At 45.7% G+C, this 60,324-nt stretch overlaps 2 protein-coding genes and 1 long non-coding RNA gene across 3 annotated transcripts; all 3 read right to left on the bottom strand.

Moving 5' to 3' along the window:
* Positions 1 to 17,138: 17,138 nt before the first annotated feature.
* Positions 17,139 to 23,418, bottom strand: LOC142915776 (cyclin-J-like). Its single transcript, XM_076061452.1, has 6 exons — positions 23,389 to 23,418; positions 22,867 to 23,077; positions 22,640 to 22,752; positions 21,457 to 21,628; positions 20,740 to 20,899; positions 17,139 to 18,989 (listed from the first exon to the last, which is right to left on the bottom strand). The coding sequence occupies exons 1-6, from the start codon at positions 23,416 to 23,418 to the stop codon at positions 18,743 to 18,745; spliced, it is 933 nt and encodes a 310-aa protein (XP_075917567.1). The 3' UTR covers positions 17,139 to 18,742.
* Positions 23,419 to 30,024: 6,606 nt separating this feature from the next.
* LOC142915775 (E3 ubiquitin-protein ligase Mdm2-like) lies at positions 30,025 to 48,712 on the bottom strand. Its single transcript, XM_076061451.1, has 6 exons — positions 48,656 to 48,712; positions 45,035 to 45,111; positions 40,098 to 40,160; positions 32,515 to 32,624; positions 30,949 to 31,023; positions 30,025 to 30,162 (listed from the first exon to the last, which is right to left on the bottom strand). Exons 4-6 carry the CDS (start codon positions 32,614 to 32,616, stop codon positions 30,025 to 30,027), a joined length of 315 nt encoding a protein of 104 aa, XP_075917566.1. The 5' UTR covers positions 32,617 to 32,624; positions 40,098 to 40,160; positions 45,035 to 45,111; positions 48,656 to 48,712.
* A 1,290-nt stretch (positions 48,713 to 50,002) lies between these two features.
* On the bottom strand, positions 50,003 to 53,808 carry LOC142915791 (uncharacterized). The gene is made up of 3 exons (XR_012936100.1): positions 53,736 to 53,808; positions 53,391 to 53,456; positions 50,003 to 52,263 (listed from the first exon to the last, which is right to left on the bottom strand). It is a non-coding gene; the product is annotated as an uncharacterized LOC142915791 (long non-coding RNA).
* Between the last annotated feature and the right edge of the window lie 6,516 nt (positions 53,809 to 60,324).

The raw sequence follows: 60,324 nt of genomic DNA, 5'->3' as shown, positions 1-60,324 counted from the left end.
ATTAAGGGCCGCGCATGATCAGTGACCGAATGCTGTTTTGTGTGACAATTCAAGTAACGAAGCATTGCGGCCATCGAGTGGTGTCGATAAGGCAATTAGAAGTATTCCAGTCGAACGCTTTAAATTCATAATCGTTATGAATCAATGAACGAACATCAACGTGGTACTGTGCTGACGATTTCAAGCATAATAACTTCGCATATCAGAATGTATTAAGGATTGGATACGAATCAAAGACCAAGTGCCGTGTTGTGTAACAATTCAAGCATACGAGTTTGCATATTATAAAGTTAAGGTTTGATAGAATAGTTCGCATGTTTTTAATCTCTCTCTCTCAACAACCGATCGATTGCGTTACGCGTCGGGAATTAACCACAGGTGCCGCTATCGAGGTGAAACAACGCAATCGTGATGGTATCGTGTTAACGCTGTGTTGAAATTCCAAAATCCCGAGATTGAGTTTTTCATATTATCCAAAAATTAAAGTTAGCTAGAAATAAAATTGATTAAAGCAGAAGGTTTGTGTGTGATTCTTCCTGAAATTCTGCATAATATTGTTCTGCGTATGAGATCTGAATCCTGGGGACCTATCATAAGCACACAATCACCACACATAATCCATAACACACATAACTCGTAATGTTCAATCGAGAGTAATCGTATCCTTATCGATAATACGGAATTAAAGAGCAGAGTCGAATCGACTCTCTCTCATTCACGCTCACAACGCCTGCGTCACTGCATACGATTAATTGCGTCATTCCAATTCATAACACAATCCTCGTCACCGAGGCTCGACCTGATAATCCATAACGACCGGCATTATCCTAACCACGCCCACTCGCATAAATTAATACGATTATCTCTCGAATCAGCATAATTTATGCGCATAATTACACCAATTAACATAATTTCGGATAAATTATGCAAATCTCAAATTTCATTTAATTTTCATTATTTTCATCAATTTTCATAACACCTATATATACAACATATTGGGGGCGTCGTCCGGGATCTCTCGCAGACAGTTTATGCTTGAATTAAGGAACAAATCACTGTTGTATTAACCAAGGTTTTATGATCTAACGTTGCCCTGTGACTGTAACGGGTGTAAAGCAAACAAAAAAACGCACTCTGAAGGGAAATTCCAGAGTAGCAGGGTATAACAAAGACAATTGAAGTAAGATTATTTGCTCGAGTCAAACTGACCATATCCTGTGATACAATTGTTTATACGTACTCTGAAGGGAATACCAGAGTCACAGGAGTCGAACTGATGCATTCTGGATACAACTGTTTTGATATGCACTCTGAAGTGAAATTCCAGAGATGCTCGTATTAAGAGTAATTTTTGAGTGGATTGCAGGATATTGGGAACTTGTACCAAAACGGTCAGGCCGATCTGCTACAGAGCAAACAAATCAGGGAGACACATGGAAGGGGAGCTGTATTGATGACATTGGGACACTGCTTATGAACTGGATAAAATGGGAGAAAAGCGAACACGATGTAAAAACATCAGGAATAGCTACGCTGAACTCAGACCCTCTCGCACAGACAGACAAACAGAGATTATGGGATGAGGAAAATTTCGGAAAAGAAACAGGTGGGACTGATAACCCCGAAGTCAGAGTGAGACAGAATATCAAAACTAAATCACCAGGAGATTATGTACTAATAACGCGAGAAAGGGCGGAGCCGAAGCTCCGAGGCAACTCTCCAGGAAAACGCACACCACGCACAGACGGCCGACACAAACATCGCGACAGGCACGACGCACCAGACAAATATAAATCAAACACCCCACAAAAACCACCTAAGTATGAGCCATGGGGAAAACAGGAGTCACCGAGCAAAGTTGACCCACGTTACAGGCGCAAAATACACTACAAAAATCATGTTAAGCAACGCCACCGTGATGTTAATGACTCATCCGAATCTGACTCGGATGACGATGATCAACTTTCCGAATACTCGTTCAGTAGTAACACTCTGAACTTGATGGACAAAGCTCTCGTCAGAATTCCCTATTTTGATCCACACAATAAGAACAGGGACATTCACACTCACATCGCAACGGTAGAAGCAGAAGCAATGATCAGGGGTCTGAGGAAAACGGATGAAAAAGCGAGTTTGCTGAAACGCAGCTTGCATGGACAGTCCATATCATGGGTAAAGTCGCTACCATACGAGGTTCGGAACGATTTTAAAAAGCTGAGCCTGGCAGTGATTCGGAAGTTTGGAGAATATTTAACACTGTCTGAGGGATTTAACTCTGCAAAATCTATGACCCAGTGTGCAGACGAGGATCCTCGGGATTACCTCATGCGATTTAAAAGAGCGTACTATGCGGGCGATGTGGATCAGTATCACGAAGGTGACAAAAGGTTCAAAATTATGTTTTTTGGATCTTTGAGTCCGGAGATTACAGAAATTGTGGGAATGGTCTTGAATCCAGAGACAGCCTCCTTAGACCACATAGTGGATCGGGCACACATGGCTTGGCTGTACCGGGCTAAAAACAATGATTTCACAGCACACAGTGAACGGGACAAGGCAACCAGCCTATCAGACGAAAATAAAAAACATGTGAGGCATTTGATGCACGCAGGCCCACAGTGCAGAAAACAAAAAGCACCCACGGATTACCAACATAATTACATACACGGGTGGTCAAATAACAATTACACGAGACAATGGCACGCAGACCAGGAGCGATCGCAGCATGCAGGGACGCGTATTTGCGAGAATCGCAACGTGTGGAGACCACGAGCAAAGTCAGACCAGTGCTCAATTCCACGGCACACAGACCGAGAGCGTTCGCAGCGTGCAGAGACGCGTATTTGCGACAATCGCCACGGGTGGAAGCAAAGAGCAGGACCATATCTTCACCCAATGCAGCGGCACACAGCCGGCCAAAATTACCCACACAGATGGCGAGATAACAATTACGGTCGACAGTGGCACATAGAGAATGGGCGGCCACGACACACAAAGACACATAATCGCGAGAATCACGGCGTGTATAGGCCAAGAGCAGAATCACGCCGATTCCCCATTCCACGATACACAAGGGGCACACATGGCTTGGCTGTAACAAAGAGGGTGACATGGGCACGTGACAAATCGCTCACACTGGTTGAGAGGAAAATGACAGGGAAAGAGGTGTCCGCTGATCTGAAAAAAAAATCACAGCCCTTGGAAAAAATCAAGCAGGCTGGAGGTTACAAACAGAACCAAGAGGGGAACCATGATTGTGGAAAACTAAATGCGCCATGCACACGCTTTGATGTGGTGGGGAACGCGAGAGTCGCTCCCGTGGTGAACACACCTATTGAACAAGGAAAATTAACCATGAAGCGTGATCTAACAGGAAATGATAACCAACAGGATCGGGAGGAGAAACATGCTTGTTTGGTAAATGGAAACGCGATCAATTGTGTCGCAAAATTGCGTGAGAATACTGTAAAAGTGCCAGGGAAACGCGTTACGGAGACAAAAATCCATGACGGATCGGGGAATGTGTGGAAATCCAGCACACGCAAAAACATGGAATCGAATCGAGGCATGGAATCGAATCGTGGTACGGAGTCAGCAAATCTGCACATGGCTGCGGAGAAGGCAAATGACCCCAACAGTCGAGCACGGAAACTCGTGTTGTGTACTAATCCTGGTGGCGCTCGACATGGCTTCACGCCACATAAACCCACAGGGAAGGCGAGGGATAAAAAAAATTACCGATACGAACCAAGGAACCGTGCTCATTTGGCTAAAGCCATACCGACGATGAACCAAAACGACGATGTGATGATGTTGCATGGAAAGGTCACAGGTTACTCGAAAATACCTGGTCATGAGAAAAATTATTCTGTACTTTTGACCAAACGTGGCAGTAAGGTTGCCAATAACTTGGTAAACATTAAACAAAGAGATGCCAGGAGGGAAACGGTGTACCACCGGGCTCGAAACCGCTATCCAGTGTTTCCCAGGAACTGAAACAAAAATCAAAGCAATAATTGATAAGACCCGATGTAACATGTTGCCTTAATTTTTCTCTTTTTCCTGTTCTTTTATTTTCTTATTTCAAATGTAATCATGCTAAGTTGTGACACGTACGCGCGCGTTGTAAGGAAAAATCACAAACTTGAAGACAATCGATAGTTCATGGTGGAAAAAGGCATTTTTCTTTAATATTAAAAATAACCGGTGGCAGACCACCGATCATTTTTAAAAGGGCGGAATGTTGTATACGGCCCTTTTTCCACAATTAATATCCATAAGAATATTTACGGATGCATACACCTAAATTTCTTTTTCCTTTCTTTCGTGACAAACAATATATATATTTTTTTAATGAATCAAACCAGTAAGCCAGAAACACGAAAAACCAGATGTCGGTCATAAACAGACCATTAAAGAATAAAGAAATAATAAAACTCTCAAGGCGAGGATGTAACAGCTATCGGCGAAAATCTCCAGATGAACAAGAGTTTGATGGGCCCCTTAGGAAAGGTCCCTCCGAGGTCAGAACACCAAGAGAGCAGACACCAGACGCCAACAGGGTAAATCGTATACATATTCTTTTCCTTATTTTCCAGTAAAACAACAAAAAAATTAAAAGGCAACAACAAGAATAAGATAAAATTAGCGATCCTAACGCTCACTCCAATTAAGAACAGGCCACCAGACACAACAGTGAATTATTATCCAATGATTAATTCGCTATCAAATGATTTTCACCTTTAATACTTTTACTGTTAAAACAAAGCTTGGAGCAAGAATACCGAGTCACATCAAAGGTTATCGAGAAGGAATGAGACAACGGGCAAACTTGCGAAAGAGTTTAAACAATATTCCAAGCAACCCCGACCACATTTGTCTCTCTCACAGCGGGGAGAAGCAGGAATTGCACCTTATCACAAGGGGCCATCTGGAAAAGCCAGCCGGGTTTGATGAGGAGACACACCCACCCCACACACGGCAACCAGGCAAAGAAAGTTTTAAAGAAAATTGCAAAATAATATTAATAATAACAACGTGTTAACCTTACACGATATTCCATTATAGAACCTTACAGAACCAAGGGATATGGATTCCAACAATCAAGAAACGGACCTCTTAAACTCAGGATGATAATTATTTTTCTTTTTAATAATTCCATCATAACAATTCGAACCTCGGTAAAACCGAGAGGTGTCGGGAGGACGCAGTTACAAACACGAGTCTTGGCGAACATGGGACCAAATGGTATTTGAGCAATATAAGTCAAAAGTATAAAGAGGTGCTCCCGGCCACCTTTGTCTTTCCCTGCAGAACGTGATAAAATGCATACGCTCGGAAGAGCATCTTCACTTGGAAATAAATCAAATACTATGAATCACAAGCAGGATCATAACTGTGTATGATAAGATACCAACTGTGATGTGAAATGTTAAACTTAAAAAAAATCTTAACCATTTCTTTGTGCGTCGGAACGCGTACGGAAAAGGGGGGGGGAACCCGCCCCTCTCTCTGGGTGGAGGGATCAGACAACCAGACGCCACCAAGATGAATCGAGGTGTCTGTTGTCTTGATGTTTATGGCTTGAGGAAAGACCCGAACAGGACCGTGTCATAAATGACACACACACAAACATACACACTGACACACGAACCCCCCCCACCACCGACACACGAACCCCCCCACCGACATACGATCAGATCAAAGATAGCTCCACCTCGTGAGGGGGAGCCGAGAAGGGGAGAGATTTTTGGCATAAAAAGGAGCCGTTTCAGCATTGAAACCAGCTCGTCAGCCCTCGGGGCCAACTCATCAGCCCTCGGGGGCAGCTCAACAGAAGAAGACTCATCTCAACTCAGCTCAACAGAAGAAGACTCATCTCAACTCAGCTCAACAGAAGAAGACTCATCTCAACTCAACTCAGCAGAAGAAAAACTTGACCTGTCGCTCGCGAGCGCAGCGTCAGCTACTACAGCAGCGGAAAGAGCGCGCGCCGGCGTAGCTCATCCAGCAGTGGAGGAAACTGCTGTCAGCGAATCAGCACGGGCGCGTTCGCGCATCTTCAAGGAGAAAGAGCGCGGCCAGCAACGCCAAGCAAGAGCGTGCAGCAGCTCAGCCAGCAGTGGAGAGAAACTGCTATCAGCGAACCAGCACGGGCGCGTTCGCGCGTCTTCAAGGAGAGGAAGCGCGCGCCACCAGCGTGCCATCAGCACCAGCCATCAGCACCAGCGCGCCGCTGCGGGCGTGCTTCTAACGCCGTCTACCAGACGGTCATCTCAGCTACAACAACGCATCTACTCGTTCACCAACGTCCGTCGAGTCCGAACCAACTACTGAAAGAAGAATCAACTGATACGTATGATACACTGCCCCCCACTACACACAAACCAGACGTCTGCTTGACGCAAAGAATCGATTCCGAACATTGGCCTACTCTTTCACCACTCACACCATTCAACACACACACACACGGGTCATTAACAAAGCCTAAAAACCTCAAGCCATTGAACCATCCGTGATTGTGGAAACATCGCAACGACCGAGTGAATAATCTATCGTTTTTAAGAGTGTTCATAATTTTCTCTGTAATGTTGTGCTGGGGCTGTACTTCTAACCGCATAAATTACCAACTGACCCATTAACAAGGATTCATTCTTGGTACCTCACCACGGAGCGCCGCTCGCGGGGTTGAAGAGCGGGTTCAACCGGTTCCCTGTCAGGGGTCTGGCCACAATCAATTAAAAGATTGGCCCGAGATAAGGATCTCAAAAGGAAACATCGCCACCCATTGAGTCGCGTTGAGAAGTTGATTAGGAATACTTGAGTCGTTCGTTAATATTTGTCTTTCTGCATAATCTTGCCGGTATCCACGAATGAAATAACGAATTCAGACGCATATTTGTGCCTCCAAGAATAATACTGGTTGGAGTGCCCTGTCAACGAGTAGCATTGCATAATAATCAGTCATCCTATTGTTAACAACGTGACAATAATTGCATTAAGGGCCGCGCATGATCAGTGACCGAATGCTGTTTTGTGTGACAATTCAAGTAACGAAGCATTGCGGCCATCGAGTGGTGTCGATAAGGCAATTAGAAGTATTCCAGTCGAACGCTTTAAATTCATAATCGTTATGAATCAATGAACGAACATCAACGTGGTACTGTGCTGACGATTTCAAGCATAATAACTTCGCATATCAGAATGTATTAAGGATTGGGTACGAATCAAAGACCAAGTGCTGTGTTGTGTAACAATTCAAGCATACGAGTTTGCATATTATAAAGTTAAGGTTTGATAGAATAGTTCGCATGTTTTTAATCTCTCTCTCTCAACAACCGATCGATTGCGTTACGCGTCGGGAATTAACCACAGGTGCCGCTATCGAGGTGAAACAACGCAATCGTGATGGTATCGTGTTAACGCTGTGTTGAAATTCCAAAATCCCGAGATTGAGTTTTTCATATTATCCAAAAATTAAAGTTAGCTAGAAATAAAATTGATTAAAGCAGAAGGTTTGTGTGTGATTCTTCCTGAAATTCTGCATAATATTGTTCTGCGTATGAGATCTGAATCCTGGGGACCTATCATAAGCACACAATCACCACACATAATCCATAACACACATAATTCGTAATGTTCAATCGAGAGCAATCGTATCCTTATCGATAATACGGAATTAAAGAGCAGAGTCGAATCGACTCTCTCTCATTCACGCTCACAACGCCTGCGTCACTGCATACGATTAATTGCGTCATTCCAATTCATAACACAATCCTCGTCACCGAGGCTCGACCTGATAATCCATAACGACCGGCATTATCCTAACCACGCCCACTCGCATAAATTAATACGATTATCTCTCGAATCAGCATAATTTATGCGCATAATTACACCAATTAACATAATTTCGGATAAATTATGCAAATCTCAAATTTCATTTAATTTTCATTATTTTCATCAATTTTCATAACACCTATATATACAACATATTGGGGGCGTCGTCCGGGATCTCTCGCAGACAGTTTATGCTTGAATTAAGGAACAAATCACTGTTGTATTAACCAAGGTTTTATGATCTAACGTTGCCCTGTGACTGTAACGGGTGTAAAGCAAACAAAAAAACGCACTCTGAAGGGAAATTCCAGAGTAGCAGGGTATAACAAAGACAATTGAAGTAAGATTATTTGCTCGAGTCAAACTGACCATATCCTGTGATACAATTGTTTATACGTACTCTGAAGGGAATACCAGAGTCACAGGAGTCGAACTGATGCATTCTGGATACAACTGTTTTGATATGCACTCTGAAGTGAAATTCCAGAGATGCTCGTATTAAGAGTAATTTTTGAGTGGATTGCGGGATATTGGGAACTTGTACCAAAACGGTCAGGCCGATCTGCTACAGAGCAAACAAATCAGGGAGACACATGGAAGGGGAGCTGTATTGATGACATTGGGACACTGCTTATGAACTGGATAAAATGGGAGAAAAGCGAACACGATGTAAAAACATCAGGAATAGCTACGCTGAACTCAGACCCTCTCGCACAGACAGACAAACAGAGATTATGGGATGAGGAAAATTTCGGAAAAGAAACAGGTGGGACTGATAACCCCGAAGTCAGAGTGAGACAGAATATCAAAACTAAATCACCAGGAGATTATGTACTAATAACGCGAGAAAGGGCGGAGCCGAAGCTCCGAGGCAACTCTCCAGGAAAACGCACACCACGCACAGACGGCCGACACAAACATCGCGACAGGCACGACGCACCAGACAAATATAAATCAAACACCCCACAAAAACCACCTAAGTATGAGCCATGGGGAAAACAGGAGTCACCGAGCAAAGTTGACCCACGTTACAGGCGCAAAATACACTACAAAAATCATGTTAAGCAACGCCACCGTGATGTTAATGACTCATCCGAATCTGACTCGGATGACGATGATCAACTTTCCGAATACTCGTTCAGTAGTAACACTCTGAACTTGATGGACAAAGCTCTCGTCAGAATTCCCTATTTTGATCCACACAATAAGAACAGGGACATTCACACTCACATCGCAACGGTAGAAGCAGAAGCAATGATCAGGGGTCTGAGGAAAACGGATGAAAAAGCGAGTTTGCTGAAACGCAGCTTGCATGGACAGTCCATATCATGGGTAAAGTCGCTACCATACGAGGTTCGGAACGATTTTAAAAAGCTGAGCCTGGCAGTGATTCGGAAGTTTGGAGAATATTTAACACTGTCTGAGGGATTTAACTCTGCAAAATCTATGACCCAGTGTGCAGACGAGGATCCTCGGGATTACCTCATGCGATTTAAAAGAGCGTACTATGCGGGCGATGTGGATCAGTATCACGAAGGTGACAAAAGGTTCAAAATTATGTTTTTTGGATCTTTGAGTCCGGAGATTACAGAAATTGTGGGAATGGTCTTGAATCCAGAGACAGCCTCCTTAGACCACATAGTGGATCGGGCACACATGGCTTGGCTGTACCGGGCTAAAAACAATGATTTCACAGCACACAGTGAACGGGACAAGGCAACCAGCCTATCAGACGAAAATAAAAAACATGTGAGGCATTTGATGCACGCAGGCCCACAGTGCAGAAAACAAAAAGCACCCACGGATTACCAACATAATTACATACACGGGTGGTCAAATAACAATTACACGAGACAATGGCACGCAGACCAGGAGCGATCGCAGCATGCAGGGACGCGTATTTGCGAGAATTGCAACGTGTGGAGACCACGAGCAAAGTCAGACCAGTGCTCAATTCCACGGCACACAGACCGAGAGCGTTCGCAGCGTGCAGAGACGCGTATTTGCGACAATCGCCACGGGTGGAAGCAAAGAGCAGGACCATATCTTCACCCAATGCAGCGGCACACAGCCGGCCAAAATTACCCACACAGATGGCGAGATAACAATTACGGTCGACAGTGGCACATAGAGAATGGGCGGCCACGACACACAAAGACACATAATCGCGAGAATCACGGCGTGTATAGGCCAAGAGCAGAATCACGCCGATTCCCCATTCCACGATACACAAGGGGCACACATGGCTTGGCTGTAACAAAGAGGGTGACATGGGCACGTGACAAATCGCTCACACTGGTTGAGAGGAAAATGACAGGGAAAGAGGTGTCCGCTGATCTGAAAAAAAAATCACAGCCCTTGGAAAAAATCAAGCAGGCTGGAGGTTACAAACAGAACCAAGAGGGGAACCATGATTGTGGAAAACTAAATGCGCCATGCACACGCTTTGATGTGGTGGGGAACGCGAGAGTCGCTCCCGTGGTGAACACACCTATTGAACAAGGAAAATTAACCATGAAGCGTGATCTAACAGGAAATGATAACCAACAGGATCGGGAGGAGAAACATGCTTGTTTGGTAAATGGAAACGCGATCAATTGTGTCGCAAAATTGCGTGAGAATACTGTAAAAGTGCCAGGGAAACGCGTTACGGAGACAAAAATCCATGACGGATCGGGGAATGTGTGGAAATCCAGCACACGCAAAAACATGGAATCGAATCGAGGCATGGAATCGAATCGTGGTACGGAGTCAGCAAATCTGCAGATGGCTGCGGAGAAGGCAAATGACCCCAACAGTCGAGCACGGAAACTCGTGTTGTGTACTAATCCTGGTGGCGCTCGACATGGCTTCACGCCACATAAACCCACAGGGAAGGCGAGGGATAAAAAAAATTACCGATACGAACCAAGGAACCGTGCTCATTTGGCTAAAGCCATACCGACGATGAACCAAAACGACGATGTGATGATGTTGCATGGAAAGGTCACAGGTTACTCGAAAATACCTGGTCATGAGAAAAATTATTCTGTACTTTTGACCAAACGTGGCAGTAAGGTTGCCAATAACTTGGTAAACATTAAACAAAGAGATGCCAGGAGGGAAACGGTGTACCACCGGGCTCGAAACCGCTATCCAGTGTTTCCCAGGAACTGAAACAAAAATCAAAGCAATAATTGATAAGACCCGATGTAACATGTTGCCTTAATTTTTCTCTTTTTCCTGTTCTTTTATTTTCTTATTTCAAATGTAATCATGCTAAGTTGTGACACGTACGCGCGCGTTGTAAGGAAAAATCACAAACTTGAAGACAATCGATAGTTCATGGTGGAAAAAGGCATTTTTCTTTAATATTAAAAATAACCGGTGGCAGACCACCGATCATTTTTAAAAGGGCGGAATGTTGTATACGGCCCTTTTTCCACAATTAATATCCATAAGAATATTTACGGATGCATACACCTAAATTTCTTTTTCCTTTCTTTCGTGACAAACAATATATATTTTTTTTTAATGAATCAAACCAGTAAGCCAGAAACACGAAAAACCAGATGTCGGTCATAAACAGACCATTAAAGAATAAAGAAATAATAAAACTCTCAAGGCGAGGATGTAACAGCTATCGGCGAAAATCTCCAGATGAACAAGAGTTTGATGGGCCCCTTAGGAAAGGTCCCTCCGAGGTCAGAACACCAAGAGAGCAGACACCAGACGCCAACAGGGTAAATCGTATACATATTCTTTTCCTTATTTTCCAGTAAAACAACAAAAAAATTAAAAGGCAACAACAAGAATAAGATAAAATTAGCGATCCTAACGCTCACTCCAATTAAGAACAGGCCACCAGACACAACAGTGAATTATTATCCAATGATTAATTCGCTATCAAATGATTTTCACCTTTAATACTTTTACTGTTAAAACAAAGCTTGGAGCAAGAATACCGAGTCACATCAAAGGTTATCGAGAAGGAATGAGACAACGGGCAAACTTGCGAAAGAGTTTAAACAATATTCCAAGCAACCCCGACCACATTTGTCTCTCTCACAGCGGGGAGAAGCAGGAATTGCACCTTATCACAAGGGGCCATCTGGAAAAGCCAGCCGGGTTTGATGAGGAGACACACCCACCCCACACACGGCAACCAGGCAAAGAAAGTTTTAAAGAAAATTGCAAAATAATATTAATAATAACAACGTGTTAACCTTACACGATATTCCATTATAGAACCTTACAGAACCAAGGGATATGGATTCCAACAATCAAGAAACGGACCTCTTAAACTCAGGATGATAATTATTTTTCTTTTTAATAATTCCATCATAACAATTCGAACCTCGGTAAAACCGAGAGGTGTCGGGAGGACGCAGTTACAAACACGAGTCTTGGCGAACATGGGACCAAATGGTATTTGAGCAATATAAGTCAAAAGTATAAAGAGGTGCTCCCGGCCACCTTTGTCTTTCCCTGCAGAACGTGATAAAATGCATACGCTCGGAAGAGCATCTTCACTTGGAAATAAATCAAATACTATGAATCACAAGCAGGATCATAACTGTGTATGATAAGATACCAACTGTGATGTGAAATGTTAAACTTAAAAAAAATCTTAACCATTTCTTTGTGCGTCGGAACGCGTACGGAAAAGGGGGGGGGAACCCGCCCCTCTCTCTGGGTGGAGGGATCAGACAACCAGACGCCACCAAGATGAATCGAGGTGTCTGTTGTCTTGATGTTTATGGCTTGAGGAAAGACCCGAACAGGACCGTGTCATAAATGACACACACACAAACATACACACTGACACACGAACCCCCCCCACCACCGACACACGAACCCCCCCACCGACATACGATCAGATCAAAGATAGCTCCACCTCGTGAGGGGTAGCCGAGAAGGGGAGAGATTTTTGGCATAAAAAGGAGCCGTTTCAGCATTGAAACCAGCTCGTCAGCCCTCGGGGCCAACTCATCAGCCCTCGGGGGCAGCTCAACAGAAGAAGACTCATCTCAACTCAGCTCAACAGAAGAAGACTCATCTCAACTCAGCTCAACAGAAGAAGACTCATCTCAACTCAACTCAGCAGAAGAAAAACTTGACCTGTCGCTCGCGAGCGCAGCGTCAGCTACTACAGCAGTGGAAAGAGCGCGCGCCGGCGTAGCTCATCCAGCAGTGGAGGAAACTGCTGTCAGCGAATCAGCACGGGCGCGTTCGCGCATCTTCAAGGAGAAAGAGCGCGGCCAGCAACGCCAAGCAAGAGCGTGCAGCAGCTCAGCCAGCAGTGGAGAGAAACTGCTATCAGCGAACCAGCACGGGCGCGTTCGCGCGTCTTCAAGGAGAGGAAGCGCGCGCCACCAGCGTGCCATCAGCACCAGCCATCAGCACCAGCGCGCCGCTGCGGGCGTGCTTCTAACGCCGTCTACCAGACGGTCATCTCAGCTACAACAACGCATCTACTCGTTCACCAACGTCCATCGAGTCCGAACCAACTACTGAAAGAAGAATCAACTGATACGTATGATACACTGCCCCCCACTACACACAAACCAGACGTCTGCTTGACGCAAAGAATCGATTCCGAACATTGGCCTACTCTTTCACCACTCACACCATTCAACACACACACACACGGGTCATTAACAAAGCCTAAAAACCTCAAGCCATTGAACCATCCGTGATTGTGGAAACATCGCAACGACCGAGTGAATAATCTATCGTTTTTAAGAGTGTTCATAATTTTCTCTGTAATGTTGTGCTGGGGCTGTACTTCTAACCGCATAAATTACCAACTGACCCATTAACAAGGATTCATTCTTGGTACCTCACCACGGAGCGCCGCTCGCGGGGTTGAAGAGCGGGTTCAACCGGTTCCCTGTCAGGGGTCTGGCCACAATCAATTAAAAGATTGGCCCGAGATAAGGATCTCAAAAGGAAACATCGCCACCCATTGAGTCGCGTTGAGAAGTTGATTAGGAATACTTGAGTCGTTCGTTAATATTTGTCTTTCTGCATAATCTTGCCGGTATCCACGAATGAAATAACGAATTCAGACGCATATTTGTGCCTCCAAGAATAATACTGGTTGGAGTGCCCTGTCAACGAGTAGCATTGCATAATAATCAGTCATCCTATTGTTAACAACGTGACAATAATTGCATTAAGGGCCGCGCATGATCAGTGACCGAATGCTGTTTTGTGTGACAATTCAAGTAACGAAGCATTGCGGCCATCGAGTGGTGTCGATAAGGCAATTAGAAGTATTCCAGTCGAACGCTTTAAATTCATAATCGTTATGAATCAATGAACGAACATCAACGTGGTACTGTGCTGACGATTTCAAGCATAATAACTTCGCATATCAGAATGTATTAAGGATTGGATACGAATCAAAGACCAAGTGCCGTGTTGTGTAACAATTCAAGCATACGAGTTTGCATATTATAAAGTTAAGGTTTGATAGAATAGTTCGCATGTTTTTAATCTCTCTCTCTCAACAACCGATCGATTGCGTTACGCGTCGGGAATTAACCACAGGTGCCGCTATCGAGGTGAAACAACGCAATCGTGATGGTATCGTGTTAACGCTGTGTTGAAATTCCAAAATCCCGAGATTGAGTTTTTCATATTATCCAAAAATTAAAGTTAGCTAGAAATAAAATTGATTAAAGCAGAAGGTTTGTGTGTGATTCTTCCTGAAATTCTGCATAATATTGTTCTGCGTATGAGATCTGAATCCTGGGGACCTATCATAAGCACACAATCACCACACATAATCCATAACACACATAATTCGTAATGTTCAATCGAGAGTAATCGTATCCTTATCGATAATACGGAATTAAAGAGCAGAGTCGAATCGACTCTCTCTCATTCACGCTCACAACGCCTGCGTCACTGCATACGATTAATTGCGTCATTCCAATTCATAACACAATCCTCGTCACCGAGGCTCGACCTGATAATCCATAACGACCGGCATTATCCTAACCACGCCCACTCGCATAAATTAATACGATTATCTCTCGAATCAGCATAATTTATGCGCATAATTACACCAATTAACATAATTTCGGATAAATTATGCAAATCTCAAATTTCATTTAATTTTCATTATTTTCATCAATTTTCATAACACCTATATATACAACAACAGTGTGATTAACATAGGTGTACACAGACACACAGTGTTACTATTATGATAGGCTCATCTTGCCTTAGCAGTAGCGTGACATCAGACGCTGAGTTTGTATTGTATTTTTCTCAAGCAGCTTTGATTTAGCCCAGCTAATTGACCCCGCGGTGTGAAAGTGGTAACTCTACATGTGTGGCTTGCCAGAGGCAGTCTTCACTGCAGTGAGCATTGGTGATGATACCACACTGATGAGTCTGATCAATGACTAAATGGGCCTAGAGTTACCCATCTCTGTATTGGTGATGATACCACACTGATGAGTCTGATCAATGACTACATGGGCCTAGTTACCCATCTCTGTATTGGTGATGATACCACACTGATGAGTCTGATCAATCACTAAATGGGCTTAGAGTTAACCATCTCTGTATTGGTGATAATACCACACTGATGAGTCTGATCAATGACTACATGGGCCTAGAGTTACCCATCTCTGTATTGGTGATGATACCACACTGATGAGTCTGATCAATGACTAAATGGGCCTAGAGTTACCCATCTCTGTATTGGTGATGATACCACACTGATGAGTCTGATCAATGACTACATGGGCCTAGTTACCCATCTCTGTATTGGTGATGATACCACACTGATGAGTCTGATCAATCACTAAATGGGCTTAGAGTTAACCATCTCTGTATTGGTGATAATACCACACTGATGAGTCTGATCAATGACTACATGGGCCTAGAGTTACCCATCTCTGTATTGGTGATGATACCACACTGATGAGTCTGATCAATGACTAAATGGGCCTAGAGTTACCCATCTCTGTATTGGTGATGATACCACACTGATGAGTCTGATCAATGACTAAATGGACCTAGAGTTACCCATCTCTGTATTGGTGATGATACCACACTGATGAGTCTGATCAATGACTACATGGGCCTAGAGTTACCCATCTCTGTATTGGTGATGATACCACACTGATGAGTCTGATCAATGACTAAATGGGCCTAGTTACCCATCTCTGTATTGGTGATGATACCACACTGATGAGTCTGATCAATCACTAAATGGGCTTAGAGTTACCCATCTCTGTATTGGTGATAATACCACACTGATGAGTCTGATCAATGACTACATGGGCCTAGAGTTACCCATCTCTGTATTGGTGATGATACCACACTGATGAATCTGATCAATCACTAAATGGGCTTAGAGTTACCCATCTCTGTATTGGTGATGATACCATACTGATGAGTCTGATCAATGACTACATGGGCCTAGAGTTACCCATCTCTGTATTGGTGATGATACCACACTGATGAGTCTGATCAATGACTACATGGGCCTAGTTACCCATCTCTGTATTGGTGATGATACCACACTGATGAGTCTGATCAATCACTAAATGGGCTTAGAGTTAACCATCTCTGTATTGGTGATAATACCACACTGACGAGTCTGATCAATGACTACATGGGCCTAGAGTTACCCATCTCTGTATTGGTGATGATACCACACTGATGAGTCTGATCAATGACTAAATGGGCCTAGAGTTACCCATCTCTGTATTGGTGATGATACCACACTGATGAGTCTGATCAATGACTACATGGGCCTAGAGTTACCCATCTCTGTATTGGTGATGATACCACACTGATGAGTCTGATCAATGACTACATGGGCCTAGTTACCCATCTCTGTATTGGTGATGATACCACACTGATGAGTCTGATCAATCACTTAATGGGCTTAGAGTTACCCATCTCTGTATTGGTGATAATACCACACTGATGAGTCTGATCAATGACTACATGGGCCTAGAGTTACCCATCTCTGTATTGGTGATGATACCACACTGATGAGTCTGATCAATGACTAAATGGGCCTAGAGTTACCCATCTCTGTATTGGTGCTACCTGACAGTCGGTCAGATTTGCTCAGATTTATTTTGACAGTGACCAAAGGTAAGAGAACCACAATGCACTGCTTAAGAAGAAACCGTTGGTGTTTATTCGCAAGTAAAACATGATTTTACAACCTGCGCTGTTATGATCGGATGTTTTCGTCAATTGCAGGTTTAACTAGTCTTTGATGGTGATATTAAAGGAATTACCAACACTGGATCAGGACCACAAATACGAATATCATGCCATGATCGTTTGAGCAGGAAGACAGTTTTATCAGTAACACAATTTTCTCTAGATTAATAGTCTAAAACAATGAATGATTCCCTTGTCTCACATGCAAGAGATAATTCTGAATCTAAATGCTGTCACCCAGTCACACACAGGATTAAATGTGCCCATTTAAAGTGTACATAATTATCCACAATGAAATTACAGCATTACACCTGTCCGTAGCAGCATCTTTCACATGTCGATGTAGAAAACTGCGAACCTGACTTTGCCATCCCTACAATTTCACGTAATTTAATTAATACACATTCTTTCTGAGAGATGCATAAGTGACAAGGTCGCAATATATAAAAACAAGTAGCAGAGAGTTCGCACTGTTTAATGGAAGTGTCTGGGTGGCTTTGGGCTAACACTATGCCCCGCAACAGAGACATGAGATTGGTACAAATTCCACGCATGGTTATTTTTTTCTCCTCAATTCTTTTAACGGCTAAACAGATGGCACATTATGTTCAGTGTATTTGGTAATGTTGTTCAGTGTAGCGCAGTGATAAAAGTGTCCAACCTATAACCAGATAGTCGCCAGTTCAATTCGCACACAGAGGTGGATTCTACAATTATTCCAGTTTAACACGTAGGCTTTCGCGACCAATTATTCCTCCGGGATTGACGCAGTAAGTACCGCTTTGTGGAACGGCAACGATCGCTTCACAGACATGTCCTTAAAAAATACCTTCATTGGCTGAGAAACTCCCGTGAAAATAAGCATCAACCAATGCTCACTTAGGCTTGAAGACAATTCTTACTATGTCTCTTTGGCCATTTGAATTCATGGCCAAACATAAAATGGCCAGAGCGGAGCCGGGCCCCAACAGCGTGGCTTTTAACTGCAGGCCGACCCACTATTTGTCGGCGTTCGGCTGGCCTCTTGACCAGCGGAAGTCGGTTTGCGATATTCGTGGGATTGCGTGCAGCACGACACCTCATTAATTGAAATTTGCAACCGTCACGAAGATTCTGCGACGCTTTCGTTGCCGGTAATCTACAGCCCCCTTGAACACCCCCCACCCCCCCAGCTTGCCGACCAAAGCTCTGACGAGCTGAGCTTTGACCGACAACTCGCTCCGCGTTCTGCATTCCTGAAATCAGTGCCCTGCCGAAAACGCAACATCAAGCGCCGCACAGCCCGCCGATATATCTGTTGTGCGGCTCGATGGCCAGGTTCCTGCTGACACGCGGCTTGCGCGGCCAAATCGTGGTCATCCCAAATGTTGCCAAGGGTCTCTTTGCTGAACGGCGGCGGCAGCGGCGGCGACGACGACTCCATCTCCTGACCCACCTCCACAGGTGGCGTCTGCACCGACTTGGGCACCAGATGCTTGGCCGGCACGAGGCAGCGTGGGGGGGGGGGGCACGGCGTGGGGGGCACGGCGTGGGGGGCACGGCGTGGGGGGCATGGCGTGGGCACTCAGTGCTTCTGCTCCTCCTGCTGCTGCTGTGGCTGCTGCTGCTGCATCATTTGTTGCTGCTGTTGCTGCTGCTGTGACTGCTGCTGCTGCTGTGGCTGCTGCTGCTATTGCTGTTGTTGCTGTTGCTGTTGTTGCTGTTGCTGTTGTTGCTGTTGTTGCTACTGTTGCTGCTGCTGCTGTTGCTGCTGTTGCTGCTGTTGCTGCTGCTGTGGCTGCTGCTGTTGCTGCTGCTGTTGCTGCTGTTGCTGTGGCTGCTGTAGTGGCTGTGGGTGCTGCTGCTGCTGTTGAGTTGACTGGTGACGAGGCACACGTGGTATGGCTGAGGCTGAGTGGGAGGGCTGCTCAGAGTGGACAGCAGGATTTTCCTGAAGCTCCATGACCTGCTTCCTGTTGAAGTTGTATTTACTGAAGAGTTCGAACACAGGGGGAGGACGTAGAGTTAGAACAGACACACAGGTCCATGCCTGTGGGTCTCATCATGTTAGGTTCAAGCCCATCTTGACACACACAGGTCCATGCCTGTGTGTCTAATCATGTTAGGTTCAAGCCCATCTTGACACACACAGGTCCATGCCTGTGTGTCTAATCATGTTAGGTTTAAGCCCATCTTGACACACACAGGTCCATGCCTGTGGGTCTAATCATGTTAGGTTCAAGCCCATCTTGACACACACAGGTCCATGCCTGTGGGTCTAATCATGTTAGGTTCAAGCCCATCTTGACACACACAGGTCCATGCCTGTGTGTCTAATCATGTTAGGTTCAAGCCCATCTTGACACACACAGGTCCATGCCTGTGGGTCTAATCATGTTAGGTTCAAGCCCATCTTGACACACACAGGTCCATGCCTGTGTGTCTAATCATGTTAGGTTCAAGCCCATCTTGACACACACAGGTCCATGCCTGTGGGTCTAATCATGTTAGGTTCAAGCCCATCTTGACACACACAGGTCCATGCCTGTGTGTCTAATCATGTTAGGTTCAAGCCCATCTTGACACACACAGGTCCATGCCTGTGTGTCTAATCATGTTAGGTTCAAGCCCATCTTGACGCACACAGGTCCATGCCTGTGGGTCTAATCATGTTAGGTTCAAGCCCATCTTGACACACACAGGTCCATGCCTGTGTGTCTAATCATATTAGGTTCAAGCCCATCTTGACACACACAGGTCCATGCCTGTGTGTCTAATCATGTTAGGTTCAAGCCATCTTGTAATCCTTGAACCCAATATCACACCGTACCCTTGACAGCAATATAATAATTTGACATCAATAAAAACACATGGGATGTACTGCAGTAATTAACACCACTGCATAGTACTGTCGTTTGTAGTAGTTTGTCCTCAATATAGCATAAGTGGAAAAAACCCTGGGGCAAAATCTGAAAAGCATACTTCCCAATCTCTAAAAATTAAGAGTGTGCAACTTAATGTTGTTAAGTTTAAATAACGGTTGCTAAGCACAGGCCCAAAATGCTAAGAAGCCAGCAACAGCACCGTAAGAATGTCTACTCGTTTAGCGTTCATCTGCTTATTTAATTCAGCAAGGTGATGAGAAACCTCAACCATAAGGGCCCATCTACCAATGAGTCACAAGGCACCATGGGTAATGCTGGGGCCCCTCACCGAGTCTCAGGGCATCCGTGATGGACTAGGACGTGAAATTCGCACGCACAGGAATCCACATATCAGCTTCATTTAGTCGTCATGGATATTGTTTAAAATATTTGCCATCTGTTGCACAATGGCATACTCGTTGGTTTTTTTAGTAGTCTCTCGTCATGCCAACTTGACAACAGTATTTGTCCTCTGGAGATACTGGCCTCCACCGTGTGAATGTTGAATCGACATGACTACCTTGGTCCCACCGACATTGCTCAGTTGATCTGGGAGACACTTTCACCTTCCTGTGACTAACAGTTAATCTTAAAGCAGTGATGGTTTGGGCAGCAGTGATGGTTTGGGCAGCGATGCATAACCTGTATTCAATTTCCCTTGGGTAAATTCGGCTTTAACGGGTAACCGGTATGGTTTGTAAACATAAATTGTGGAGAGAAAAGAGCACGTTGCTGCCTCGTGAGCCACAACTCAGCCTTAATAGGTCTCTTAAACGGTCACTTAGGAGAGCTTTGTGTTGTTTGTCGTGCAAATCACCAAATCAGCTGCTCCGCGCATGGCAGGATCATCTCCCAGGCAAGGCCAGTGAAGTGTTGCATGTACAGAGTCCACGCAGAGGGCAGCTTCACTTCTATACGGGCCAATGCTATGCTTGCAGCCGCCACCACGGATGGACGGAAACTCAGGAATACGTGGTCTGCATACACACAAACAAAGACAATAACCCTCCGTTTAGCCTTAACAGACTGTTGGGGGCAAGTGCTGCTAGCGAGTAGCAGCACCTATGAAGGTCGGCACGACACACGAGGGGGTGGGCGGTCAGCACCACGCCCGGCCGCCTTTGTCTCCCCAGTGCTGGTGATGTTTACACACCGCATTGAGTTACTCATTTGAGGCCGAGTCGACCTAGGGGAGGCCCAGGACCGGTTCAGATAATCGTCACCGGTGATAGCCGTGAGCGGGCGTTGGACCAGGGTGTCCAGGGTCGTAGCTGCAGCGTAGCGCTAACCGCTACGCCACCTCTACCCTGCACACAGGAATGACAGGCAGGCACACAGACGCTTAAACGCACAAGCACCCAGTGAATGAGGAACGTTGGGCCAACGGCACCCTGAACATTTGAACAAACATTCCGACGTTGGACAAAAATATATATATTCGGTGACGTTTCAGGCACTGCCCCTTCTGTCGCCGGTCACCTTAGCGCTGCAAGGCCGGTGCCTACGAAGCGCTCCTCTACAGCTCTGCGAGCACCTTGCAGGGCGAGCTGAAGGAAGTGGGCCGTGTACTTGATGGTGTACGCGTGCCGGTAGGACGAGCCTCCAGCCGGGGCGTCCTCACGCCGCGACAGCCACAGGAAGTGGTCCACGAAGTGCGCCGCTGTGGGCGTGCACAGGTTCCAGTCGAGTGTACGCAGCAGCAGGAACTGTGCAGGGGGGAGGCAGATGGGAGAGTGGGCTGGCACGGCACAGCTGCCACCACTCCGTGAAGCATTCAGTCCGCCACGCTGCTGCGTGTTGCCTGGAGGGTTTATTTGGTGCATGGCTCGCAAAACAGTTCAAATGTCTGGTCAAGGAGTCAACTCGGCCCTTCGTCTGCACGGGTAAATGCAATGACCATCATATTAAATTTCGATTTGAAGCTTTCGTGACTTGCAAGGATTCATCTTCTTTGGTTCTTTTGGTAAAGTCACGTAGAATGAGAATAAAATAATAAATTGATAAAATAACACAATAATATTCTCATTATTGTGTTATTTTATTTTATCAAGTTATTATTTTATTCTCATTCTACGTGACTTTACCGAAAGAACCAAAGAAGACCATCATATTCTTTTGGGTCTGTCGGTAAAGCCACGTAGATTTGAAAAATTAATAAAAAATATCACGACGTTTCCATCGCATCGCAAGCAAATCGTCACGGGGTGATTGTTTTATGGAGAGACTGAGCCCCACCATAGGATGGGAGAATTTCCTGCACTTGTTCCAGTGCCATACAAATAAATGAGCACCACTCCACGTTCATTCGTCAGGTCTGCTGTGGTAATGTTATTCTGCAGCTTTTGCCTTCCTGTTATCTAGTAAAAAGACACGCTTCTATATTCAAATTCGGGCTGTACATTCAAATTGTCTACAGAATAATTAGTTGGCATGAAACAGAGATGATGTGTTCATATTCTTTGGGTCTTTGACGTTTCGATCACAACAAAAGCAATCACCTGAGGACGACTGCTTGTGTTGCCATCGAAACGTCGAGATTTTTAAAATTATTTTTCTATCTACGTTACTTTACCGACAGACCCAAAGAGTAAGATTGTAAAGTAACAAGACAAAACAATTGGTTTCTTGAATCAAATCGCGACCTTGAATCATGACAATGCACGGAACGGTTCTGGGGTGAAACATTGCATGCCAAATTAATATGGGCATGCAGCTACCTCCGTCTGCTGCAATTCCTCCTTGGACAGACTCAGCCCTTGCTTGGTCATCACCTCCAGCCGGTTCACCCAGTCCAGTCGCGGCACCTGCTCACCCATCTCCTCGAACTTGGCTGCGCAGGGTGTCAGGGACACGCATGCCGACGGTGAACAAGCGACCAAGCGTGCGAGCGAGAGATGAGCGAGTGATCGGGTGGGTGGGTGGGTCACGTGAGCGATTGACCGACCTGCTATAATGAGGTAGCAGATTGAGCAGGTGTAGAGGCAGCGGACGGTGATGTTGTGGCGGTCCATGAACACGTCTAACATCGGGATGGCCAGGTGGTGCGTGGCCACACCCAGCTGCAGCTGCTCGCTCAGAGTTGCCAGGAGGTCGACGAAGTGGCGACGGAGGTGCAGCTGGGGCGAGCGTGCGCAAAACCGAGGCAGTGACAGCTCCTGCGAGGGGGAAAAAACAGAGGACACGGGGTTGGGAGAGCAGTTGGGACGCTGTAGAGTTGGGTCAAGAGGTCAAGAGGTGTTTTTAAACGATAATAGATTATTCTGGGGGTCTAAGGAGGCGACGTGCCCGGTTACGGTGGGCCACAGCAGTTAATTTTCGCCGTCACGCAAACCAAGAGTGACAAAAGCCACGGGCCAAATTGTCTCCCTGTTCAAGCGAGTGAAAGATGGCGAAGAACTCATTCGGTAGTCCTCAGCCTATGATGAAAAAAAACCATAAGGTGTGGAGATCCGTACCTCCAAAGCACAGCCACTTTTATTCTTCCACAAGGTACCATATCGCTCGTGTTATAGTCCCCGGAGAGATAGGGGGCCGGGTCGACCCGCTGGCCAGGATTAAACTTGCAACTTTCCCACTGCGAGTCGAGCACTCAAACGTACGTGCCGTGTAAATCAGTTCGTGGGATTTGCGTCTGCGTGTAGGAGGCCTATTAATGAGAGAGGCGGATACCTTCTCTCGAAGGACGCGGTAGACGTCGTCTGCCAACTCGCCTTGCCACCACTCGCTTCTGTCCATGTCTTGGTTAGTCGCTCGCGCCTCGTGCTCAGGAGTTTATTACTTGGGCAGGCACGTGCTGGGTACACACAAGTGTTCACGTGTGGAGTTTATTACTTGGACAGGCACGTGCTGGGTACACACAAGTGGAGTTTATTACTCGGACAGGCACGTGCTGGGTACACACAAGTGTTCACGAGTGGAGTGTATTACTTGGACAGGCACGTGCTGGGTACACACAAGTGGAGTTTATTACTCGGACAGGCACGTGCTGGGTACACACAAGTGTTCACGAGTGGAGTTTATTACTCGGACAGGCACGTGCTGGGTACACACAAGTGTTCACGAGTGGAGTTTATTACTCAGACAGGCACGTGCTGGGTTCACACAAGTGTTCACGAGTGGAGTTTATTACTCGGACAGGCACGTGCTGGGTACACACAAGTGTTAACGAGTGGAGTTTATTACTCGGACAGGCACGTGCTGGGTTCACACAAGTGTTCACGAGTGGAGTTTATTACTTGGACAGGCACGTGCTGGGCGCACACAAGTGTTAACGAGTGGAGTTTATTACTTGGACAGGCACGTGCTGGGTACACACAAGTGTTAACGAGTGGAGTTTATTACTTGGACAGGCACGTGCTGGGTACACACACAAGTGTTAACGAGTGGAGTTTATTACTCGGACAGGCACGTGCTGGGTTCACACAAGTGTTCACGAGTGGAGTTTATTACTCGGACAGGCACGTGCTGGGTTCACACAAGTGTTCACGAGTGGAGTTTATTACTCGGACAGGCACGTGCTGGGTACACACAAGTGGAGTTTATTACTTGGGCAGGCACGTGCTGGGTACACACAAGTGTTCACAAGTGGAGTTTATTACTCGGACAGGCACGTGCTGGGTGCACACAAGTGGTCACGTGACAGATTTGACGTCACAGCTCACTTGCCGTGCAAAAAATAAATACATTATTGAGCCCCCCCCCTAAAAAAATATACAAAAGTGTATTTTCATAATTTGTGCATGGTGTACAGTCTGGAAAGTACCCACATGGCAAATTTCCAGTTTGTTGCATGTGGAGAAGTACAGACAACACACACAATCACAACTTTGCCTTTCATATATATGGAGATTACCACAGGTTACGCCACGGGCACTTCGTGCTCAACAGAGCATTAAGAATAAAGGCAGAATTTTCACAACACTTGGAAAAGAAACTACATTTGCAATTTTCTGCAAAAAAAAATGAACACATTTTCCCATGTGTAAAAAATAAATGCAATTTGTTATTGACACGTGTGCAAACTTCATAATGCATTTGCTTGAGCAACACCGATTACATTATTGACGAAATCTTAAAAGTGCTCATGCTAAACCGGCTTCCAAACGTCTCAAGCTCACACCCTACCCCCCGCTATGCATGTGGAATAATGTAAAAAATGTGTCCCGTTATGATGAAAAATAAAACAAAGTCTTACCAAACACTGTCCATTATTACACGGCGGGAAGGGAAATCGTTCAAGTAACAAACCGTGATTGTTTAAACGCCTCAATATGTCACGATATAGTCTAAATACAGCAAGTCTCAAGTCTTTCACGGTAACTACGGACGGAGCGGGCAGCACGCAGCCACGTGGGAGTCGTCACGTGACGCAGCCGCCGACTCCCAGGACTCTCCACGCCCCCGGAAGTGCTGCTGAGCGCCGGAAGCCGGAGGTGACGCGTCATCCGTGAGCCAGAGACTCCTGATTGGATGAGGTGTGGGCGTGGCCGCACCCGAGGGGGAGGCGACGGCCAGGGGATAAAGGGGGGGAGGGAAAGACCCACACAGACCCATAGAGACCCACAGAGACCCATACTCACAGAGACCCATACTCATAGAGACCCACACAGACCCATAGAGACTCATAGAGACCCACAGAGACCCACAGAGACCCACACAGACTCATAGAGACCCATACTCACAGAGACCCACAGAGACTCATAGAGACCCATACTCATAGAGACCCATACTCATAGAGACCCACACAGACTCACAGAGACCCACACAGACCAACAGAGACACCCACAGAGACTCATAGAGACCCACAGAGACACCCACAGAGACTCATAGAGACCCACAGAGACACCCACAGAGACTCATAGAGACGCACAGACACCCAAAGAGACTCATAGAGACCCACATAGACTCACAGAGACCCACAGACACCCACACTCACATAGACCCACAGACCCATACTCATAGAGACCCACACAGACCCACAGAGACACCCACAGAGACCCATACTCATAGAGACCCACACAGACACCCACAGAGACCCATACTCATAGAGACCCACATAGACCCACAGAGACCCATAGAGACCCACACACACTCACAGAGACCCATACTCATAGAGACCCACACAGACTCACAGAGACCCACATAGACTCACAGAGACCCACACTCATAGAGACCCACACAGGCCCACAGAGACCCATACTCATAGAGACCCACACAGACCCACAGAGACCCATACCCACAGAGACCCACAGAGACCCATACTCATAGAGACCCACAGAGACCCATAGAGACCCACACAGATACCCACAGAGACCCACACTAACAGAGACCCTAAGTAAAACTAAACTAAGTGTATTGCCACCAGGGTGTAAGGGGGCCCCCCACTGAGCTGCTGTGCCAATCTTGGTCCACGCGAGCGGCCTGCCCTGCACCAAGTGAAAGCAGCTCCGTCAGGTCGCTCGTCACGTGGGAACGGCGTTAGAGCGGCCAGGAGAATAATCCTCGCACTCTTAAGACGCACCGCTCGGATCGCTAGGGATGGGTTAGCGCGTCTCCCACGTGCGTGTGAATATTCACAGAGGGTGGACGTGGATGTAAGATAATTTTGTCGTGACGGTGGTCGCAGCTGCTGCGAGCTGCTAAGAGACACTTGCCCCTACAGTCTGTTAGATGCCACACGGGGGGCCTTCACTGGAGGGGTTTGCTTTGCCGCACCAACGCTCCCCACACACACGCACACACGGTGAACTCGTAAAGTGATAACAGGAAACGATGAGGTTAAATGTGCAAAAGTTTAATATATTAAACGGCAATAAACGCATTCAAGAGTGTGAGTGAGGTAAAAGAATAGAATTTCTACATTGAGGTAAACAATTTTTTTATATTGTGAGGTAAAAACAAATCTTTTTTACATTCTGAGGTAAAAAAAATAACAGTATTTTTTATAAATATTCTGAGGTAAACAAAAAATATTTTGAACCTTGAGGAACATTTTTTTTACATTCTGAGGTAAAGATATGAACATTAAATTGTCCTTAATGAGACATACATTAACAAACGCTCTCTGTGTATCTATCTGTCTCTCTGTGTCTCTGTGTGTCTCTCTCTGTCTGTATCTGTCTCTCTGTGTGTGTATCTGTGTCTGTGTGTGTCTGTGTGTGTCTGTGTGTATCTGTGTCTGTGTGTATCTGTCTGTGTGTCTCTGTGTGTGTATATCATCTCAGTCAGTCGACCCGTGGCACCTGGGTCTGCCCCGTGACCTCCTGCCAGCGGTCGGTCAACACTTCACGTGGCCTCAAGGTGCACATAGCCTGGCACAAGCGTCGTGGTGACATTACTGCCACTGAGTGGTGAATGGCGGTTGTTGTTGTTATTGTTGTGCGTGTCTGTGTGTCTGTGTGTGTGTGTCTGTGTGTGTGTCTGTGTCTGTTTACTATTACCATCATTAGGGGAAAAAACGGTGATCCAATCTCCGACCCCCAGGAACAGGTTTGCAGATTTGCTGAGCATTTCTGTGAGGTCCTGGGGGAGGGAAAATCCCTCAGCCAGGAAAACATCGTGGCACAAAGTGAGGATGACCCTGCTGTGGCTGCGGTGCCTCAAATATTGGAAGAAGTCACCCCCTGTGAGTGGCTGGCTGAGGTGCCATCTGTTGAGGAAGTACTGAAGGCGATCCGGAGTCTGAGACCAGGAAAGGCAGCGGGCAGAGATGATCTCCCAAGCGAAATGCTGAGGGTGGCGTTTGTGCACAGACTGCCCTATATGACATCATAACGGTCTGGACCACTGGACGGGTTCCGCAGGATTGGAAGGATGCCCTGGTGGTCCCCCTTTTTAAGAAGGGGGACCGCACAGACTGTAACAACTACAGGGGCATCTCACTCCTCAGTGTGCCAGGAAAGGTCCTGGCAAGGATTATTCAGCATCACGGCAATATCTTTTCATCGGTTGCGTAACACTGTGTGGAAGCTACCTGGTCTGTCGCTCCGCACTAAGCTTCAGGTCTTCTCGGCCACGGTCATTCCCTCCCTTCTCTACGCTTGCGAAACGTGGACCCCCCCTAATGGAACATCTTCGCCGGTTAGAAACATTTAGGCTGGCCTGCCTACAATCCATCCTGGGTTTAACCAGACTGGATTGTGTGAGGAGCTCACAAATCCTTGAAAGATCTGGGCAAGGTCCCGTCGGTGAGCTCCTCCGGCGGGCAAGGCTGCGATGGCTGGGTCATGTAGCCCGCATGCCCAGCCACCGCATGCCGAAACAGCTTTTGTTCGGCCGGATCGAGGGGGCTAAGCGGGCGCGGCACGGGCTAGAGAAGAGATGGAGTGATGTGGTACAGGAGGACGTGGAGCTGAGTGGACTTGCCGATGACTGGTAACAGCGGTGTCAAGATCGGCTTCTGTGGAGGCTCGTGAAGGATGCTACTGGGCAGTTGGAGGTAGTTGCCCTCCAACAACAACGGAGGGCGGAGGAGCGACGCTCAGAACAACGAGCGGAGCGCCGGGTGGCTAAAGCACAGCAGGTTGGCACAGTAGGGGGCACAGGTGGTGCATCAGCCAGTGATCTCAGTCAGTCGACCCCTGGCACCTGGGTCTGCCCCGTGACCTCCTGCCAGCGGGCGTTCGACACTTCACGTGGCCTCAGGGTGCACATAGCTTGGCACAAGCGTCGTGGTGACGTCACCGCCACTTAGTGGCGAATGGCGGTTGTTGTTGTTGTGTGTCTGTCTGTGTGTGTGTGTCGTGTCAGGACAGGAACGTGTGCACCACAGAGTGGATCTCCCTGCGGCAGAGTGGGCAGGCCATGCCACGCTGCTGCAGCTCCCAAGGCGCAGCGGCGGCACGTGGCAAGGTGGCCGCTGTCGCCGTGAACTAACGTGCAGCTATGCGGCTCACTCCGGCACACCACGCACTCACCTACGACAACACCATCAGCACCACCCACACCACCAACACCACCCACACCAACACCACCATCACCCACACCACCAGCACCACCACCCACACCAACACCACCAACCACACCACCACCACCCACACCACCAGCACCACCCACACCAACACCACCACCACCCACACCAACACCACCACCTACACCACCACTATCACCACCACCACCCACACCACCACCTACACCACCACCATCACAACCACCACCAGCCACACCACCACCCACACCAACACCACCACCCACACCACCACCATCACCACCACCACCACCACCACCCACACCACCACCACCACCCACACCAACACCACCGGCTGGAGCGCAAGATGGAGAGGAAGTGGTGGAGGTGGTGGTGACGTTGACACCGGCTGAAGGGGAAGAAAAAGAAGAGATTATGTGAGTGAGTGAATGTGTGAGTGTGTGTGAGTGTGTGAGTGTGTGTGTGTGTGAGTGTGTGAGTGAATGAATGTGTGAGTGTGTGTGAGTGTGTGAGTGTGTGTGAGTGTGTGAGTGAGTGTGTGTGTGAGTGAGTGTGTGAGTGTGTGTGAGTGTGTGTGAGTGTGTGAGTGAGTGAATATGTGAGTGTGAGTGAGTGAATGTGTGAGTGTGTGTATGTGAGTGAATGTGTGAGTGTGTGTGAGTGTGTGAGTGAGTGTATGACTGTATATGGGTAGCGGTATTGTAGTTAGCGCTACATCGCGCTATGAACCCGGGGAGGGAGTGAGAAGGAGGGAGTGAGGAGGAGGAGGGAGGGGAACTTCACCTCGCCTGCTGTCGGCCGTCACTATGGAGAATGACTTCACGAACAGCGCTACCACCGAGTGTCTGGAAGAGAGAGACAGGGAGATCCAGGCTGGGTTTGGATGCAGGCTCTATCTACCGCCCCTCTCTCTCTCTCTCCACCCCTCTCTCTCGTTTGTTTCTTTTTATTTCACTTTTTAAATTATAATTTTTCTATCTACGTGACTTTAGTGAAAGAACCAAAGAATATTCACCCACTCAATCACTCACCCACTCACTAAACAGCTCACCCACCCACTCAATAATTCACTCCCCCACTCGCCCTCCCTCCCACTCACTCACTAAATAACTCATCCGCTCACCCACACTCACTCACCCACCCACCAAATCTCTCTCCACCCTCTTTCTATCTCCCTCACCTGGGATCTCTGAGTGAGAATCCCTCCACACCAAACACCTCCCCCAGGGGGTCCCCGCCACACCTCACCAGGTACGGCCTCTCTACATCGTAAAGTTGTCTCCGCTTGATGTATTGTCCCACGTAGTGGTACGCCTACGTGGGACGTACACACACACATGCACACACACACGCATGCATGCACACACACGAGTGGGTGACTGAGTGGGTGAGTAGGTGGGTGGGTGAGTGAGTGGGTGAGTGAGTGGATGAGTTAGTGAGTGGGTGGTTGAGTGATTGAGTGGGTGAGTGGGTGGGTAGGTGAGTGAGTGGGTGGTTGAGTGATTGAGTGGGTGAGTGGGTGGGTAGGTGAGTGAGTAGGTGAGTGAGTGGGTGTGTGGATCAGTGAGAGAATCAGTGAGTGAGTGGGTGGATCAGTGATTTAGTGGCATGGGCGGAAGAGATGGACTAGTCAGTGAGTGGATGGGTTAGAGGGTGAGTGGATGGGTTAGAGGGTGAGTAGAGTGAGTGGTTGGGTGAGTGAGTGGATGAGTGAGTGGTTGGATGAGTGAGTGTTAGTGTGTGGGTAAATGGAGTGGGTGAGTGGTTGGGTGAGTGGGTGGCTGAGTAGGTCAATGAATGAGTGGGTGGACGAGTGGTTGGGTGAGTGGGTGGGTGAGTGTAACGTCTGTACTATGTTGAACTTCTTTCGCACCGCACGTAGCCATCTGTGATAATCCTGCAAATCCAAATTATACAGCAGGTGTCTGGGTCGCGATAGAATCCACGACCTCCTGTACACCAGACGAGGTAGTCAACATCTCCTAGCCACCCTGATAATGATGATGGTGGGTCCCACGACCTCCTGTACACCAGGCGAGGTAGTCAACATCTCCTAGCCACGCAGATGATGATGGTGTTGGTGGCCGTGATGGGACCCACCTGCTCCCACGTGAATGTGTCGCCCTCGACACCGACCGACTGCAGCAGACGAAGCATTGCAGGCACCGGCTTCAGCTGCGTCCCAGCGGACAGAGGCATCACGGAGCCACATGTCATCACTCACACAGACACAAAGGTCCCCCGTGTAGCCTCGGCAGGCTATAGGGGCAAGTGCTGTTAGCGAAGAGAAGCACCTATCAAGGCTGCCGGCACTGTGGCACATGAGGGGGTGGGTGGCCAGCACCACGCCGAACCGCCTTTGTCTCCCCAGTGGCTTTGTTTACTACGACACACCGCTACACCAGCTACTCTTTTGAGTCAACCTAGGGGAGGCCCAGGACCGATTGTAGTGTATAGTAGTGTATATTACATTGTAGTGTATAGTAGTGCATTGTGTATAGTAGCGTATAGTACTGTAGTTTATAGTAGTGTAGGGTATAGTGTAGTGTATAGTAATGTAGTGCATAGTAGTGTAGTGTATAGTAATTGTAGTGTATAGTTGTGTATAGTGTACAGTGTATAGTTGTGTAGTGTATAGTAATGTAGTGTATAGTTGTGTATAGTGTACAGTGTATAGTTGTGAAGTGTATAGTAATGTAGTGTATAGTTGTGTATAGTATAGTGTACAGTGTATAGTGTACATTGTATAGTAGTGTATAGTATAGCGTACAGTGTATAGTATAGTGTACAGTGTATAGTATAGTGTACAGTGTATAGTGTGCAGTGTATAGTGTACAGTGTATTCATAATAAAGGTTTTTGGGTTAGATCGCATTTATTTATAAATGTGTCGTAACCCTCCACCACCCGACACGGCCAATCAGCAAAAAAAGTGTCACGTTGACAAAAGACAAATAATTCACTACTTCAGCCCACCGGTGTGTTGAAGAGTTAATCCACATTTACAGTTTGAGTACGACGTTTCGCTGGTAAATACATCCAGCATCATCAAGCAATTCGCCAGAATGGTAAAGCCCTCGCTTGCTCCCGGTTTTTATATAGAGCAGCAGGGTGACGTCATCACTTAACTCATATCAGGTGCAGCGATTAGAGGCGGAGGGGGGGGTATTGTAATTATATAATCGATTAGTAATCAGTCATTGTTTATGATTAGTAATGAGTTGTAGATTAGTAATTATTTAAATGTAATGTGTATTATTTAATAATACGCTTCCAGGCCACACTATATAAAAAACCGGGAGCAAGCGAGGGCTTTACCATTCTGGCGAATTGCTTGATGATGCTGGATGTATTTACCAGCGAAACGTCGTACTCAAACTGTAAATGTGGATTAACTCTTCAACACACCGGTGGGCTGAAGTAGTGAATTATTTGTCTTTTGTCAACGTGACACTTTTTTTGCTGATTGGCCGTGTCGGGTGGTGGAGGGTTACGACAAATTTATAAATAAACGTGATCTAACCCAAAAAACTTTATTATGAATAATATTGGTCGCGAAAGCCTACGTGTTAAACTGTACAGTGTATAGTATAGCGTACAGTGTATAGTAGTGTACAGTGTATAGTAGTACACAGAGCACCGGTGAGCCCCCCTAAAAGCGACTCACCAGAATGTTCCTGTGAGCTCCAGCAGCGGCCAGAGACAACCTGGAGTCACCGGCACTCATCACGGCAGCGGCCAGAGACAACCTGGAGTCACCGGCACTCATCACGGCAGCTGTGAGACAGCAGGAAGACAGCGACACTCGTCACGGCAGCTGTGGAGACAGCAGGAAAACAGCGACACTCGTCACGGCAGCTGTGGAGACAGCAGGAAGACAGCGACACTCGTCACGGCAGCTGTAGAGACAGCAGGAAGACAGCGACACTCGTCACGGCAGCTGTGAGACAGCAGGAAGACAGCGACACTCGTCACGGCAGCTGTGAGACGGCAGGAAGACTGCGACACTCGTCACGGCAGCTGCGGAAACAGCAGGAAGACAGCGACACTCGTCACGGCAGCTGTAGAGACAGCAGGAAGACAGCGACACTCGTCACGGCAGCTGTAGAGACAGCAGGAAGACAGCGACACTCGTCACCGCAGCTGTAGAGACAGCAGGAAGGCAGCGACACTCGTCACGGCAGCTGTAGAGACAGCATGAAGACAGCGACACTCGTCACGGCAGCTGTGAGACAGCAGGAAGACAGTGACACTCGTCACGGTAGCTGTGGAGACAGCAGGAAGACAGCGACACTCGTCACCGCAGCTGTGAGACAGCAGGAAGACAGCGACACTCGTCACGGCAGCTGTGAGACAGCAGAAAGACAGCGACACTCGTCACGGCAGCTGTGAGACAGCAGGAAGACAGCGACACTCGTCACGGCAGCTGTGGAGACAGCAGGAAGACAGCGACACTCGTCACTGTGTGTGTACACTATGTGTGTACATTGTGTGTGTAAACTGTGTGTACACTGTGTGTGTCTACACTGTGTATGTGTACACTGTGTGTGTGTACATTGTGTGTGTACACTGTATACACTGTGTGTGTGTAGTGTGTGAACACTGTGTATGTACAGTGTGTACACTGTGTGTGTGTACACTGTGTGTACACTGTATGTGTACATTGTGTGTGTACACTGTGTGTGTACACTGTATGTGTAAACTGTGTGTGTGTACATTGTGTGTGTGTGTACACTGTGTATACACTGTGTGTGTGTGTGTAGTGTGTTAACACTGTGTATGTACACTGTGTGTGTGTACACTGTGTGTGTGTACACTGTTTGTGTCCGCATTAAACCGAACCCCCGGCAAGGCCATCTACTTAATGACGAGAGAAAATTCACACGAAATGTCCTTTTCAATGAAGTCTTCCAGATGTAAATTGATACAAGCTTTTAATGAAGAAATAAAATCATCTAACTCAAAACACAACACAATTCAAAGATGTTTCATTTTAAAACTTCAAAACGGAGCATGGGGTACTTGCGTGAATGCGTCCTTCGTGTGCAAATGTTGTGACTTTCCTGGCCTGAAGGCCGTCAATGTGTTGGGCCATTATTGGTGCACAGCGTCTCAACAGCAGCAGTGGGGTTTGCTTCAACCGATGGTTACGAACATCCAGACGTGAATCAGCAAGGAGCATTTCTAGTCCTAGTTAGACAAAATCTACGTCAACACGTAAGACAAAACTACAATTCGTGTTGTAGAGAATGTATCTCCTCCTATACGTTTAACTTTCAAGTGGTATGCCTTGTAACTGATGAATGATCCGAGTGTGCTCCCTATTTCAAAGACAATGAGTTGCTCCAGAGGCAGACGCTTCGTGAAACACAAAAGTACCCTTTGACCTGTATCACAAGAACAACGGGTCTCACCTGAGTTCTCTGTACAGGTTACTTCCAAAACACACACACACTTTGTCCTAACATCACTTAATCAATGTGTGACCCTCAGACAAAATGTTACATGTACGCGCACAATCAGACAAGTATTCATTCTAAATTATTGACGGGCATATTAACATTGATTACTGCAGCGATATTGACTGCATCACGTTACATCGTATTAACAAGAAGTTATTTTACAAATACGCACCGTCTGCTTAACAGTGTATGTACAACGTACTATTGTTGCATCATTCAAAACGAGTAGGCCGTTGCATGCTGGGGTCTGGGTCAAAATGTAGCAAATTCTAAACATTACGCTACAAATAATAGATCACGGCACTTCGATGGCAACACAAGCAATCGTCATCAGGTGGGACAAGCACAGCAGCAAGAAGAAGAAACTGCTGGAGTAGGCGCCTACTACTTCAGCAATTTCTCTTGCTGTGGTTGTCCCACCTGATGACGATTGCTTGTGTTGTGATCTAAACGCCGTGATCTGTTATGTTTCTACCCACGTGGTGACTTTACCGAAATAACTCAAGAGTGTGGATTCCTGCAGTCACGAAAGCTTCGAAATCAAGATTGCCTACAAACTACACAACTGAGATGACGCATCAATCATCGCCCCCTACTGACAGTCTCTTGCCCACATGCAGGCCGGTGCAGGGCCACCACTCCGTGCCACACAGGGGCAGCTGCTACTTGGGGATGCTCTTCGAGCGTCTCAGACGAGATACAAAACTCCGAGTTGCCGAGGCGATTAAGCGAGCAAAGCGTAAACGCAATTATCATGAGAACATCGTGAATGCTTGGGAGCTTATTGTCTCTCGCTCCTGGTGAGAGATTGACCCAACCCACAGGTCCACAAAGACTGGCCGCTCTTACTCTGCAGGTTGAACCTAGGAAATGAGTGTTCAACTTCATATTCTTGTCATTAAAGGCCTGTGACAAAGGTGCATCTATTGTAGCGACATCGTCTCTGGCTTACACATCTACCGGGTCTCCACTTGACTTTGTATTGTCTCGGAGGAAGTCCACCCACACCTCCACTTCCACAAACTGCTGGGAGTTGCCTCGCTCTGCCTCACAGTCAGAATTCTCCTCTTGCTTCACGTTACCTCCATCAATGTGAAGGTCCCATTTTGGAGTTGAATCTTCATCTTCACATTTCACCATCACTTCTTCCCTCTTCACCATCACTTCTTCCCTCTTCACCATTACCTCTTCATATTTCACCTCGATAACTTTAAAAGTGTCCAAGCTGGGATTTTCTTCCGGTTCATGTTTCATGAGGGATGGGCTCATGGTGGCACTTTGACTTTCACAAGCCGATTTCAGACTCCACTCCTTGTGGATCTTCTGATGCTTCTGTGTTCTCTGGTGTACTTGAAGATGTGGTTGCTGTGCAAACGTTATCCCGCACGGAGTGCACCTGAAGGGTTTCTCTCCCGTGTGTGTTCTCTGGTGTACTTGAAGATTTGATGAATCTGCAAATGCCTTCCCACTGTTGTATATATAGGTGTTATGAAAATTGATGAAAATAATGAAAATTAAATGAAATTTGAGATTTGCATAATTTATCCGAAATTATGTTAATTAGTGTAATTATGTGCATAAATTATGCTGATTCGAGAGATAATCGTATTAATTTATGCGAGTGGGCGTGGTTATGATAATGCAGGTCGTTATGGATTATCAGGTCGAGCCTCGGTGACGAGGATTGTGTTATGAATTGGAATAACGCAATTAATCGTATGCAGTGACGCAGGCGTTGTGAGCGTGAATGAGAGAGAGACGATTCGACTCTGCTCTTCAATTCCGTATTATCGATAAGGATACGATTACTCTCGATTGAACATTACGGATTATGTGTGTTATGGATCATGTGGTGATAGTGTGCTTATGATAGGTCCCCAGGATTCAGATCTCATACGCAGAACAATATTATGCAGAATTTCAGGAAGAATCACACACAAACCTTCTGCTTTAATCAATTTTATTTCTAGCTAACTTATATATGAAAAACTCAATCTCGGGATTTGGAATTTCAACACAGCGTTAACACGATACCATCACGATTGCGTTGTTTCACCTCGATAGCGGCACCTGTGGTTAATTCCCGACGCGTAACGCAATCGATCGGTTGTTGAGAGAGAGATTAAAAACATGCGAACTATTCTATCAAACCTTAACTTTATAATATGCAAACTCGTATGCTTGAATTGTTACACAACACGGCACTTGGTCTTTGATTCGTATCCAATCCTTAATACATTCTGATATGCGAAGTTATTATGCTTGAAATCGTCAGCACAGTACCACGTTGATGTTCGTTCATTGATTCATAACGATTATGAATTTAAAGCGTTCGACTGTAATACTTCTAATTGCCTTATCAACACCACTCGATGGCCACAATGCTTCGTTACTTGAATTGTCACACAAAACAGCATTCGGTCACTGATCATGCGCGGCCCTTAATGCAATTATTGTCACGTTTTTAACAATAGGATGACTGATTATTATGCAACGCTACTCGTTGACAGGGCACTCCAACCAGTATTATTCTTGGAGGCACAAATATGCGTTTGAATTCGTTATTTCATTCGTGGATACCGGCAAGATTATGCAGACAGACAAATATTAACGAACGACTCAAGTATTCCTAATCAACTTCTCAACGCGACTCAATGGGTGGCGATGTTTCCTTTTGAGATCCTTATCTCGGGCCAATCTTTTAATTGATTGTGGCCAGACCCCTGACAGGGAACCGGTTGAACCCGCTCTTCAACCCCGCGAGCGGCGCTCCGTGGTGAGGAGCCAAGAATTAATCCTTGTTAATGGGTCAGTTGGTAATTTATGCGGTTAGAAGTACAGCCCCAGCACAATATTACAGAGAAAAATTATGAACACTCTTAAAAACGATGGATTATTCACTCGGTCGTTGCGATGTTTCCACAATCACGGATGGTTCAATGGCTTGAGGTTTTTAGGCTTTGTTAATGACCCGTGTGTGTGTGTGTTGAATGGTGTGAGTGGTGAAAGAGTAGGCCAATGTTCGGAATCGATTCTTTGCGTCAAGCAGACGTCTGGTTTGTGTGTAGTGGGGGGCAGTGTATCATACGTATCAGTTGATTCTTCTTTCAGTAGTTGGTTCGGACTCGACGGACGTTGGTGAACGAGTAGATGCGTTGTTGTAGCTGAGATGACCGTCTGGTAGACGGCGTTAGAAGCACGCCCGCAGCGGCGCGCTGGTGCTGATGGCTGGTGCTGATGGCACGCTGGTGGCGCGCGCTTCCTCTCCTTGAAGACGCGCGAACGCGCCCGTGCTGGTTCGCTGATAGCAGTTTCTCTCCACTGCTGGCTGAGCTGCTGCACGCTCTTGCTTGGCGTTGCTGGCCGCGCTCTTTCTCCTTGAAGATGCGCGAACGCGCCCGTGCTGATTCGCTGACAGCAGTTTCCTCCACTGCTGGATGAGCTACGCCGGCGCGCGCTCTTTCCACTGCTGTAGTAGCTGACGCTGCGCTCGCGAGCGACAGGTCAAGTTTTTCTTCTGCTGAGTTGAGTTGAGATGAGTCTTCTTCTGTTGAGCTGAGTTGAGATGAGTCTTCTTCTGTTGAGCTGAGTTGAGATGAGTCTTCTTCTGTTGAGCTGCCCCCGAGGGCTGATGAGTTGGCCCCGAGGGCTGATGAGCTGGTTTCAATGCTGAAACGGCTCCTTTTTATGCCAAAAATCTCTCCCCTTCTCGGCTCCCCCTCACGAGGTGGAGCTATCTTTGATCTGATCGTATGTCGGTGGGGGGGGTTCGTGTGTCGGTGGTGGGGGGGGTTCGTGTGTCAGTGTGTATGTTTGTGTGTGTGTCATTTATGACACGGTCCTGTTCGGGTCTTTCCTCAAGCCATAAACATCAAGACAACAGACACCTCGATTCATCTCGGTGGCGTCTGGTTGTCTGATCCCTCCACCCAGAGAGAGGGGCGGGTTCCCCCCCCCCTTTTCCGTTCACGTTCCGACGCACAAAGAAATGGTTAAGATTTTTTTTAAGTTTAACATTTCACATCACAGTTGGTATCTTATCATACACAGTTATGATCCTGCTTGTGATTGATAGTATTTGATTTATTTCCAAGTGAAGATGCTCTTCCGAGCGTATGCATTTTATCACGTGCTGCAGGGAAAGACAAAGGTGGCCGGGATCTTCCCATCTCTCTATACTTTGCAAATATCATTTCGACTCCATGTTCGCCACGACTCGTGTTTGTAACTACGTCCTCCCGACACCTCTCGGTTTACCGAGGTTCGAATTGTTATGATGGAATTATTAAAAAGAAAAATAATTTTCATCCTGAGTTTAAGAGGTCTGTTTCCAGATTGTTGGAATCCATATCCCTTGGTTCTGTAAGGTTCTATAATGGAATATCGTTTAAGGTTAACACATTATTATTAATGTTATTTTGCAATTTCTTTAAAACTTGTTTGTCTGGTTGCCGTGTGTGGGGTGGGGTGTGTCTCCTCATCAAACCCGGCTGGCTTTTCCAGATGGCCCCTTGTGATAAGGTGTAATTCCTGCTTCTCCGCGCTGTGAGAGAGACAAAGATGGTCGTGGTTGCTTGGGATATTGTTTAAACTCTTTCGTAAGTTTGCCCGTTCGCCTCATTCCTTCTCGATAACCTTTGATGTGACTCGGTATTTTGTCTCCAAGCTTTGCTTTAACAGTAAAAGTATTAAAGGTGAAAATCATTTGATAGCGAATTAATTATTGGATAATAATTCACTGATGTGTCTGGTGGCCTGTTCTTAATTGGAGTGAGCGTTAGGCTCGCTACTTTTATCTTATTCTTGTTGTTGCCTTTTAATTTTTTTTGTTGTTGTTTTACTGGAAAATAAGGAAAAGAATATGTATACGATTTACCCTGTTGGCGTCTGGTGTCTGCTCTCTTGGTGTTCTGACCTCGGAGGGACCTTTCCTAAGGGGCCCATCAAACTCTTGTTCATCTGGAGATTTTCGCCGATAGCTGTTACATCCTCGCCTTGAGAGTTTTATTATTTCTTTATTCTTTAATGGTCTGTTTATGACCGACATCTGGTTTTTCGTGTTTCTGGCTTACTGGTTTGATTCATTAAAAAAAATATTATATATTGTTTGTCACGAAAGAAAGGAAAAAGAAATCTAGGTGTATGCATCCGTAAATATTCTTATGGATATTAATTGTGGAAAAAGGGCCGTATACAACACCACACACACTGCACTTGAAGGGTTTCTCTCCTGTGTGAGTTCTCTGGTGTTCTACAAGATTAGACTGTGCAAACGCCGTCCCACACACAGTGCACTTGAAGGGTTTGTCTCCCGTGTGTGTTCTCTGGTGTATTACAAGAGCAGATGAATGTGCAAACGCCTTCCCACACACACTGCACTTGAAGGGTTTCTCTCCCGTGTGTGTTCTCTGGTGTATTACAAGAGTAGATGAATGTGCAAAAGGATACCCACACACACTGCACTTGAAGGGTTTCTCTCCCGTGTGTGTTCTCTGGTGTTCTACAAGATTAGATGACTGTGCAAACGCCTTCCCACACACACTGCACTTGAAGGGTTTCTCTCCCGTGTGTGTTCTCTGGTGTATTACAAGAGCAGATGAACGTGGAAACGCCTTCCCACACAGACTGCACCTGAAGGGTTTCTCTCCCGTGTGTTCTCTGGTGTTCTACTAGAGTAGATGAATGTGCAAACGCCATCCCACACACACTGCACTTGAAGGGTTTCTCTCCTGTGTGAGTTCTCTTGTGCCGTGTGAAATTTCCAGTACGATCCGTGCTGTATGCACACCGGTCGCATTGTTGCCTTGTCCTACCGAGCTGCGCTGAGTGCATTTGCTCCATCAGACCAATTCTGCAGAGGAAGCGTCAGAAGAAGCGTCAGCTGCAGACAGAAAAAAATAATATCCACACCATCTACACGTCAGTATCGAGGCACAGAGGAAAGCATATATACACAGTAACACGTGACTTACACGTCTATACTTATTCATATAATCATGATATAGTGGAAAAGTGTCCCAAATTCATCACACGGGCTGTTATGGCACACAATGAGAGGGCAAATGGTTATAAACATGCCTGGAAGCCCTCGTATCTTCAAAATGAATGTTCACCAAAAACTCCGAGCACACAATTTCAGCTGTCTGGCAACAAAAGGAATATTTATGAAAGCTAAATTCAGCTGACATAGCAAAGGGTGTTTAAATAATACTGTTTGTGTTATGAAGAAATGCATAAATTAATGTTCAATCGCAACTTAGAGGTGTGAAGCCAGGCACAGATGTCCTTGAATGCTGGGATGAACAGATCCGACTTCAGCTGCACGTGTGTGCTGTGTTAACTTCCTGACTCCATTCTTATAAAGAGTTGCAGAGGAAAACAAAAAGAAACTATTGTTTTGATATAACCTCCGTGCTCAATAGAGTTAATAGACTTTACTGCAAACACAAACTTGACACTGTCACACACTCAGAGGCGGAGCCAGGATTTTCAGGTAAGGGGGGAAACCCCTCCAGCAATGAAAAATGATAGGAGTTGTTAGTAAGTAAGGAGTTGTTGGTAAGGAGTTGTTAGTAAGTAAGGAGTTGTTAGTAAGGAGTTGTTAGTGAGGAGTTGTTAGTAAGGAGTTGTCAGTAAGGAGTTGTTAGTAAGGAGTTGTTAGTAAGTAAGGAGTTGTTAGTAAGGAGTTGTTAGTAAGTAATGACTTGTCCCTTACTTTTTATTCGACGCGTGTGATCGGCATTGCACTCGCTGAAGGTGTTTGCCTTCAGGGAAGTCGTGTACTGTATACGCAACTGCGCAAAATTCTGTGAGCCACTTATAACTGCTTTGCCGTTACTTATTGCCAATTATGGACTCGGACTGTTGTACTCTCATAGAGTCCCTGGCACGTAATAATATGCCACACGGTGGCAGTGGGGGTCGCAAAATGCTGATTTATCTATATATATGAAAGGGAAATGTGTGGATACATGTGTCTGTTCGAAATGTTTAGCATACTTCCCAACGTGCCACACACTTGAAATTTGGCATGTGGGTATGTTCCATACTGTACACAATGTAAAAAATGTAAAAAGTATTTTGTATTTTTTTTTTGGGGGGGGGGGGGGAAATGACCATGAAGTGTCTGCCGTCAACCCGCAACACCTCTGAGTCAAGCGCTCTGCAATGCTTAGAGCTGTTAACAGCGTGCCGGGAGATTTTAGTTGGCGCTTCGCTCCTGGCCGATGAAGCCATTGGCTTCTCGGAGTTCAACACACATCCTCCGTGCGAAGAACGGGTAGAACTGCTATCTAAAATATGAAGCAGAACATTCCATCTGTTTGTTTGTGCGAAGCAGCAAAAACCTCTCCAACGCTGAGCTCTGGCGTCGTGAAAATTTGCACGGCTGACGCTGTCTGTAATTTCTAAGTGAACGTGACTATTTTCAGCTCGCCACGTCATTATTCCCTTCCCCGAGTGGCCAAAATCGACCTTACGTAGAAGTGCGTTAGGGTTGAATTTCCTTGAGTGAAAACATCCGATTTAGGTAAATTTATTTGTTTCGGCTTTTTTCTTTCTTGCAAGCATCAATTTTTTCCAGGGTTTTTCAGTGAAATAGAAGGGAATGTGAAGTTAATCCAAGACAAGAATCCAAGTCCCGGGCGAAGCTGGGTAGTGAAGCTCGTTACTAATAAACCTCAATGATCCTATCAAAATGAGGGATTTCTATCGGATCGTTGGGGAAGCACGTGCCACCCTACCCCCCACTGGCTCCACCACTGTCACACACTGGCATGGTTCACAGGTGGTGGTGTGTCCAGACCCACGCCTGGCCACCTTCACCTGCTCAGTAGTAATGCTTCCTCACTCCACCAAGTAGTTGAGGATCAATCAACACAGCCGAGGCTGCGTGTCTCTCTCCCCGTGGTCGTGTGGATTTCCTTCCCGATCCCCCGGTTTCCCCTCTACATGTAGAGAATGAACACCGCCAAGCGTCTAGAGTGAACACCGCCACGCGTCTAGAGTGAACACCGCCACGCGTCTAGAGTGAACACCACCAAACGTCTAGAGTGAACACCACCAAGTGTCTAGAGTGAACACCACCAAGCGTCTAGAGCAGTGGTTCTTAACCTGGGTTCGATCGAACCCCAGGGGTTCGGTGAGTCGATCTCAGGGGTTCGGCAGAGCCCCCGCCACGGAGGTCCGGACACACTTGAATTATTGTGTAAATTTGTGATGACACACACGGCCCGCTTGGCCATCACTGGCTGCAGATGATCATGCTACACTGCTTGGCCAATCAGCGCTGCGGGGAATTTAGTGCGTACTCAGTAGTCAACGTGTGACTGTTGTTGTCGTACGTCGTGTGATTTCTTTAATATTTTATCCATACTATGTTGGGCAAAAGAAGAAAGTGGTCGGACGAATATGTACAACATGGATTCTCATGTATCACGGAACGTGATGGGAGTGAGCGTCCTATCTGCATGATTTGCAACGCCAAGTTGAGCAACTCTAGTCTTGCACCGGCAAAACTAAAGGAACACTTCTTGAAGCTGCATGGAGACGGGGAATACAAGAACACAACACTTGCTGAATTCAGGGTGAAGAGAGCCAGATTCGATGAAAGGGCCACTCTGCCTGCTCTTGGATTTGTACCTGTTAACAAACCGATCCTGACAGCATCGTACGAAGTTGCTTACCTGATCGCAAAGCAGGGCAAGCCACACACCATTGGTGAAACACTTGTGAAACCAGCTGCATTAAAGATGGCGAATCTGATACTCGGAACAGCGGCCGAAGGTAAATTATCCCAAATTCCCCTTTCAAATGACACCGTCAGTGACAGAATAGAAGACATGAGTAAAGACATCTTGGCTCAAGTAGTCGCGGATCTGATTTCAAGCCCGGCAAAATTCAGCCTTCAACTCGACGAAACCACAGACGTTTCTGATCTAAGCCAGCTTGCTGTTTTTGTACGCTATGTGAAAGACGACATGATAAAAGAAGAGTTTTTATTTTGTAAGCCTCTTACAACAACAACAACGAAGGCAGCCGATGTGAAGAAGCTTGTGGATGACTTCTTCAGAGACAACAATCTTTCATGGGATATGGTTTCTGCAGTTTGTACGGACGGAGCTCCAGTCATGCTGGGAAGAAAGTCTGGTTTTGGTGCGCTAGTAAAGGCCGATGCACCACACATCATTGTGACGCATTGTATTCTGCACAGGCATGCGTTGGCAACAAAAACCTTACCTCCAAAAATGGCAGAAGTATTAAAAACTGTGGTGGAATGTGTGAACTATGTGCGAAAAAGTGCTCTGAGGCACCGCATCTTCAGTGAGCTGTGTAAAGAAATGGGCTCTGAATTTGAGGTACTTCTGCTCCATTCTAATATTCGGTGGTTATCCCGGGGACAGGTGCTGAATCGTGTTTTTGCCATGCGTGTGGAATTAGCCCTGTTTTTGCAAGAGCACCAACACTGCCATGCAGATTGCTTCAAAAATCCTGAGTTCATTCTCATTTTAGCGTACATGGCTGATATATTCGCAGCTCTCAATCATCTCAATCAGCAGATGCAGGGTGGTGGAGTCAATATCATGGAAGCGGAAGAACACCTGAAGGCTTTTTAAAAAAAGCTACCGTTATGGAAACGACGAACAGAGAACAATAACTTCGCAAACTTCCCGCTTCTGGACGACTGTGCAAGTAAGATCGAAGATGTGTCTGGAATCGGAGATATTTCTGTATCCACGGAACTGAAGCAAACAATTGCCACGCACTTAGATGAGCTTGCAAAGTCTCTCGACGGATATTTCCCTACAAGAGAGTCATATCCAGCATGGGTGAGACAGCCGTTCACGTTTGCTGTTGAAACAGCAGATGTCAATGATGAATTCCTCGACGAAATCATTGAAATTCAGCAGAGCCAGGTTCAACAGCAACTCTTCAGAACAACAACGCTCTCAACGTTTTGGTGTCGACAAATGAACAAGTATCCAGTTATTGCTAAGAAAGCCCTGGATTTTTTTACACCATTTGTTACAACATATCTTTGTGAGCAATCCTTTTCGAGGATGCTGGACATAAAAACGAAGAAAAGGAACAGACTTTGCTGTGAAAATGACATGAGAGTGGCACTTGCCAAGGTGAAGCCACGCATATCTGAACTGATCTCTCAAAGGCAACAGCAGAAGTCACATTGATTTCCAGGTATGTAATTTGTTGTGAGTTTATGCATTGTGTTGGTTTTATTCTTTGAACAAGGTAATGTTCATGCACGGCTCATTTTGTGTACCAGTAAAAAACATATCTACGTCTTGAATTTGAAAAAAATCACATTTTATTTTTCACTAAAGAGGGGTTCGGTGAATGCGCATATGAAACTGGTGGGGTTCGGTACCTCCAACAAGGTTAAGAACCACTGGTCTAGAGTGAACACCACCACGTGTCTAGAGTGAACACCACTAAGCGTCTAGAGTGAACACCACTACGTGTCTAGAGTGAACACCACCACGTGTCTAGAGTGAACACCGCCACGCATCTAGAGAATGAACACCGCCACGCGTCTAGAGTGAACACCGCCACGCGTCTAGAGTGAACACCACTACGCGTCTAGAGTGAACACCGCCACGCATCTAGAGTGAACACCGCCACGTGTCTAGAGTGAACACCACCACGTGTCTAGAGTGAACACCGCCACGTGTCTAGAGTGAACACCACCACGCTGTTGACAAGCCCCACCTTGTTGATATTGTTGTTGTTGTGGGCAGGTTGCTTCTGTAAACAAGGGCGGTACAGCAGCTCAACGTGGGCGTGGCCTGGTACAAAATAAAAAAAAACTGTGAATATTTAAAACAAAACAAAGTTACAAAGTAGCGAGCCAGGTGAAGAGAAATGAAAACTTAAGATGCTCTTTGGTTCTTTCGGTAAAGTCACGTAGGGAAATTTAATTAATTAATAGTTTCAGTTTCATTTATTTGGTATAGACCTGTGAGCCATTCGGCTCTTGAATTGGGTGCAACCACAACAAACAAAAAACATGAACAAGAAAACATCTTGAAGTGACTATGTGTGACTGTGCAAACATAAAATCCAGGGAAAAACAGCAAAATATTCCACAAAAAGCACCGTACACCAACGCTGTGTGCACATAGCATGCGACGTTTCAATTGCAACACAAGCAATCATCATCAGGTACAAATGCAAGAGAAAACAAACCTAGTAAACTTAGAAATGTAATGCAATACAACACAGAGTCGGCCAACATAACAGTCAACACCCCACCTGGTTGATAACGTTCTTCCAAAGGTTGCTCAATTTGAAAGAGAGACAAAAGACAGACACGGAGACACACAGAGAGAGATATAACACAGAGAAACACAGAGAGATACACACATACAGTGAGGGAAAAAAGTATTTGATCCCCTGCTGATTTTGTACATTTGCCCACTGACAAAGAAATGATCAGTCTAATTTTAATGGTAGGTTTATTTGAACAGTGAGAGACAGAATAACAAAAAAAATCCAGATAAACGCATGTCAAAAACGTTATAAATTGATTTGCATTTTAATGAGGGAAAAAAGTATTTGACCCCTCTGCAAAACATGATTTAGTACTTGGTGGCAAAACCCTTGTTGGCAATAACAGAGGTCAGACGTTTCTTGTAGTTGGCCACCAGGTTTGCACACATCGCAGGAGGGATTTTGTCCCACTCCTCTGTGCAGATCTTCTCCAAGTCATTAAGGTTTCGAGGCTGACGTTTGGAAACTCGAACCTTCAGCTCCCTCCACAGATTTTCTATGGGATTAAGGTCTGGAGACTGGCTAGGCCACTCCAGGACCTTAATGTACTTCTTCTCGAGCCACTCCTTTGTTGCCTTGGCCCTGTGTTTTGGGTCATTGTCATGCTGGAATACCCATCCACGACCCATTTTCAATGCCCTGGCTGAGGGAAGGAGTTTCTCACCCAAAATTTGACGGTACATGGCCCCGTCCATCGTCCCTTTGATGCGGTGAAGTTGTCCTGTCCCCTCAGCAGAAAAACACCCTCAAAGCATAATGTTTCCACCTCCATGTTTGACGGTGGGGATGGTGTTCTTGGGGTCATAGGCAGCATTCCTCCTCCTCCAAACACAGCGAGTTGAGTTGATGCCAAAGAGCTCCATTTTGGTCTCATCCGACCAAAACACTTTCACCCAGTTGTCCTCTGAATCATTCAGATGTTCATTGGCAAACTTCAGACGGGCATGTATATGTGCTTTCTTGAGCAGGGGGACCTTGCGGGTGCTGCAGGATTTCAGTCCTTCACGGTGAAGCGTGTTATCAATTGTTTTCTTGGTGACTATGGTCCCAGCTGCCTTGAGATCTTTGACAAGATCCTCCCGTGTAGTTCTGGGCTGATTCTTCACCGTTCTCATGATCATTGCAACTTCACGAGGTGAGATCTTGCATGGAACCCCAGGCCGAAGGAGATTGACAGTTTTTTTGTGTTTCTTCCATTTGCGAATGATCGCACCAACTGTTGTCACCTTCTCACCAAGCTGCTTGGCAATGGTCTTGTAGCCCATTCCAGCCTTGTGTCGGTCTACAATCTTGTCCCTGACATCCTTGGAGAGCTCTTTGGTCTTGGCCATGGTGGAGAGTTTGGAATCTGATTGATTGATTGCTTCTGTGGACAGGTGTCTTTTAGACAGGTAACAAGCTGAGATTAGGAGCACTCCCTTTAAGAGTGTGCTCCTAATCTCAGCTCGTTACCTGTATAAAAGACACCTGGGAGCCAGAAATCTTTCTGATTGAGAGGGGGTCAAATACTTATTTCCCTCATTAAAATGCGAATCAATTTATAACATTTTTGACATGCGTTTTTCTGGATTTTCTTGTTGTTATTCTGTCTCTCACTGTTCAAATAAACCTAACATTAAAATTATAGACTGATCATTTCCTTGTCAGTGGGCAAACGTACAAAATCAGCAGGGGATCAAATACTTTTTTCCCTCACTGTACGCACAGAGAAACAACGCCTCTGTGTTGAGGCCTTAAATAGAGAGAGAGAGGCAGAGAGAGAGAGGGGAGGGGTGTAGAGAAATCCGCGAGTCAATGCAAGGCCGTAGCCATGGAGTCAACATTGGGGGGGAACAAATCTACCAGGGGGTCTGGGGTCCCCCCCCCCCAGAAAAAAATCTAAATTTGAAAACTAATTTCCTGACATTTCCTAAAATATTGAAAAATTTCACTAACACATGGGATGGAATGTTTTTGTTATTTGATACAATCATGTATAATATTGTATTGTATTACATTGCTCTGTTTTTACTTTTTAACTTTTCTTGTTTCATAGTATATAATGGCAGAGATTAGGGATTCATAAAGTACAACACAATCATATAAACACAAATCTACGCATTGTTATATGAAGACAAGTCCACATTTTGTGGCCAAGGTTTAGCAAATTGTTTTTATTAACATAGCATAGCAATTATTATTTAAAAAATATATATTTTTATAGCAATATATTGGGGGGGCATTTTGACCATATTTGATTATTGTGGGGGGATATGTCCCCCACCAATATATATTATAATTATTATAACATATTATAATTATTATAATATATTATAATTACGGCCTTGTGTCAATAAGAGATTTGGAACTTTGGTGACTGCAGTAAATAATAATAACACGAGGACACGCAGAGAGAGAGAAAGCACACTTATATTCTTGATTATTTCGGTAAAGTCACCACCATGTAGAAGGGAAACAATAAAATAAAAAATATATAAAACAATAAAATTATCACGACATTTCGACTGCAACACAATCATCATCAGGTGTGAAAACCACAGCAAGAAAAACCACAGCAAGAACATTTTCTTGCAGTCGAAACGTCGTGACAATTTTATTGTTTCATATTTTTATTATTTTATATTTTTATTATTTTATTGTTTCCCTTCTACGTGGTGACTTTACCGAAAGAACCAAGAATATGAATCCCTGCAGTCACGAAAGCTTTAAATCAAAAGCACACTTAATCAAACAAACTGAGTAAAACTTGGAAATGTAATGCAATGCAACACAGAGAGTCGGTCAACACACAATAAACGCATAGCCTGGTAGATTACTTTCTTACAAAGATTGCTCAACTAAGCGAGATAATTGAAGCAAACGCGATCAGGCGAGGGCAGGAGGCAAGGCCCCGCGTGGCTAGGCCCCGCGTTGTAAAGTTCCAACCTGGACATCGATTCCCATGCTCGCTGCTACTCAACTGACATCCCTACGAGAGAGAGCGAGGCTCTACCTTGGTAAACAACAACCACCACCACAACCACCACGACCACCACCACAACCGCGATGAGAATTTCTCACCTCGGATTTCAGTTCATGCGCGGAGCGGCAGATTTCTGTTACCTCGTGACGTCACGCAGCAGCAGGAGGTGACGTCACTTGCGTGGTACAAGAACACTCCCCTCCCGCAATGAGCGGGTCTTAATTTAAATAAATTATGTTAATGAGCCGGCCCATACGTGGAGGGATGTGGCGTGGGTGCTGAACCCGTCGCAATAAACTCGCGACGGTCGACACGAACACATTATGTTAATGAGCCGCCAGTCACCGGGCGTAGCTTTGCCCAAATAAGGATTGTACTTGAACAGATAACGGAAGTGACCCAGGCAGAGGTGACGTCACGCTCAAGGGCGCGGTAGACGGGGTGGGGTGAATACCTTGGTGACATGACGTCACTAGCGAGGGACACCTCCCCCTGGCGTTTCACGCCGATGAGGTGATGCTGAGTAGTGACGTCACAGAGCGGGATTGGAGTTTAAGTTGATTTAGATTAATTTTCCATTGCTCCCTCCCTTGAACTCAGCAACAACAACAACGTGGACATTGCATCCCACTGGGATTTTTAGCACACAGCGTTGGTGTACGGTGCTTTTGTCAGGAATATTTTGCTGTTTTTTCATGGATTTTCTGTTTGCAGAGTCACACAAAGTAGTCACTTTAAGATGTTTCTTGTTCGTGTTTGTTGTGGTTGGACTTGATTCAAGAGCCGAATGGCTCACAGGGGTATACCAAAATATATAAACTGAAATTATTGTGTACACACTGTGTGTACGTACACTGTGTGTGTGTACACTGTATGTGTGTATACTGTGTGTGTGTACACTGTGTGTACACTGTGGGGGGCACAGTCATCTCAGTCGACCAATGGGCATCTTTTCATCAATTTATTATTTTCCAATTTTCTTGTTTTTGTTATTTTCTATTTACGTGACTTTATCGAAAGAACCAAGAATGTGGTAGCACATTCTCTATTTATTGCAGACGTTCAAGGTTAAAATCCGACAGGCACACCTGGCTACCCCAGTAACATTCACCACAATATGCGCAGTCTGCTAAACGGCAGATGTAAAACATAACGTTGCATCATTCACAACGCACAGGTCATTGCATGTTGGTGTCACGGTCAAAATTGTGGCAATTCCAAACATTATCCAGAAACTCCACAAGGGAGACACGCACCCCCTGTTACCAACGACGGAGGCGCAGGGTCAGACGTTCGATTACGTTGGAATCGATCTGCAGACGGTCAGCCGCTCCGTGTCGCCTTGTCTCGATCCGGCGATCCCAACCAGGTGAAAGTCCGCATCGAACCGAACCCCCGGCAAGGCCATCGTCTACTTAATGACGAGAGAAATTTCACACGAAATATCGTTTTCAATGAATAAGCTTTTAATGAAGAAATACAATTATACAATTCAAGACATAATACAATTAAAAGTTGTTTCATTTTCAGACTTCAAGACGGAGCATCGGGAGCTTGCGTGGAGGCGTTGTTCGTGTGCAATTTTTTTCATGACTTTCCTGGCCCAAGGCCGCAAATGGTTGTGAGGGGCGGGGCAGGCGGTCAGGCTTGCTTCAACCATTGGTTGTGAACATCCAGACGTGAATCAGCAAGGAGCATTTCTAGTCCTAGTTCGACAAAATCTACGTCAACACGTAAAACAAAATTATAATTCGTGTTGTAGAGAATGTACCTCCTCCTATACGTGTAACTTTTAAGCGGTATGCCTTGTAACTGATGAATGATCCGAGTGTGCTTCCTATGTCAAAGACAATGAGTTGCTCCAGATGCTTCATGACCTGTATCACAAGAACGGGTCTCACCTGAGTTCTCTGTACAGGTTACTTCCAAAACACACACACACACTTTGTCCTAACGTAACTTATTCAATGTTTGACCCTTATAAATGAAATGATGCATGTACACACAAAATAAGACAAGCGTTCATTCTGAATAATTGACAGGCATTTTAACAAAATTTAATTACTGCAGTGAAATGTCCTGCATCAGATAACATCTGATTAAGAAGCTATTTAAACAAAAAATATGCAGCGTCTGCTTAACAGTGGATGTAAAACATACTGTTGTGTCATTCAAAACGAGTAGGCCATTGCATGCTGGCGAATTCTAAACATTAGCAACAAATTACATAACTGAGATGAAACATCAATCATCGCCCCCTACTGACAGCCTCTTGTTCACATACTCTTTGGTTCTTTCAGTAAAGTCACATAGGTAGACAAAATAATAATAGATCAGAACGTTTCGATCGTAACACAAGCGGTCGTCCTCAGGCGGAAAAAAATAATAAATGCAGGCCGGTGCAGGGCCCCACCCTGTGCCACACAGGGGCAGCTGCTACTTGGGGATGCTCTTCGAGTGTTTCAGACGAGATACAAAACTCCGAGTTGCCGAGGCGATTAAGCAAGCACCGTGTAAAAGCAATTATTATAACATAGTGAATGCTTTGGAGCTTATTGGCTCTCGCTCCTGGTCAGAGATCTCCCCAACCCACAGGTCCACAAAGACTATCCGCTCGCTCTTACTCTGCAGGATGAACCTAGGACCTGAGTGTTCAACGTCGCATTCTTTTCGTTAAAGGCCTGTGACAAAGGTGCATCTATTGTAACGACATCGTCTCTGGCTTACACATCTACCGGGTCTCCATTTAACTTTGTATTGTCTAGGAAGTCCACCCACACCTCCACAAACTGCTGGGAGTTGCCTCGCTCTGTCTCAGTCAGAATTCTCCTCCTGCTTCACGTTGCCTCCATCGATGTGAAGGTCTCATTTTGGTGAATCTTCATCTTCACATTTTACCTTCACTTCTTCGCTCTTCACCATCACCTCTTCACCATCACCTCTTCACATTTCACCTCGATACCTTTAAGTGTCAAAGCTGGGATTTTCCTCCGGTTCTTGTTTCATGAGGGATGGGCTCATTGCGGCACTTTGACTTTCACAAGCTGATTTAAGACTCCACTCCTTGTGGATCTTCTGATGCTTCTGTGTTCTCTGGTGTACTTGAAGGTTTGATGAATGTGCAAACATTTGCCTGCACAGAGTACACTTGAAGGGTTTCTCTCCCGTGTGTGTTCTCTGGTGTACTATAAGAGCAGCTGACTGTGCAAATGCCTTCCCACACACACTGCACTTGAAGGGTTTCTCTCCCATGTGAGTTCTCTGGTGTGCTACAAGAGCAGATGACTGCGCAAATGCCTTCCCACACACACTGCACTTGAAGGGTTTCTCTCCCGTGTGTGTTCTCTGGTGTACTATAAGAGCAGCTGACTGTGCAAATGCCATCCCACACACACTGCACTTGAAGGGTTTCTCTCCCGTGTGAGTTCTCTGGTGTGCTACAAGAGCAGATGACTGCACAAATGCCTTCCCACACACACTGCACTTGAAGGGTTTCTATCCCGTGTGTGTTCTCTGGTGTATTTTAAGAACAGATGACTGTGCAAATGCCTTGTCACACACACTGCACTTGAAGGGTTTCTCTTCTGTGCGAGTTCTCTGGTGCTGTGTCAAATTTCCAGTCCGATCCGTGCTGTATGCACGCTGGTCGCATTGTTGACTTGTCATACCGAGCTGCGCTGAGTGCATTTGCTCCATCAGACCAATTCTGCGGAGGAAGCGTCAGAGGAAGCGTCAGCTGCAGACAGAAAAAAATAATATCCACACCATCTACACGTCAGTATCGAGGCACAGAGGAATGCATATATAGTCACATGTGACTTACACGTCTATACTTATTCATATATTCATGATGCAGTGAAAAAGTTTCCCGAATTCATCACAGGGCTGTTATGTCCCACAATGAGAGGGCAAATGGTCATAAACATGCCTGGAAGCCCTCGTATCTTCAAAATGAATGTTCACCCAAAACTCCGAGCACACAATTTCGGCTGTCTGGCTACTAAAGGAATATTTATGAGAGCTAAATTCAGCTGACATAGCAAAGGGTGTTGAAAACAATACCATTTGTGTTATGCATAAATTAATGTTCAATCGCAACTTAGAGGTGTGAATCCAGGCTCAGATGTCCTTAAATGCTGGGATGAACAATTCCGACTTCAGCTGAATGTGTGTGCTGTGTTCACCTCCAGTTTCCATTCTTATAAAGAGTTCCAGAGGAAAACAAAAGTAAAATATTGTTGTGCTATAACGTCCGTGTTCAACAGAGTTAATAGACGTTACTGCAAACACAAACTGTACACTGTCACTGGGTAAACAGGCGGCGGCGTGTCTAGAATCATGCCTGGCCACCTTCATCTGCTTGGCATGAATGCTTCCTCACTCCACCAAGTAATTAATTGAGGATCAACGAACACAGCCGAGGCTAACTGGAGTTTGCGTGTCTCTCTCCGTGGTGAGATGTTAACTACCTCACCTGGTATACAGGAAGTCGTGGGTTCGATCCCGACCCTGACGCCTGCTGTATATTTGGAGTTTGCGCGTCACTCCGTTTAGCGTCTTTGACCGATAGACATTGACACACGTATTCTTGTTTCTTTCGGTAAAGTTACGTAGATAGAAAATAACAATAACAGATAATACAATTACATTAAATAAAGACCACTTGTGTTGCGATCAAAACGACGTGTTTTTTTTGCTTTATTTACAATTTATTTTTGTTATTTTAATTTTATTTTCTATCTACGTGACTTTACCGAAAGAACCAAGAATATTAATTCCTACAGTCACCAAAGTTTTATGTCAAAACATTCACACACGTTGACAAAGCCTCACCTTGTGTTGTTGTGGGCAGGTCGCTTCTGATAAGAGCGGTATAGCAGCTCAAGCGGGCTTGGCCTGCTAACAAAAGAAAATAAAAACTGCGTGAATATTTACAATAAAACAAAGTTACAAAGTGGCGAGCCGGGTGAAGACAAATTAAACTTAAGCGAGATAATTAAAGTGAATGCAATCAGGCGAGGGCAGGAGGCAAGGCCCCGCGTGGCTAGGCCCCGCGTTGTAAAGTTCCAACCTGGACATCGATTCCCATGCTCGCTGGTACTCAACTGACATCCCTACGAGAGAGAGGCTCTACCTTGGTAAACAACAACAACCACGACCACCTTGAGAATTTCTCACCTCGGACTTCAGTGCAAGCGTGGATCGGCAGCCTCCTGTTACTTTGCGACGTCACGCGGGTAAGCAGGTAACATGACGTCACTTCTGGGGTAAGAAACACGCCCCTCCCACAATGAGCAGCTCTGTAACTGAATAAATTATATTCTTAGTTTTTTCGGTAAAGTCACGTTGAAGAGAAACAACAAAATAACAAAATATATATTATTGTTTTATATATATTTTATATATATTTTGTTATTTTGTTGTTTCTCTTCAACGTGACTTTACCGAAAAAACTAAGAATATGAATTACTGCAGTCACGAAAGCTTTAAATCAAAAATTGAATAAATTATGTTAATGAGTCCGGGCCATATGTCGAGGGATGGGGGCGTGGCTGCTGAACCCGTCGCAATAAACACTCGACGGCTTCAACAAATACATTATGTTAATGAACCGCCAGTTACTGGGCGTACCTTTGCCCAAATAAGGATTGCCACTGGATTGATATCGGAAGTGACCCAAGCGGAGGTGACGTCACGCTCAAGAGCGCGGTGGACGGGGTTGGGGGAGTGTGAATACCTTGTGTGTGTGTACACACTGTGTGTGTGTACACAGTGTATGTGTATGTACGTACACACAGTGTACGTACATACACACACACAGTGTGTAGTGGAGCGCAAAGGCGGTGCATTGGCCAGTCATCTGAGTCAGTCGACCCATGGCATCTTTTAATTATTATTTTTAAATTTATTTTTTTATTTGTTATTTGTATTACATTTTATCATTTTTAAATCTTTTATTTTATTTATTTTTTGTTTTCTATCTACGTGACTTTACCGAAAGAACCAGGAATATGGTAGCGCATTCTCTATTTGTTGCAGAGATTCAAAGTTCAAATCCGACAGGCACACCTGGCCACCCCAGTAACATTCACTACAATATGCGCTGTTCTTCTTCACGGCGGATGTCAAACAGAGTATTGTGTCACTCACAACGCACAGGTCATTGCATGTTGGTGTCACGGTCAAAATTGTGGTAATTCCAAAACATTATCCGGAAACTCCACAACGTAGATGACGCGTCAATGATCGCTCCCTACCGAGAGAATTATACCAGGTGCTGGCCGGTGGAGGGCCACCTTGTGCCACACAGGGGCAGCTGCCACTTAGGGGCGCCCTTCGATTGTTTGAGATGAGATTCGATACGAAACACCGAGTTGCTGAGGCAATTAGGCAAGCGACTTATGAGTGAAAATGTTGTTTATAACGTAGTGAATGCTTGGGAGTTTAATTATCTCTCGCTCCTGCTCACAGATTTACCCAGCCCACAGATCTTACATATGAAAAGCTAATGGTCAGTGAGGTCAGCAGCACTGTAGGTTCTGGTGTCAAGGACATGGGCGTGCATTCGCTGGTCCACTGCTATATAGTCCAGCGGATGTTCTTGCTTGGACCCGGCGTGAATCCATGATGTTGTCTGGATGCACAGATGCCAGAACAGCGTGTTGGCAATGACAAGCCCACAGGCTGCACAGAAGTCTAACAGCCTCCTATCGTTGTTATTGAGTTGTTCCAATCGCTCCAGACCAGGTGCCAGCATCATGACCAACTCGGGCATTGAAGTCACCCAACAGGATGACTCTATCCCGAGGGGCCACTTTTAGCTAACACCTGTGACAGGAGGTCATAGAAGGAATCTGAATCCACGGGCATGCCTGCATTCCTCCACTGATGTTCATCTTCGGTGGGGGCGTAAGCAGCCACCACCACCACCATTCTCTGCCTCCTGTTGATGGGGAGGCGAGCCCAAAGTAGCCTGGGGCTTACAGCTTCCCACACCTCGCCGCCAGCTTCCCACGCCGCCTTCATTCTTATTTCAGAATAAGAGCCACTCCTTGTTGTTTGGCAGTCTCCTGCCCCGAGTGGAGGACTCTGCACCCCTCATGATGATTGGAGCTAGAGCCAGTCCACTGGATCTCCTGCATGCCACAGAGATCCAGGCGGTACCGGTCCAGCTCTGTACAGAGTAGCAGCCTCTCCTCCACGTGGCCACTTTCAGTGGCTTTTTGCCATTTCTAGAGGAACCCCAAGGGTAAGGATTCAGGCATTGCTCCTCGCAATGTTATCGTCTGGCATCACAACCACCAACAACACACCTGTATTTGAATTGCAAGTAACTTTAATGAACACAACGCAACCCAAACAACCATTCGTTTGAACATATCCTAAAGAATCGTCACTGGGTGTTGGCTGTGAGCGGGAATCAAACTCGGGTCGTCATGTTTGTAGAGCAGCGCACTAACCGCTAGACTACACACACACACGGTACACACACACAGTGTACACACACACGGTACACACACACACAATACACACACATGCACAGTACACACACACAGTACACACGCACACAAAGACAAAGATCCCCCATATAGCCTTGACAGACTGTAGGGGCAAGTGCTGTTAGCGAGAAGGCCGGAACGGTACACGAGGGGATGGGTGGCCAGCAACCACGCCCGACCGCATTTGTCTCCCCAGTGGCAATGTTTTTATCCACCGCACCAGGTACTCATTTGAGGCTGAGTCGACCTAGGGAAGGCCTGGGACCGGTTCAGATAATCGTCACTGGTGTTGGCCGTGAGCGGGAATCGAACCCGGTTCGCCAGGTTCATAGCGCAGCGCGCTAACCGCTACACTACCGCTCCCCCACACACACACGCACGGTACACACACACACACACGGTACACACACGGTACACACACAGGCACAGTACACACGCGCAGTACACACACACACGCACAGTACACACACACGGTACACACACACGCACGGCACGCCCACACTCCTTCAGTCACGTGACTAAGGTTGCCAAGCCGCCCCGTCTCCCGAGGTGACCTCTTGGCTCTCTCGTCTCTCCTCGACACGTAGATTCATTTCTTACCTAGAAACGTCATTGTCTGTCTGTCTCTGTGGACGCAACTTGCGAGGAATTGTACTCACACACTGTGGGGTTTACGTTTCAAATAAAGTGCCCAGATACCACGCGATAAGCCCCGTGGTGAGACAGTGCTATTCCTATTTCCAATCCGTCAACATGAAAGTAATTAAATTAACAATTTATTACTAATCTGCATATACATCAAAGGCAAAGTTGTGAATGTGTGTGTCTGTTCAAAATGTTTAGCGTACTTCCCGACACGCACCAAGCTTGAAATTTGCCCTTGGGGTAATTTCCAGACTGTACACCATGCAAACATTATAAAAATAGACTTTTGTATATTTTTTTGGGGGGGCGCGCAATAATGGATAAGCATGAAAACACCACGATACATAGGACTTACTTTGATTAGAATCTTCGAATCGATTGTGTACATGTTGCAATTGTTAAATGAGCATTTTGAGCACACTGCTGTTTTAATAAATGTTCATGATTCTGAGAATATAAGTGTAATTCTGAGCATCATAATGACCACATTGGAATTGTCATCATGAATGGGGGGTACAATTATTTTTTATAACAATAGGAATGCGGTTTTGAGCATGACTATTGATTGATATTTCGGACTCATTTATGACAATAGATTCATGATTAAATTGCGATTTTGTTTTGCTCATCAATCAGGACACTGTTAATGATGCGCATGCCCATAAATTGTTGAAATGACTAGAAATGCAAGTTGTGTATACTCTCCAACCCCATTCCTCTACCTACCCATTCCCTTGACGGGCTCCGTGCCCACTTAAACCCATGACGATGGCGGTGATGATTCCACCTCTCGCTGTAACAATCAAAGCACCTCCAACTTCTGAATGCAAAGGTGCTGGTTGGTGCGACGCCAAAACACATCGTCAACGCCGCTCCCAAGCCCGCCCTACGTCAGTTACATCGTGAGAATCAACAAAATAAAAAGTTCCACAGAGGAAACTAAAATGACATTACGCAATCCCCAAAGTCGCACGCGGTAGGCTACACGACTCGGAGAACGTCAGACTTCAAGACTTGCATCGCCACCATCATCATAATTCTTCCTCTCCACAAGTCATCGCACGTCAATATTCAACAAGCTGCACACACGTGCAAGTAACCTCTCGACCCCCGCCACCTGCACAGTTAACGCGATCAGACCCGGGGGTCAAATTAAAATTGTGTCTTTGGTGACATATTGCAATCGGTGTAATTTTAATGATGTACGTACAGCAACTGCTGTACGTACATCAAATTATATCAGTGACAACGGGGTCCGCTTTTGCGGTATCTGCGTGCGGTCTTTTAATTATATAGATACGTAGTCAGTTCATTAGTAGGGGGTTCCTCTATAAGGAATTGTAATTGTAAAATGTATTACTTAATAATACGCTTCCAGGCCGCACTTAGCTTGTAGCAATCAGAGCAGTTAAAATGACTGTACATGTGTAGGTATGAAATAAAATAAATGTAATTAAAATAAAATAAATTTTAGTTATTAAAACATTTAATTTAACGTAGGTATAAAATAAAATTAATTTAAATAAAGTAATGTAATATATTTTAAAAATTAAATTAAACGTACGTATTAAATAAAATGTAATTTAAATAAAATATATTTAATTTATTAAAAATTTCAATTTAATTTAACGTAGGTATGAAATAAAATAAATTTAAATAAAATTTTATTTATTACAATTTAAATTAAATTTAACGTAGGTATAAAATAAATTTAAATTAAATTATAAAAACTCATTCATTTATTTAAAAAAATACGTAGGTATAAAATACATTTTAATTAAATTAATTAAAATTTGAAATTAAATTTAACGTAGGTATAAAATAAAATGCATTAAATTCAATAATAAATAAATTTTATTTTCTACCTCCGTGACTTCACCGAAAGACGCAAAGAGTGTGGACCCACGTGACATCAAGGCTGTCCTAGTCTAGGCAAGGCCTCAGGGTGTACCGGGCCTTTCACAACAGCAGCAGCAACAACGGTTCTCTTGAGAAAATGCTTTTTAAAAAAGTCAACGTAGCTTACCTTGACAGTCGCGAACTTTAAAGATTAAAATAATTAAAACAAAACTAAACACCCACACGCACATGGCGCGCGGCGTTCAGCGTGTAGGGCATTAAAAATGGTAGCGTCCTCCCGCGATCTGATTGGTCGCCACGTGCCAAAGTAGGAAGGGGGGGGAGGGCCAGCGATCCGATTGGTCGAGAGGCAAACCTGGCCGCGTCTCCGGCGATGGTGCGCAGTGATTGGTCAACGGTTGTCCTATGCTAATTTTGGTATGCTAATTAATTGTAATATGTATGCTAATGCAGTACATTTATCCATACTCATTAAGCTTAATGTTTATCCTAAATTAGTTAAAAATTTATGCTCGTTTAGTTAACATTCTATGATAGTATCGTTATATTTTTTTATGCTATAACAGCAGTACATACTGGCTGTGGTGGTACCTGCTATGATTACAGCAGTACATATTGTGGTGGTTACCTACTTTCACTACAGCAGTGCATACTGCTGTGGTGGTACCTGCTATGATTACAGCAGGTATACTGACTAGTGGTACCTGCTATGATTACATCAGTGCATACTGTGGTGGTACCTGCTTTCACTACAGCAGTGCATACTGACTGTGGTGGGTACCTTCTAAGGTGACAGCAGTGCATACTGCTTATATGCTTTATCACGTGTCGTAAATGTGATAGTTTCATCCCAGAAATGGTGTCCTTGATCGGCCCAGAGCAGACATTTCACTTTGCCTTAGAACCTGAGGTGGCACAGCATTAGCAATTCCAAGTTCTTTGTGACCAATAGCGACGAATTATGAGGCAAAACATTTGAAATGAGTGGGTTATGACGTACTGTACTTCACTCTTAGCGACCATTAACATAAGTCTGTGTTACTGGCGTTGTGCTGCCTTGGCTGGTACCAACTTCTTCTTTGACCACATGGACCACGCGGATGAACGGTCTACGCGAGTCGAGCGACCGATGGAGAAGACCTATGGGGGCACGTGGCGGGAGACTCTCAGGCGAAATCGTGGAAGTCGTGTGACAGAAACCACACGTGGAGGATAGACGCATGCTGGCGAGACGTTGTCTTCAGTTTAATTTAAGTTTCACGTGTCAGGTGTAGAGCCCTGTGAGCCGTGCGGCTCTTGACTCGGGTGCAACTGCAACAAACAAAAACGTGAACATATTCATGTTGTGGGTCACTGTTGATGATGTGGGTCCCTACTGACGAGGTGAGTGAACATATTCATGTTGTGGGTCACTGTTGACGATGTAGGTCCCTACTGACGAGGTGAGTGTCCATATTCATGTTGTGGGTCGCTGTTGACGATGTGGGTCCCGATTGAAGATATGGGTCCGGATTAAAGAGGTGAGCGTCCCTTTTGATGTGAGTCTCTATTGACGCGGCGAGCATCCCTGTTGACGATGTGGGTCCCTGATGACGATCTGGGTCCGTGTTAACGATGTTAGTACTGAATTGGTCCTCGTCTAATAGCCTATATGTTCTACCATATGTAAACCCATACGACAATAAATGTTACAATACATAGCATGTATAAGAATTCAAATTCATGTCAACCACCACTCACCCTCCCCTCGACTCACTCCCACG

The sequence above is a fragment of the Petromyzon marinus genome, unplaced genomic scaffold (assembly GCF_048934315.1).
Source record: "Petromyzon marinus isolate PM22_M1 ecotype Great Lakes invasive population unplaced genomic scaffold, UKy_Petmar_22M1.pri1.0 PM_G_Scaffold_35, whole genome shotgun sequence".
NCBI classification, from domain to species: Eukaryota; Metazoa; Chordata; class Hyperoartia; order Petromyzontiformes; family Petromyzontidae; genus Petromyzon; species Petromyzon marinus.
This window is presented reverse-complemented; position numbering and strand designations above follow the sequence as displayed.

Excerpts from the sequence above, each read along its gene's own strand:
- LOC142915776 (XM_076061452.1), bottom strand. The coding sequence starts at position 23,418 with ATGGTACCTTGTGGAAGAATAAAAGTGGCT. Across the intron at positions 22,753-22,866 it reads CTGCTACCTCATTATAGCAG|CCAAGTTCGAGGAGATGGGT; the intron begins GTCGGTCAATCG and ends CACCCTGCGCAG. Across the intron at positions 18,990-20,739 it reads TGCGCGGAGCAGCTGATTTG|TAAATACAACTTCAACAGGA; the intron begins GTGATTTGCACG and ends CGAACTCTTCAG.
- LOC142915775 (XM_076061451.1), bottom strand. The coding sequence starts at position 32,616 with ATGAGTGCCGGTGACTCCAGGTTGTCTCTGGCCGCTGCCGTGATGAGT. Across the intron at positions 31,024-32,514 it reads GAGCTCACAGGAACATTCTG|CTGAAGCCGGTGCCTGCAAT; the intron begins GTGAGTCGCTTT and ends GCTGGGACGCAG. Across the intron at positions 30,163-30,948 it reads ACACATTCACGTGGGAGCAG|GCGTACCACTACGTGGGACA; the intron begins GTGGGTCCCATC and ends CGTCCCACGTAG.